The sequence below is a fragment of the Nicotiana tomentosiformis genome, chromosome 1, assembly GCF_000390325.3.
Source record: "Nicotiana tomentosiformis chromosome 1, ASM39032v3, whole genome shotgun sequence".
Lineage (NCBI taxonomy): Eukaryota > Viridiplantae > Streptophyta > Magnoliopsida > Solanales > Solanaceae > Nicotiana > Nicotiana tomentosiformis.
The window spans coordinates 83,218,238-83,290,326 of NC_090812.1; the positions used below are offsets into that span (position 1 = coordinate 83,218,238).

The 72,089-nt window shown below is 40.1% G+C and overlaps 1 protein-coding gene across 1 annotated transcript; it reads right to left on the reverse strand.

Moving 5' to 3' along the window:
* Window positions 1-50,797: 50,797 nt before the first annotated feature.
* LOC138907063 (uncharacterized) lies at window positions 50,798-51,598 on the reverse strand. Its single transcript, XM_070197121.1, has one exon. The coding sequence runs from the start codon at window positions 51,596-51,598 to the stop codon at window positions 50,798-50,800; it is 801 nt and encodes a 266-aa protein (XP_070053222.1).
* Window positions 51,599-72,089: the final 20,491 nt, after the last annotated feature.

Consider the following 72,089-nt stretch of genomic DNA (forward strand, 5'->3'; position numbering starts at 1 on the left):
TGTACCAAGCTCCGAAACTAAAATACGGACCCGGTATCAACAATGCCAAACATCAATCAACTCTTAAAAACATTAAATTTTTCAGCCTTTTAATTTTTGATAAAAATTCATAACTCAAGCTAGGGACCTCGGATTTCGAATTCGGGCATATGTACAGGTCTCATATTTCAATACGGACCCATCGGGACCGTCAAAATACAAGTTCGGATCCGTTTACCCAAAACATTGACCGAAATCAACTAAAATTAACTTTTAGGCAAATATTCTTGTTTTTATCGGTTTTTATCATATAAGCCTCCTGTGTCAATTATCCGGACCACACACGCAAATCGAGAAAGGCTAGAATGAGGCTCTAAGGGCTTCGAAACACAGAGTTTGGTTCTAAATTAGAAGATGACCTATTGGGTTATCACAGAGGGAGCAACTATTTTCGATGCTGAAAGGTTTTGTTACATCCCGTAATTTAATATTAGAATTAGTCGTAGTAATCCATATGAGCTAGAAGGGATTAAGACCATTCATGAGATTATAGAGGATTTGTGACTATGTTATTGTAAGACTCCGTAAGTTTAACAACATTGATACCGTTAGATATAATGTTAGTGTGGTACTTTCTTTTCAGTGGAGTATTTTAGTAAAAGTTTTATAAGTATAATTTTGGATAGTTACCATTATTACTATTTTCGAATACGGTAAATAATACACATAATATAAGAAAGTTGATGAGATTTTCTTTATTGTAAAAGATAGAAATTATTTTCTCACAAGAAAAGAAGGTTATCTTTTTACCATTTTAAGAATTAAGCGTACGAAAATTTTTACTCTTTAAATGAGATTAGGAAAATTAGAAGTTGAGGAAAAAAAAAAAAAAAAATATATATATATATATATATATATATATATATATATTACATGGATGTTTTAATGAAATAATAGTGTATGTATTTATTTTATATGGTACCACATGATCATGATAGTAAAATGTATAAAGTGTGTTAAAAGTGAGTAGTATTTTAAGTAATTTGAGATAATTCTTAATTATATGAATAATTGAATAATTAATAATTTTAGTGGAAGATTAACTAATTAATTAGTTTATTTGAACAAGGTTAATAAGTCTTTCACGTGGCAGCCATATAACATTAATTAAGTGACTCATGAATCAACTTGAAAGGTGGCAACTAAAGTGATAAACACAAGACACTACAATCTTCATTTACGTGTAAAGACATTCTTAGAAGATTAGCATTTTGCTTTTTATTATTGATTAGTATTACCAAATCATGCTTAATTCGGCCTGATATCAAAGAGGAAAAGGAGGTACTGATGGAAATAATATTGTAGGATATGCAATTTAGAGGTTAGAGAAAAAGGACTATACTTTTGTGGCACAATTGCTATGTGAAAAGGTCTGCGCACAGATTTTCTTTTTATAAGGTTTTCATATCCTTTCCACTAGACAAACACAGATTGAATTTACAAACTGAGTGTTCTGCAGAGATCGTGGTGCCAAACAACCAAATTAATTTATTAAAGCAAGCAAGGACTAAATTGGTGATATATCTGTCAACTACAGTTTGTAACGGGATTTAACAAATCAGCCGTTAGAAATCTTTTTGATCTGAAGCATTTTAGTCAATTACCAGTTGAAGCCTGACATGCCACCACGATCTTCTCTGTTTGCTCTTCAATCGGAGACAGAATCTCCGACAGATTTTACTGGTGCAAGCTTCATGATATAAACTTTGCTCTTTTCTTGAGAAGCACAAACTACAGCATTGTTAAGAGAATCAGTCCATCTATATTAAGGTTAATCCTTTTTTCTTTTGGCATGATCCAAGTAACAATACGTAAACGTAATACTATTCCATAAGTAGTTCTACTCTTAGTAGTTAAGGATGTCTATGTTATTTATTCCTGTAAAGTGATATTCAAGCATAGTGATATTCAAGCATGTCTAAGCATATTCCTAAATCTCTATTGAGGTATTTGATAAAGATGTTAATGTTTATAATATAGTGATACACGCATCTTCATGTATATTTATTTACCACCGTGCTACGGTCGATCGGGCAGTTACCATCAGTTGGGCAGTTATGTATTACTATTTACCGTCGGTTGGGTAGACATGCATATTCATTTACCACCGAACTACGGTCGGTCGGGCAGTCATGCATCATACGATATGGATAATAGTCTCAAAGAGAAGCATTGTATATATGTAAGTATAATAAGTATGCATATACGGTGGCACTTTAGAGATTCAGGTTGATTCTTATATGTCTTTAATTAATGTTGACTTACTGTTATGTTTCAGTTTTGCCTTACATACTCAGTACATTATTCGTATTGACGTCCTTTTGTTGGGGACGCTGCATTCATGCTTGCAGGTATAGATAATCAGTTTGACGAGCCCTCATGATAGACGAGGTTAGCATTCAGCGAAGGATCGGTAAGACTCCACCTCATTCGGAGTGCAACCGAGTCTATAAGTTATCATGTTAGAGTTTTGGTACAGACTTATGGGTAGGCCGGTACCCTATCCCATTTGATGTCGCATAATCTTAGAGGCTTGTAGACAGAGGTTCATTTTGTACAGTATGTCAGAGGCCTTGATGGCCCATATGTATTCATTTTTTAAGAAAAATGATTTAGTGATACAGTGTTTTCCCACTTACGCTTGTACATTATGAGTTGTGGCCATGTTGGCCCATGATAGCTATAAAAGGAATGAGTTCAGCCAACTCGACGTATGTATGTTCTAGTTTTGGTCGAATGATCATGAGTTACAGAATGGTTCGCTCGGGCCATCACGACACCGGGTGCCAGCCACGCCTCCCCATGTTTGGGGCGTGACAAGTTTAATGTTGGATTAGAGAAATCATGAAAATTTCATCTACTTGAGAGAAAAGTAGGAAAGTTTTATAAAGAGATTTTTACACGATAAGACTCTTAAAAATACTATTTATATTATTGTTTCTATACATGGATTATTCCAATAATAGCAAAATTTATTACAAATGTAGCATATTTAAATGAAATACAAGAATTTAATTGTAACTCATTTATTTTCTCATTGTTCCCGAAAACAAGGGATCATGTTTAAATTCTTGATATCTTATTTCTCCTTCTCTCTATAATAAGTATCACTTTTTTCATTTCAAAACCCTAGCAGCCACTCTACCATTGACTCTCCTTCTTCTCCATCGTACTCAAAAGCTTCATAGTCACCTCTCCACCGTGAACTTCAATCTCTGTACAATAGTCATCTGACTGTTGCCCTTCAACAATTCCGTCACACCACTAAAAAGAGCACTTCTTAACTAATGTTGTAGTTGTCATGGTTTGCTTCGCATCCAGAACAACATGTGTCGTCATCCCTTGTTTCTTTTTTTTTTTTGGGAACGTTTTTTTTTATTTGAGATTGTATTATGATAAAATATTTCTTTCTATGTGCTTACATTGCAGTATGATAAAAAGAGTAGTTGTTGAAGAAGAAAGAAGGAGTTGTAGCCTCCGTTCACAATGATTCCCAAGTTCCTGGAACCAAATGCATTTCTATATTTCTAAATATCACTTTTATTAATATGTCAATTTGTTGGATCAAACTTTTTGCATTTTTTTGGGATTTGATTTTGCATATTGAAATAAATGAACAACCTTGCAATTGAAGGTCCCAATGGTTTATGTAGTTGTACCGGGGTGGCATGTGGGCCGGTCCGGATCCTAAACGGGCTAAATGGGCCGGTCTCGTGGGTCACGGTCCGGATCCCGGTCCCGGGCTGGTTATTAATTAAACGTGTTAAGCGATCTCGAGATTGTGAGCACCTAATTTTAGATCAAATTTGAATTTTTCACTCACTTTTTAGTATTTAAATAGTTTGTAAGTTTAATATTATTATTTTAGTTTTATTTTACCTTTTTATATGTTTATTTTAGAAAAACTGAAAAGAACAAAAATAGTCACAATTTTACATATTAATTGTGTTCTTATTCTCAAAAGAAAGAATAGGTTCCAAAAATATATTTTTAACGGGTCTACTCTATCCTTTTCAAGTTAAGAATTTTAATAAATGAATTTTGAGTAGTTAGCATTTTTTTATCTTTCTATATTAATCAAGTAGGAATAGTATTTTATTTTATTAACTAAAAATAAAGAAAGAAAAGAAAATTCAAAGTGGTTTCATTCCCTTATTTTGCTCCCATATACCCACGTGCTACTCTATTTCATTTTGTTATGAAATTTGATGCATATTACTTTTATTCATTGTTTGAGAAAAGAAAAGTTGATTTATAAAAAAGATTCTTTCCACTCTTCTAAATGTGAACCCCACCCTTATCTCTCCATAACAAATTCCTCACCAGTACACTCTTGAATTCCTTCGCTTTTTGTCCTTTTCCTAACAAATTTGGAGAATCACGACACCTTCAAGGGGGCCCACACGGGTTTTCTTCCTTCCCCAAGCACTTTATTCAATTTTGGATTGTGATATAATGACTGAGTGAACAGCGAACAGAAAGTCACGAAATAAAAAAAAAACGGAGAAGAAGAGGGAAAACTAGGGGGGACCACACTTTTTTAGGGATGTTTCCTTTCTTCTGCCCAACTCTTTCCCCATAGAAATACAAAAAATCACAGAAACAGAGACGAAAGGGAAAGCAAAAAAAGGCTTCCAACTTCCATTAATCACCGGTGAAATCCAGCCATAACTCATCTTCATCCATGGTCCTTCCTCCATTTTAGCCATGTAAAAGCTTCACCAAAAAAGCAGCTCGACAAAGTCCCTTATACTCCCAGCCGCACGCCATCAAGAAAACGGCCAGCGACCCACCCTCTCCTCTTTCAGCGCCGTCGCCATCACCGGCGAACCAGACGGCTTCCTCTCCAAAAAGGATTTGCCGCCTTCAACTCCACACACACAGCCGCACACCCCACCAAAGTGAACACTCGCTCACGTACCAGATTTTCAAGCCTCGTCGATCCTTTCACTCATCCGAGCTTCTACTGGCTTCTCCTTTCTCTCGATACCTATTGATGCTACTGCTTTAGCACACGTTGGTGGTGCATCACCAACTGCAGCGTTGAACCAACGGAGTTTGAGATTGTAACGATCCGATCGGTCGTTTTGAGAATTTAAGCTCCGTTCAGAGGCATAAGGTCTTGAACATCTTCATATTATGTGTATTGTCTTGCGTGCATAGTCAAATTCAGTTATCGGATGATTCGCAGCCAAATTGGAAGAAAGATTTCAGTTTTTGGAAGCTTAAGCGGTAAGAATTGATCGAAATTTGGTGTAAACGGCTCTGGAATGGATTTTGGATGATCTCAACAGTTTTGTATGGTGATTTTGGACTTAAACATGCATCCAAATTTAGATTTGGAGGTCTGTAGGGTAATTTGTGGCCTTTCGGCGAAAGTTGAAAAAATAGAAGTTAGGATGATGGAAAAGTTTAACCCATGGTTGACCTTTGTGATATCAGGGCCGGAATGCGATTCCGAGAGTTTGAATAGCTCTGTCATGGCATTTGGGACTTGTCTGCAAAATTTGGCGTCATTCCAGGTTGATTTGATAGGTTTCGGCACGAGTTTTAGAAGTTGGAAGATTTGAAAATTAATAAATTTGATTCATGATGCGATTCGTAGTTTCGGCGTTGTTCGATGTGATTTGAAACCTCAAGCGAGTCTGTGTTAGGTATTGGAACTTGTTGATATGTTTGGACGGGGTCCCGGATGTGTTTCAGACGAGTTTCAGATGGTTTTCATGGCTATGAAGAGGTCTGAGTTCTGGTGTAATCGCATTTGCGAATCTTGGGAGGAAAAAAGATTTTAGTTTTTGGAAGCTTAAGCAGTAATAATTGACCGAAATTTGACTTTTGTGTAAACAGCTCCGGAATGGGTTTTGGATGATCTCAACAGCTTTGTATGGTGATTTTGGACTTCAGCGTGGGTCCGAATTTGGATTTGAAGGTCCGTAGGGTAATTTGAGGCATTTCGGCTAAAGTTGGAAAAGTTGAAGTTTGGAAGCTGGAGAAGTTTGACCCATGGTTGACTTTTGTGATATCGGGGTCAGAATGTGATCCAGAGAGTTAGAACAGCTCCGTCATGGCATTTGGGACTTGCCTGCAAAATTTGGCGTCATTCCGGGTTGATTTGATAGATTTGTTGGAAGATTTGAAAGTTCATAAGTTCGATTAATATATAGCTTAAAGTATATATATTTATATGTATATCGCCTCGTGTTTCATAGATTTTGGATATAAAATGTATTGATTTATGCTTATTCATGGGTGTTTTTATATGTCGGAATCATCCGGAAGCAATTGGGGGCAAAAGGTGCAAGATTAGAGCCAAAACGGACGAAAAAAAAAGAAAATTCTATTTTCGGCGCCACAGGCAGCACCCCACGCCACCTGTGGCGCCCTAGGCAGAAAGGTGAAATAACTAGCGCCAGGGCCAGCGCCCCACGCTGGGCTGGACGCTGGTGACATGATTTTATCCAAGTTTGCCTAGAACAAGGTTATTTTCGGCCTAAGACCCCTCAAACTCGTATAAAAGCAAGTCTAAATCTAATTTGGAGGAGATCTAACATACTTTGAAGGAGAATTCACGTGGGGTAACACACACCACGCTTGGAGGAGGCTTCTAACTAGTTTATCTTCTCCTCTCTTCTTTTAATTTCATAGTTTATTAGTTCTAGAGTTTTGGGTGCTACATGAACATTGTAGTTTGAATCTTGAATTGTTCTTATTAATTTATCATATTGGTTTATTTATTCAATCTTGCGCTTAATTATTTGATTGTTTGATCACCAATTGAATACTACCTACGAATCTAGGATTGAACTCGGGATAGGAATTCTAGATTGCATATAAGATTGAGTAGAGAAAGATCTTAACTCTAAGGGGGGATGGATTTGCGGTTAGGATAGAATATACCTAATCGCCTTGCTTGATTACTATATAGGAATTATTAATGTGTTCTTGTTAATCCTAATTCCATAGGAATATAGACATTAGATTAGCTTGAATAGGCAAGCAGTACTTCGGGAAAAGGCTACGAGCTATATTAACCCTGTCAACTAATAAACCAGATAAATTAATTAGACGATTTAAGTGAACAATTTAACGGGATTGTTAGCTAATCCATAACTCTAAAATATTTTCTCTCATTGAATTCTTCTCTAATATTGCCCACTTGTTTTTCTTTAATCCCTTAGTTTTTTTTTTACTCTAGATTACTTTTAGTTAAATATTCTGTAACGACCCGACCGGTCGTTTTGAGAGTTAGAGCCCCGAACCCCTATTAACTGATTTCCCCATATCTATTTTCTGCTATTGTGACCGATTAATTGAGCTTGACTCGAGGTAAGTGGCTTGCCTAACTTTGTGTGGGGGAAATCACCTTAAGATTTGGAGCTATTGTGATATGTGAGCGCTGTGTACGTGAGGTGACGAGTACGTACATGGGTTAGTTGTGGTAAAACCCATTTTTTCTTACTGAGCAGCAACATGTTTTCCTGTTATTTTGAGTTATACCATTTTAATGATTACTAATCTATTTTCATTCTTAATTGAGTTATTCCAATATGTGTAGCTATCATGTTTAGTCTAATACAACATGTCTACGTGTCCTAATTGTTTATGTGAATTCTGTGCAACATGCTTAGTAAATTTCCTGCTTCTTCCATGACTGGTACTTAGTCTAAATTGTAAGAATTTCGTGATGTAGTTGTATTTCTATCATTTGCACTACATATTTACTTTGAGGCTACGGAACGGTATTCCGAAAAATCTCCCTGTAATGCATATTTATTTTGGGACTACGGAATGGTATTCCGGGAGATCCCCCTGTACTGCATATTTACTTTGGGACTACGGAACGGTATTTCGGGAGATCCCCCTGTACTGCATATTTACTTTGGGACTACGGAGCGGTATTCTGGGAGATCCCCCTGCACATTTACGTTTGGGACTACGAGACGGTATCTCGGGAGATCCCCTGTTGTGATATCTGTGTACTAGGCTATTACCTTATATGATTTTATTGTTGTTAAATTCCATCCTTTATTTTATTGCGGTATTACACTCTATATTATTTTTATTATATATTTGCCAGTAGGGCCCTGACCTGACCTCGTCACTACTCGACCGAGGTTAGGCTTGGCACTTATTGGGTACCGATTATGGTGTACTCATGCTACTCTCTGCACATGTTTTTCGTGTGCAGATCTAGGTGCACCTTATCAGCCGCACTATCAGTGAGCGGGACAACTTTGGAGACTTCAAGGTATATCTACCGCGTCCGCAGACCTCAGAGTCCCCTTTCTACTCTTTCTCATGTCCATTATCTTATGTATTTTCCTTGTTAGATTCTGATGTATAGAGACTCTAGATTTTTCCTTCTGTAGTTTGTGATTCACGATGTTCCGGGTTTTGGGATTTGTTGTGTATTTTTGAACGGTTAGGTGTTAAAATTATGTTTTCATTTTATTATTCCGTGAATGTTAGGCTTACCTAGTCGTAGAGACTAGGTGCCATCACGACGTTATACGGAGGGGAAATTTGGGCCGTGACAAGTTGGTATCAGAGCTCTAGGTTCATAGGTATCGTGAGTCACAAACCAGTTTAGTAGAGTCTCGCGGATCAGTACGGAGACGTCTGTACTTATCTTCGGGAGGTTATGAAACTGTTAGGAAAATTTCACTACTTTGATTCCTTGTCATGCGAAAATTGTTGACTTCAAAGATTCAAAACTTCTGTATCCTATTCTCTCACAGATGTGAGGACACGTACAAGCGGATCTGATAACCAGGCACCCGCGTCCCCTGCTAGAGCCACGAGAGGTCGAGGCCGGGGTAGAGGCCGAGGACGTCCACATGATGCAGGCAGAGCAACCGCACAAGCTGCTACAGAGGAGCCCACAGTAGCTCAAGCTGGAGGGCAGACACCTGAGATACCTGTTGCTGCACCTGCCCTCTAGGAGACTCTAGCCCAGTTTCTAAGCATGTTCAGCACCTTAGCTCAGGCTGGATTGATTCCACTTGCTCCTGCCACATCTCGGGCCGGGGGAGGAGCACAGACCCCCGTCGCCGGTACTCCAGAGCAGCGGGTTCAGGTCGACCAGGTTCCATAGATTGTACCAATGCAGCCGGTAGCTCCAGCTCAGCCCGAGGTTAGGGCAGAAACTTCTGAGGCGGAGTAGCTCAGACTTGAGAGGTACAAGAAGTACCACCCATCTACTTTCAGCGGATTGCCTACAGATGATGCTCAGGGTTTTCTGGAGGAGTGTCATCGTATTCTCCGTACTATGGGCGTAATGGAGACGAGCGGGGTTTCTTTTACCACATTCCAGCTTAAAGGAGTAGCCTATCAGTGGTGGCGTGCTTATGAGTTGAGTAGTCCGGCTGAGGCAGCTTCACTTACATGGAATCAGTTCTCGGACATGTTTTTGAGAGAGTATGTCCCTCAAAGCCTCAGGGACTCATGGTGCACGGAGTTTGAGCAGCTGCGCCAGGCTGTTATGACTGTGTCAGAGTATGCAGTTCGCTTTAGTGATTTGGCCCGACATGCACCGGCCTTAGTTGCCACAGTTCGTGAGAGGGTTCGACGGTTTATTGAGAATCTCCATCCCAGCATCCGGAGTAGTATGGCCAGGGAATTGGAGATGGATATTTCTTATCAGCAGGTTGTGGGTATTGCCAGGAGATTCGAGGGCATGTTTGCCCAGGATAGAGAGGAGAGGGAGGCCAAGAGGTCTCGAGAGGCTGGTTATTATTCTAGAGCTCGTGCCCCAACAGCTCTCCATGGTAGGGGTTATGTGAGCCGCCCCGTTCATTCAGCTCTTCCATCCTCCAGCGGTGTTCCAGATCCTTCTAGACCCCAGGAGCCTTATTATGCACCGCTAGTATCCAGTGTGCCTCTTGCACGGGGTGTTCCTAGCGGCTAGTCCAGCAGACCTGGCCCGAGCCCGTCATAGCAGCCACGCCCTCCCATAGCTTGTTTTGAGTGTGGCGACACTCGCCACATGGTGAGGGATTGCCCCAGGATTAGGAGGGGTGCACCTCCACAGACTTTTCAGCCAGAGCGTGCTCCACCGGGTCCTCAGGCTATGATTACAGCACCAGCTGCCACCCCACATGTTCAACCAGGTCGATGTGGAGGTCGGGGAGGTAGAGGTCGCCCTAGAGGGGGAGGCCAGGCCAGATATTATGCACTTCCTGCTCGTACAGAGGCAGTTGCTTCTGATTTTGTCATTATAGGTATTGTTCCGGTCTGTCATAGAGATGCGTCGGTATTATTTGACCCAGGCTCTACATATTCTTATGTGTCCTCTTATTTTGCCCTGTATTTGGGCGTATCTCGGGATTCTTTGAGTTTCCCTATTTATGTATCTATTTCTGTGGGAGATTCTCTTGTTGTGGACCGCGTGTATCGGTCGTGTTTGATTGCTCTTAGTGGTTTTTAGACCAGAGCCGATTTATTATTTCTCAGCATGGTGGACTTTGATATTATTTTGGGCATGGAATGGTTGTCGCCCCATTATGCTATTCTTGATTGTCACACTAAAACCGTGACATTGGTTATGCCAAGTTTACCGCGGTTAGAGTGGATAGGTACCTTAGAGTATACTCCCACCAGAGTTATTTCATTTCTTAAAGCTCAACGAATGGTTGAGAAGGGGTATGACGCGTATCTAGCTTATGTGAGAGACGTCAGTATTGATACCCCTACAGTGGAGTCAGTTCCAGTAGTGAGGGACTTTCTGGATGTGTTTCCAGCTGATCTTCCGGGCATGCTTCCCGATAGAGATATTGATTTTAGCATTGATTTATTGCCGGGCACTCAGCCCATCTCTATTCCTCCATATCGTATGGCTCCTCCCGAATTGAAGGAGTTGAAAGAGCAGTTAGAGGAGTTGCTTGATAAAGGCTTCATTCGGCCCAGTGTGTCACCTTGGGGGTGTTCTTGTGTTATTTGTGAAGAAGAAGGATAGTTCTATGCGGATGTGTATTGATTCTCGCCAGTTGAACAAAGTCACGGTGAAGAACATGTATCCATTGCCTCGTATTGGTGACTTATTTTATCAGTTACAGGGTGCCAGAGTGTTTTCCAAGATTGACTTACGTTCAGGTTATCATCAGTTGAAGATTCGGGAGCCGGATATCCTGAAGACTGCTTTCAGGACCAGATATGGTCACTATGAGTTTCTTGTGATGTCTCTGACCAATGCTCCAGCAACTTTTATGCACTTGATGCACAGTGTGTTCTGGCCTTATCTTGACTCATTCATCATTGTGTTTATTGACGACATTCTGGTATACTCCCGGAGTCGGGAGGATCATGAGCAACACCTGAGGACTGCACTTCAGACCTTGAGAGAAAAGAAGTTATATGCAAAATTTTCAAAGTGTGAGTTTTGGCTAGACTCAGTGGCATTCTTGGGTCATATAGTATCGAGTGAGGGGATCAAGGTGGATCCGAAGAAGATTGAGGCAGTGCAAAGTTGGCCCAGGCCATCCTCAGCTATAGAGATTCGGAGTTTTCTTGGTTTGGCGGGGTATTACCGTCGCTTTGTAGAGGGATTTTCATCCATTGCAGCACCTATGACCAGGCTGACCTAGAAGGGTGCTCCGTTCAGGTGGATAGAGGAATGTGATGAGAGCTTTTAGAAGCTCAAGACAACTTTGACTACAACCCCAATATTGGTATTACCTACAGGTTCGGGGTCTTATACTGTATATTGTGATGCATCGCGGATTGGTCTCGACGCGGTGTTGATGCAGGACGGTAGGGTGATTGCCTACGCATCCAGACAACTGAAGGTGCACGAAAAGAACTAGCCTATCCACGACCTTGAGTTAGCAGCTATTGTTCATGCCTTGAAGATATAGCGGCATTATTTGTGCGGTGTTCCTTGTGAGATTTACACCGATCATCGGAGTTTGCAACATCTGTTTAAGAAAAAAGATCTTAACTTATGGCAGCGGAGGTGGTTGGAGCTACTTAAGGATTATGATATTACTATTTTGTACCACCCTGGGAAGGCCAATATGGTGGCCAATGCTTTGAGTCATCGAGCAGAGAGTTTGGGGAGTTTAGCATATCTACCAGCAGCAGAGAGGCCATTGGCGTTGGATGTTCAGGCCTTAGCCAGCCAGTTTGTGAGATTGGATATTTCTGAGCCAAATCGAGTATTGGCTTGTGTGGTCTCTCGGTCTTCTCTTTATGATCATATCAGGGAGCGTCAGTATGATGACCCCTATCTTTTTGTCCTTAAGGACACGGTTCAGCACGATGATGCTAAGGAGGTCACTATTGGGGATGATGTCGTATTAAGGATGCAGGACAGGCTATATGTGCCTAATGTAGATGGGTTGCGTGAGTTGATTCTTCAGGAGGCTCACAGTTTGCGGTACTCTATTCATCCGGGTGCCGCAAAGATGTATCAGGACTTGAAACAGCATTACTGGTGGAGGAGAAAGATGACGAACATAGTAGAGTATGTGGCTCGATGTCTCAATTTCCAGCAGGTAAAATATGAGCATCATCGACCAGGTGGATTGCTTCAGAAGTTAGAAATTCCGGAGTGGAAATGGGAGCGGATCACTATGGATTTCATGGTTGGACTCCCACGGACTCAGCAGAGGTTTGATGCAGTTTGGGTGATTGTGGATATGCTGACCAAGTCGGCTCATTTCATTCCTGTGATGACTACCTATTCTTCCGAGCAGCTAGCTCGAATCTACATCTGTGAGATCGCCAGGCTTCATGTCATACCAGTATTTATTATCTCTGACCGGGGTACGCAGTTTACATCACGGTTCTGGAGAGCTATACAACATGAGTTGGGTACTCGGGTTGAGTTGAGCACAAAATTTCACCCTCAGACGGACGGGCAGTCCGAGCGCATTATTCAGATATTAGAGGATATGCTCAGTGCGTGTGTGGTAGATTTTGGGGGTGCTTGGGACCATTTCTTGCCAATTGCGGAGTTTTCTTACAACAATAGTTATCAGTCCAGTATTCAGATGGTACCGTATGAGGCTCTGTACGGTAGGCGGTGTTGGTCCCTAGTGGGCTGGTTCGAGCCCAGCGAGGCCAGATTATTAGGTACGGACTTGGTGCAGGATGCCTTGGAGAAGGTTAAGGTGATTCAGGATAGACTTCGCACAGCCCAGTCCAGACAGAAGAGTTATGCGGACCGGAAGGTTCATGATGCTTCATTCATGGTTGGCGAACGAGTCTTGCTCCGGATTTCTCCTATGAAGGGCGTTATGAGGTTTGGAAAGAAGGGCAAGCTGAGCCCAAGGTTCATTGGTCTATTTGAGGTGTTGCGTCGAGCTGGGGAGGTTGCTTATGAGCTTGCCTTGCCTTCCAGTCTAGCAGGAGTTCATCCGGTATTCCACGTCTCTATGCTCCGGAAGTATCACGGCGATCCGTCTTATGTGTTGGATTTCAGCTCAGTTCAATTGGACAATGATCTATCCTATGTTGAGGAGCCAGTGGCTATTTTAGACAGGCAGGTCAGAAAGCTAAGATCAAAGAACATTGCTTCCGTGAAGGTTCATTGGAGGGGACAACCGGTCAGGGAGGCGACTTGGGAGGCCGAGCAGGATATGCGCAGCCGTTATCCTCATCTTTTCACCACTTCAGGTATGTCTCTATGCTCATTCGAGGACGAACGATTGGTTTAAGAGGGGGAGGATGTAACGACCCGGCCAGTCGTTTTGAGAGTTAGAGCCCCGAACCCCTATTAACTGATTTCCCCATATCTATTTTCTGCTATTGCGACCGATTAATTGAGCTTGACTCGAGGTAAGTGGCTTGCCTAACTTTGTGTGGGGGAAATACCCTTAAGATTTGGAACTATTGTGACATGTGAGTGCCGTGTACGTGAGGTGACGAGTACGTACACGGGCTAGTTGTGGTAAAACCCGATTTTTCTTACTGAGCAGCAACATGTTTTCCTGTTATTTTGAGTTATACCATTTTAATGAGTACTAATCTATTTTCATTATTAATTGAGTTATTCTAATATGTGTAGCTATCATGTTTAGTCTAATACAACATGTCTACGTGTCCTAATTGTTTATGTGAATTCTGTGCAGCATGCTTAGTGAATTTCCTGCTTCTTCCGTGACTGGTACTTAGTCTAAATTGTAAGAATTTTGTGATGTAGTTGTATTTCTATCATTCACGCAGCATATTTACTTTGGGACTACGGAACGGTATTCCGGAAGATCCCCCTGTACTGCATATTTACTTTGAGACTATGGAACAATATTCTGGGAGATTCCCTGTACTGCATATTTACTTTGGGACTATGGAACGGTATTCTGTGAGATCCCCCTGTACTGCATATTTACTTTGGGACTACGAAATGGTATTCCGGGAGATCCCCTTACACATTTACGTTTGGGACTACGAGACGGTATCTTAGGAGATCCCCTATTGTGATTTCTGTGTACTGAGCTGTTACCTTCTATAATTTCATTGTTGTTAAATTCCAGCCTTTATTTTACTACGGTATTACACTCTATATTATTTTTATTATATATTTGCCAGTAGGGCCCTGACCTGACCTCGTCACTACTCGACCGAGGTTAGGCATGGTACTTACTGGGTACCGATTGTGGTGTACTCATGCTACTCTCTGCACATTTTTGTCGTGTGCAGATCTAGGTGCACCTTATCAGCCACACTATAAGTGAGCGGGATAGCTTTGGAGACTTCAAGGTATATCTATCGCGTCCGCAGACCTCGGAGTCCCCTTTCTACTCTTTCTCATGTCCATTATCTTATGTATTTTCCTTGTTAGATTCTGATGTATAGAGCCACTAGATTTTTCCTTCTGTAGTTTATGACTCCCGATGTTCCGTGTTTTGGGATTTGTTGTGTATTTTTGAATGGTTAGGTGTTAAAATTATGTTTTCATTTTATTATTCCACAAATGTTAGGCTTACCTAGTCGTAGAGACTAGGTGCTGTAACGACGTTATACAGAGGGAAAATTTGGGTCGTGACATATTCATAGTTAGATATTCGCTTGAATAGATTGATTGTTTGGGTTTAATTTAGTATATAGTTAATCACAAGTCCCTGTGGGTACGATATCTGGACTTACAATCGTATATTACTTATCGACCACATATACTTAAGTGTGCATTTGGGACCAACAAGCTTTTGGTGCCATTGCCAGGGACTTGAATATTGACTACTTTTTAGTTTTTCGTCAAGTCTAATGTTACTTGATTGTTGCTCTGATTTCAGGAACTTTGATTGAATGCGTAGGGTCAGAAGCCAGGATCGACTTCAAGGATTTGACCCCAAACCTGAGAGAACATTTCATAGGAGGTTGAGGGAAGCAAGGGACACGAATAATATTCAATCACTTGTTCAATTTCCTATGCACATGGCAGAGAAACATATGGTTGTTCAGGAGGTGTCAATGCCCAACATTATTAATGCCACCTCCAGCATTGTGAAGTTCAGGATCGCTGGACACTTTGAGCTGAAACGGAGCATGATCCAGCTACTTCATACGAATGGGCAGTTTATGGGTCTTCCACACGAGGATCCACAATAGCATATCCTAAACTTCTTGGAAATTAGTGATACTTATATCACTAACGGGGTCACTCCATACTATGTAAGGCTCACATTTTTTCCATTCTCTCTATTGGGTGAAGCAAAGGGATGGCTGAAGGCAGAACCAACTAATTCTATTACATTATGCAATGATCTAACAAGGAAATTTCTAGCAAGGTTCTTCCCTTCAGGCAAAACTGCAAAGATCAGAAGTGAGATAGTCGCCTTCAAACAGAAAGCGGGAGAGTCTTTATACTAATCTTAGGTGAGGTTCAAGGGGCTACTCAGAGACTGTCCTCATCACAATCAGACAAACGAAGTATTAGCTCACACTTTCATAGAAAGGCTCCATCCTGAAACAAAAATTATGGTAGATGTTGCAGCTGGAGGTCAAGTGTTGGAGAAAATCTTTGACGATATATATGCATTATTGAACAAATTCTCCAAAAGCAATCCGGATTGGCAAGGAGAAATGGGCAGACACACGGTGCAAAAATCTGTAGAGGTTCTCGAGTTAGATGTCGTCTCGGCATTATCAGCACAGATTTCTACACTGACCAACCAAGTCAATCAAATGACCATCGTTATTAACAAGCAACATGCTCAACCAGTGCAACAAGTTCAAGTGTTTTGTGAAGTATGTGGAGAGGGTCACACGAGCGACTTATGCCTAGTTAATCCAGAGTCTGTCTGCTTTGTGGGTAATGCAAATAGGGCCCAGACAAACCAATATGGGAACACATACAATCCCAACTGGAGGAACCACCCAAACTTCTCTAGGGGTGGAAATGAAGGTGCTCAAAATCAATACCGACCACAAGCACCTCAACAACAATATAGACCACCTCAGGATGAACAACATGCAAACTCAACAAGTCATCTTAAGGAAATGATAAAAGAAATTGATGGCTGATCAGCAAGCCCAAGCCACAGCAATGAGAAATTTGGAGTGCCAAGTGGGACAACTTGCCAGTGCCCAAAATACTAGACCAGTTGGACCTCTTCCAAGTGACACTGAAGCTAATCCAAAGGCATCCATTAATGCCATGCCATTAAGGAATAGGAGACAATTAGAAGAAGTCCAGTCAAAAAAGAGAAAACAAGTGACTTTTAATGAGAGGCCAGCCACTATAGAATCAAAATCAAAAAAATTAAAGAAGTCAGAGAAGCCAGCTGAAGAGGCGGTGGCTGGGCAACCCCCACCATTGGTTGCGAGGCCACCACCTCCGTTCCCTCAAAGATTGCAGAAAGTGAAGGATAATGCCGCATATAAAAAGTTTCTTTATATTTTGAAATAGGTGCAAATTAATATTCCTTTGGTAGACATCCTGCAAGAAGTGCCCAAATATGTAAAATACATCAAGGACATTGTGGCAAATAAAAGGAGGTTGATAAGCATGCAGTCGGGAGAGCCTTATGTGATCTTGGAGTGAGCATCAATTTGATGCCGTTATCTATGTTCAGATAGTTGGGGTTAGGTGAGCCACGCCCAACAACGATAATCTTACAGTTGGTTGATCGCTCCCTTGCTCATCTGGAAGGAGTGATTGAAGATGTGTTAGTTCAAGTGGGTTCTTTCATATTCCCTGCTGATTTCATTATCTTGGACTACGAGCCTGATCAAGAAGTCCCATTTTTTTTGGGGCGTCCATTCTTAGCCACGAGCCGAGCTATTATTGATGTTTGCGAAGGAAAAATGACGATGAGAGTAGGTGATCGAGTGGAGGTATTCAATGTATATAAAGCACTCAGATTGCCAGCCCACTATGAAGAGCTATCCATGATTTATGTGGTGGAAAGTGATGCTACATCATTAGTGCCTTATATGAGCCCTATAGATCCTCTTGAACGAGCTTTGATTGGGGATGGAGAAGACAGTGAGGATGAAATGATGGAAAATATTGAGCAAGTACTTGATATGTCTTGCAGTTATGTCCATGGGTTTGGAAAATTTGAGGAGTTTGACAGGCCTGTCACTCTGACCCCTCCTAAGCCATCTATTGAAGAAGCTCCAATGTTAGAACTTAAGCCCTTTCCAGTGCATCTGCGCTATACATATTTGGGGAACTTTGAGACATTGCCCGTGATTATCTCATCCAGCTTGACTAACACACAAAAAGAAAAATTGCTCAGAGTACTTCGCGAGCATAAAAAGGCTATTGGGTGGACAATTACTGACATCAAGGGAATCAACCCATTGTTTTGCATGCATAAAATCTTCTTGGAAGATGGACACCACCCTACTGTTGAGCAGAAAATGAGGTTAAATCCTATTATGAAGGAGGTAGAGAAGAAGGAAGTAATTAAGTTGCTCGATGCAGGTATCATCTTTCCTATTTCTGACAACAATTAGGTAAGCCCAATTCAATGTGTGCCCGAAAAGGGGGGATGACTATTGAGAATGAGAAAAATGAGCTAATTCCTACTCGCATTGTGACAGGGTGGAGAGTCTGCATTGATTATAGAAGGCTTAACAAAGCAACCCGCAAGGACCACTTTCCACTTCCATTCATTGACCAAATGTTGGAAAGATTAGAAGGGCGTGAATATTATTGCTTCCTTGATGGTTATTCGGGATACAATCAGATTGTCATATGCCAAAAGGATCAGAAGAAGACCACTTTTACTTCTTTTTATGGCACTTTCGCCTTCAAGCGAATGCCGTTTGGTCTTTGTAATACACCAGCTACTTTCCAGAGATGCATGATGGCTATTTTCACCGATATGGTGGAAAATTTTGTGGAAGTTTTTATGGACGATTTTTCAGTCTTTGGGTCTTCTTATGATGATTGTTTGAAGAATTTGAGCAAGGTGTTGGCCAGTTGTGAAGAAACAAATCTGGTATTGAATCGGAAAAAGTGCCATTTTATAGTGCAGGAAGGAATCGTGTTGGGTCACAGAGTATCTAGGAGCGGCATTGAAGTTGATGAGGCGAAGGTGGTGGCGGTTGAAAAACTACCTCCACCTATTTCTGTGAAGGGTGTCCGAAGTTTCTTGAGGCACACGGGATTCTATCAGCGCTTTATTAAAGATTTTTCTAAAATTGCTACTCCTTTGTGCAGGTTGCTTGAAAAAGATGTAACTTTCAATTTTGATGATGCCTGCCTCAAGGCATTTGAAGAACTCAAAAAGAAGTTGGTGGCTGCTCCCATTATTGTCGCACCAGATTGGTCCTTACCATTTGAACTTATGTGTGGTGCGAGTGACCATACTATTGGGGTAGTGCAAGGCCAGAGGAAAGACAAGGTGTTTTATTTGATCTACTATAGGAGTAAGACCCTTGATGATGCACAACTTAATTACACCACCATTGAAAACGAGTTGTTAGCCGTTGTGTGGGCCTTTGAGAAATTTAGGGCATACTTGGTGGGAACAAAAGTCATAGTCCATACTGATCATGCAACAATCAGGTATTTATTTACAAAAAAAGAATCCAAGGCTAGATTGATGCGTTGGGTTTTGTTGTTGCAGAAATTTGATGTAGAAATACGAGATCAAAAGGGCACAGAGAACCAAGTAGCTGACCATCTATCAAGGCTGGAAAATTACGACCATGTGGAGGAGGGTGGCCAAATTAAAGAAGTATTTCCTGATGAGCAATTTTTTGCTATCACCCAAGACCCTCCCCCATGGTATGCAGACTATGTGAATTATCGGGTGAGTGGGGTACTTCCTACTGAAATTGAATCTGAAGCTAGAAAGAGGTTTCTACATGATGTGAACTTCTACTACTGGGATGAGCCATATTTGTACAAGCAATATACTGATCAGTTGATGAGGAGATGCATTCCAGAAAATGAGGTATAATTAGTGTTGTATGATTGCCATGCATCACCTTATGGGGGCCATCATGGAGGAGATAGAACAGCTGCAAAGGTATTACAATCCGATTTCCTTTTGCCAACTTTATTCATGGATGCCCATGCATTTGTTAAGAAGTGTGAACAGTGTCAGAGAACATGAACAATCACTATGAGGCATGAAATGCCGTTGAATAACATCCTAGAGGTTGAGATTTTTGATGTGTGGGGGCTAGATTTTATTGGACCATTCCCATTCTCCATAGAAAACAAATACATTTTGCTAGCAATTGACTACGTATAAAAATGGGTAGAGGCGATCGCATTGCCAACAAATTATGCCATGGTGGTAGCTGCATTTGTGAAAAAGAACATCTTCTCGAGGTTTGGGACTCCACATGCTTTAATTAGTGATGAAGGGACACACTTTTACAATCGGTTGTTGAATAACCTTTTAGCTAAATATGGAGTCCTCCATAGAGTTACGACATCATATCATCCTCAAACAAGTGGGCAAGCTGAGGTGTCGAACAGAGAAATAAAGAAAATTTTAGAGAAGATGGTGAGTGTAAATAGGAAGGATTGGGCTGCAAAGTTAGATAATTCCTTGTGGTCATATAGAACTGCATACAAAATGCCAATTGGGGCGCCGCCTTACAAGCTTGTTTATGGAAAGGCATGTCACTTGCCTGTTGAACTTGAACACAAAGCATACTGGGCCATTAAAAAGTTGAATATTGACCTTGAAGCCGCGGGTGAGAAAAAACTCTTGCAGTTGAATGAATTAGATGAGTTCAGGCTGCACTCTTATGAAAATGCTACGTTATATTAAGAGAAGACTAAAAGATGGCATAGCAAGCGTATCAAGCCACGTCACTTCGAGCCAGGACAACATGTATTATTATTCAATTCTAGGCTCAAGTTGTTTCCTGGGAAGTTAAAGTCGAGATGGTCAGGTCCTTTTGAGGTGGTAAGAGTCACTCCTTATGGTGCAATTGAGATGCGCACGTTAAATGGTGATAGAAAAGGTTTAGTGAATGGACATAGGGTAAAGCACTATTGGGGAGGAATAATTGATCGTGAGAAGACCAAAGTTTTACTCGCTGATGAGTAAGCGAGGCCCTGCGTCGTGCCGCGATGTTAAATTAGGCGCTTGTTGGGAGGCAACCCAATTTTTATTACTTTCATAATTTAGCTTCTTAATTATTTTTAGTTAGAGTAGAATAAAGTTTGCATTTTCTTTGTAGGCATAGAAATTATAAGTAAAATGGTGTAAGACATGTAAATTGGGTATATAAAAGGCTCGGGGGATCAGGATGTTATATACTAAAAAACAAAAAAATAAAATCTCGAAAACAGCGCCCAGGCCAGCGCCTTACGTTGCCTGGGGCGCTGAAGGCGGTATGCTCAAGACCCCAGCGCCAGGCATAGCGCTGAGCGCTGGGCTGGGGGCGGTCAGGTAAGTCACTTGTTTTTTTGTTAGTTATTAGTCTAATAACCCATACCCATAAAACCCAACCCATATACCCATCAACACTAATACCATAACCCATATTATAACCCATACCATAAATTAAAAACATAACAAAAACCCAACCCTTATACAAAACACCCGAAGTTTCCCCATCTTTCTTCCTCTCTCTCACGCCAACGTTCTTCCTCTTCTCTCTCAAACTTTATCACATTTTCTCTTGCTCTCATCCTAAACTCTACAGGTAGATTATGTACATCCCATCTCCCAAGTGCCTTAATCCTCAAATTTTCTCCTATGTAGTTTCTTGAGAAATTGTTATGGTGGGTGGTCCACATTGGTCGAAAATTATTTGGTTGTTTTGTATACGGAGTAGTAAACTATAATTCCCTCTACTTCATTGAAATTTGGGAGCGCCACCATGTTCCACCATTATTAAACTAGAATGCACACACTCTATGCCCACAAGGTGTTTGTTAAAATATTTGAATGAAGAGTTTGGTGTACCGGTGAAGTCTGAGTAACCGAGTATATTTGTGTATGAATTTGGGCTAAGTATGGGGTATGTGGGGATGATTTCACATGATAGGAAGCTTGTTTTCGATGCAAACACGTTCCTACACCATGTATCTTATATAATGTATGTTGTAGAATGTTGTAGATTTAGCTAATTTACTGTAGTTGTAGTAGTTGTAGAAAGGGAAATAACATATGCCTCTTGCTTACATGAAGGTCAATTCACAAAGCCATGATCAATCACTTGTGTGTGTGGCATTGATTAGTGCCTTTTAGCTATTGTGTGGCATGGGGAAGTCTTGAATACCCATAGCTTTGGAGTGCAACACTTGAGCATTTTAGATCAAAATTGTGAAGTATTATACATTGCGCCTTCAGGTTTAATTATGGGGTCATTTATGACTTGCGCGACAACCTTAGGCATATTTCTTGATGAGTTCTCACATTAATGCTTATTTGTGTTGCATGATATTATGGCTCGTGATAGTTCTATAAAAGGCAAGGGAATAGGAAAGTCCTCCACCATTGCCCCCGCGCCGAAAAAGCGCAAGCAGGGAGAAGGCTCTCCGCGGCAAGCTAAAGGGAAACAGGTTGCTGAGGGATCACTGAAAGAACCATTTCCACCAAGTCCCCGCTTGAAACTAGTATCTGATGCGGCTATTGCATGGCACAGGGATTTCGTGCCATATGGGTGGTATGTCTCCGAGATGGGGATAAATGTCAAAGGTTTGGCCGGTTACGCGCATTAAATATGGACAAACTCCTAGAATGCCCTGGGCATACAAATTTAAGCATGGTTCAGGAATTGTACGCCAACTGGGATTATAAATCATCTATGTCATATGTACGTGGGAAGGACATGCCATTGGATAGGAGGGCCTTATGTAAGTTTTTAGTGGTTGAGAATGCTGACCCGAGGAGGCTCTAGAAATTTGTGAGAATCTCAAAACACACATTGATACGTCACACTCTTTGTGGCGTGGATTCAAATGCTAAGTGGACCAGGAAGCAAGGCGATATTCACAATCACATGGTTCGCTCTGATTTTAACAAGACTGCCAAAGTGTGGCAGAATTTTGTACAAGCCAGACTCATGCCAGTGAAGCACAACAGCGACTGCACTCGAGCTAGAGTGTGTGTCATATTCTTTTTGATGACTAGCAAACCCATTAATGTGGGTGAGATTATGTTTGGTGAGATGGCCCGCACGAGATTTGGGTGGCAAATTAAGAGGTTCTTCTTTGGCAACTTAATCACACAATATATGCTCTCACGGGAGGTGCTGGAGTATCCAAGATATGATGAGGTGGTGGAGGCTCTTACAAGGTTATTGGACATCACATAATTATTGGAGACGTCGTCTAAGCTCACTCAGGCAGCAAGGAATGAACGAGACGAGAACTTCAACAGGTACCTCTATAACACTTTGAATTTACTCATGAGCAGGGCTGGTATCTCAGACGAGGAGCGTATGAATTTATGCAATGACTTGTAAAATTCGTCCAAGGAGATGTTGGGGATTGCACCTGGCAGCCCCGTTCACTCGTCAGAGGACCTAAACACTGTCAAGGGCTTAGACACAGAGGACAAGGTTGGTGATGATGTGACGGGGCCCCTGGCTTTGGTGCCCTTAGGATCGGATGATGATGTGCCCGAAGCTGATGATGGAGGTCATGCTGAGGAGGAGGACTCCGACTGACATGGAGTTTTCTTTTCACCCTACTATGTTTTATATTTTTATATGCATCGGGGACTATTCATAGACTAACTGTGGGGTGGGAGGAATACTACATGTGATGTAGTTTGTATATCTTGTATCAATTTATTTTAATTTGTTTCTTTTATTAGTTTTACTTAGTCTAGTTTTAGTTTAGTTTGTTTTAGAAAGTAAAAAAACAAAAGAAAAAAAATATAAAAATACAAAAAAAAAAAAATTAGAAAAAGTTTGGACTTTTCCAGACGATGGATCTTTTGGACAATTTTCTTGAGGGATAAAGTCTGATTAAAAACACCAATAAGATTTTTTATTTAGGATAGTTAGGTAGTATCACTTAGTTTTTCTTTGGGCGCCGGTTCTTTTCCAAGGGTGTAGCTCGAACCGGGTGCTTTTTTTTAGGAGTAATATAGGAAGAAACTGAGTTGCTCTGAGATACTCATTGACATGGTTGATGCTGGAACATTAGGCTATGATATACATTCTATATTCCCGTGTATTTGGTTTGAATTGTGATGTCTAAGTAATGTAAATAGCCTATTTTGTGACGCATTTTCTTAGTTGTTTGTCTTGTATGCCACATATTGCAATATTGCTTAATTTTTATCAATTATGTGTGCTTGCTTGACTTAAGAGTTGAACAAAACCATCGTGATTGAGTCATGTGCAATGTGTGTGTGAGGACTTGTGATCTTCTGTGCTATCCTGTGTAGTCTAGAACTTGCCCCATGTGTTAATCGAAGCGAAATTGTAAGTTATGCTAATCTAGGAGATGACGTAGGCATTTTCTTGCTTGATCATATATGTGCTTGTCATATAAAAATAAAATTTTCCGTTGCTAGCCCCTTTGAGCCTATAGACCTCTTCTTTGGCACCCACATTACAAGCCATACCCCTATTTTATTCTTAATTTGAGATTGTTGAACCTTTACCTCCTAAGGCACTTAGTCGCTAAAAGAAGTAAGGTTAGAGATTGGGGAGTAGCTTTGGAGTGGAACCATGGAAGAACCCTTTGGTGCATAAAAATTGAAATCAAAAGTCATTAGCCGATGAACTTTAATGTATGGATGGGTGTGTAGACAAAAGAGAGAGAAGGACAAAGAAAAATTGTAAGAAAAGAAGAAAAAGAAAAAAAAATATGATAGTTCAAATAATGTAAAACAATACACACCTCCCAATCTTACTAATTTGTTCTAGTGGGAATATAGAAGTGCTTAATTGAAAAGAGGGCTAGGTGCATATGATTTGTGGCAAGTGAATTGGTTGAGAAGAAGATGTACTCGAATTGTGAGTGTAGTGTATTAAAGTACTTAGGAGGGTTAGTCACTATTCCTAAATGTATCATACCCATCCCTTAGCCTACATTACAACCTTAAAGTCCTTATTGATCCTAAATTAGGCTAGCTTAAATTAGTAGAGATCTACACTACGGACAAGCTTATGGTACGACCACATGATGCATATGAATTGTTTGTTAGAGTGAGCGAATTTTGTTCAATTGTATGATGTCCTTAATCTTTATTCAAAAGCATATTTGAATGTGTGAACTAGTCTATATTCACTCATTTGTTTGTTGGTGAGGGAGCATGATCTCATGAATGATTGGTAATATTGTAAACTTTCTTGTTGGACGAGTACGTGAGTTGAGGGTGCTTAGTGGTTACAAGTCTTCTTTTGAGGTTGGGTGGTTAAAAATATGTTGTTGGAATTGATTGCATTAAAATTTTATACTTGGACATGCTTAAACGGGAAGAATGTGAAATTTTGTATGTTCATGCTTGTGTGCCGGTATTGATCATAGTCAAGGGTATAATGTATGGTTAAAAGTTAAAGTGCTCCTTTATAGTTGAGACTTGTACATAGTTGAGGTTTTATTTGATAGTCCCATTGCTCGAGGATGAGCAAGAGTCTAAGTGTGGTGTGTTTATGTTTATCTTAAAGTATATATATTTATATGTATATCGCCTCATGTTTTACTTTTCTTTCGTGGATTTTGGATGTAAAATGTGTTGATTTATATTAATTTGAGGTGTTTTTATGTGTAGGAATGATCCGGGAGAAATTGGGGGTGAAAGGTGCGAGATTAGAGCCGAAACGGACGAAAAAGGCAAAATGGCATTTTCAGCGCCACATGCAACGCCTACCTGTGGTGCCAGAGGCAGTATTCTCTAATTTGCCAGTGCCAGGGACATCGCCAAGCGCTGGGCTGGGTGTTGGTAGCGTGAATCTTGTCTAATTTTGCCTGTGACAAGGTTATTTCGGCCCTATACCTACCCAACACGTATAAAAGTAACACTAATCTTATTTTTAGCGAGGAGACGCCACTTTGAAGAGGGGATACACACGAGAGACATCCGAGAGCAAAGAGATCTCAGTTTTCTTCATCTTTTCTTAGTATTTTCAATTATCCAACACTTATGAAATTATTTGCTATTATCATGAGTGGCTAAAACCCAGAGTTCCGGAGTTGTGATTTAGCCATGAATATTGTTATTTAATATTGAATTAACCTTGATTACAGTTCACTAATATATGGTTGTTTCTTCAATTCTGTGATTATTTGCTTAACTGTTTGGCCAACAGTTAGGTTCTATTTACTATCTATGCTATGCTTGGGAAAGCCGTGTTTAGATTATAGAATGGTTGAAGAGAGAATGATCTTAACTCTTAGGGTGGGCGGATTTGTGGTTAGGATAGGAATATACCTAGTCACTGTGCTTAATTAAATATCGTAATCTTAATGCATTCTTAATAGATTGATTTCATAGGAATATAGGTATTAATCTATTTTGAATAAGCGAGTAGAACTTCGGGAGAAGGCTATGAGAGCAATTATCGATTAATTAGCAACAATGAGTGAATTGTATGAAAGGGAGAGTTAATTAAAACACAATAGGATTGGTGAATCGATCACAACCCTCGAATATTTGTCTCTACTAAATACACAACAACCATTTTTACTGCTTGATAATTTAGCTACTAATTAGAATTATAGTTTAGTATAATCCCATTTTTGAACTTGATTTTGGCTTGACTGAATAACAATCTTGGTGATTTTAGTGGATAGTTGATACAAGTCTTTGTGGGTTAGACACTCGACTTATTATTTTATTACTTGTACGATCGCGTATACTTGCGTGTGCGTTTGGGAGCAACGAGTTTTTGTAAAAACTTGTTGGCCCCAAACGCACACGCAAGTATACGTGATCGTAGAGTATAACATTTTAATGCAATCAATTCCAACAACCTATTTGTAACCACCCAACCTCAAAAGCCGACTTGTAACCACTAAGCACCCTCAACTCGCGTACTCGCCCAACAAGAAAGTTTACAATATTACCAATCATTCATGAGATCATGTGCCCTCACCAACAAACAAAAGAGTGAATATAGACTAGTCCACACATTCAAATATGCTTTTGAATATAGATTAAGGACATCACACGATTGAACAAAATTCGCTCACTCTCACAAAGAATTCATATGCATCTCGTGGTCGTACCATAAGCTTGCCCGTAATGTATATCTCTACTAATTTAAGTTAGCCAAATCTAGGATCAATTAGGACTTTAAGATTGTAATGTAGGCTAAGGGATGAGTATGATACATTTAGGAATAGTGACTAACTCTCCTAAAAACTTTAATATACTACACTCACAAATCGAGCACAGCTTCTTCTCAACCAATTCACTTGCCACAAATCATATTCACCTAGCCCTGTTTTTAAAAAAGCACTTCTATATTCCCACTAGCACAAATTTGTAAGATTCGGAGGTGTGTATATTTCTACATTATTTGAACTATCATATTTTTTTTTTCTTTTCTTGCAATATTTCTTTGTCTTTCTCTTTTTTTTTTTTTCTACACACCCATCCATACATTAAAGTTCATTGGCTAATGACTTTTGATTTCAATTTTTGTGCACCAAAGGGCCCTTCAATGGTTCCACTCCAAAGATACTTCCTAATCTCTAACCTTACTTCTTTTAGCGACTAAGTGCCTTAGGAGGTAAAGGTTCAACAATCTCAAATTAAGAATAAAATAGGGGTATGGCTTGTAATGTGGGTACCAAAGAAGAGGTCTATAAGCTCAAAGGGGCTGGCAACAGAATATTTTATTTTTTATATGACAAGCACATCTATGATCAAGCAAGAAAATGCCTACGTCATCTCCTATATTAGAACAACTTACAATTTTGCTTCGATTAACACACGAGGAAAGTTCTAGACTACACAGGATAGCACAGAAGATCACAAATCCTCTCACACACATTGCACATGACTGAATCACGACGATTTTGTTCAACTCTCAAGTCAAGCAAGCACACATAATTGAGAAACATTAAGCTATATTGCACTATGCAGCATATAAGTCAAATAATTGAGAAAAGGCGTCACAAAATAGGCTATTTACTTTACTTAGACGTCACAATTCAAACCAAATACACGGGAAGATAGAATGTATGCCATAGCCTAATGTGCCAGCATCAACCATGTCAATGAGTATCTCAGAGAAACTCAGTTTCTTCCTATACTACTCCTAAAAAAAGAAAAAGTACCTAACTATCCTAAAAAAAGAACCGACGCCCAAAGAAAAACCAAGGGATACTACCTAACTATCCTAAAAAAAAAAAAATCTTTTTAATGTTTTTAATCGGAATCTCTTTGGTGTTTTTAATCGGACTTTATCGCTCAAGAAAATTTTCCAAAAGATCCATCGTCGGGAAAAGTTCGAGCTTTTTCTACTTTTTTTTTTATATTTTTATATTTTTTTCTTTTGTTTTTTTCCTTTCTAAAACAAACTAAACTAAAACTAGACTAAGTAAAACTAATAAAAGAAACAAAGTAAAACAAATTGATACACGATATACAAACTACATCACATGTAGTATTCCTCCCACCCCACACTTAGTATATGTATAGTCCCCGATGCATATAAAAATGTAAAACAGAGTAGGGTGAAAAGAAAACTCCTTGTCAGTCGAAGTCCTCCTCCTCAGCGTGCCCTCCATCAGAAGCTCCGGGAACATCATCACCTGGTCCTATAGGCACCAAAGCAAGGGGCCTTGTAACATCATCACCAACCTCGTGCTCTGTTTCTGAGCCCTTGACAGTGTTTACATCCTCTAACGAGTGAACGGGGCTGCCAGGTGCAATCCCCAACATCTCCTTGGATGAACTTGACAAGTCATTGCATAAATGTATACGCTCCTCGTCTGAGATACCAGCCTTGCTCATGAGTAAATTCAAAGAGTTATAGAGGTACCTATTGAAGTTCTCATCTCGTTCGTTCCTTGCTGCCTGAGTGAGCTTAGACGACATCTCTAATAATGATGTGATGTCCAATAACCCTGTAAGAGCCTCCACCACCTCATCATATCCTGGATACTCCGGCACCTCCTGGGAGAGCATATATTGTGTGAGTAAGTTCCGAATAAGAACCTCTTAATCTCCCGCCCAAATCTCATGCGGGCCATCTCACCCACATTAAAGGGTTTGCCAGTCATCAAAAAGAATATGATACACACTCTAGCTCGAATGCAGTCGCTGCTATGCTCCACTAGCATGAGTCTGGCTTGCACAAAATGCTACCACACTTTGGCAGTCTTATTAAAATTAGAGCGAACCATGTGATTATGAATATTGCCTTTCTTCCTGGTCCACTTAGCATTTGAATCCACGCCACAAAGAGTGTGACGTATCAATGTATATTTTGGGCTTCTGACAAATTTCTGGAGTCTTCTCGGGTCAGCATTCTCAACCCCTAAAACCTTACATAAGGCCCTCCTATCCAATGGCATGTCCTTCCCACGTACATACAACATAGACGATTTGTAATCCCAGTTGGCGTACAATTCCCGAACCATGTTCAAATTTGTATGCCCAGGGCATTCTAGGAGTTTGTCCATATTTAATGCGCGTAACCGGCCAAGGACATCCGGGAAGTTTCGTTCCAAAGTTTTGACATTTATCCCCATCTCGGAGACATACCGCCCATATGGCACGAAATCCATGTGCCATGCAGTAGCCGCATCAGATACTAGTGTCATACGGGGCCTTGGTGGCCATGGTGCTTGTTGTGATCCCTCAGCAACCTGTTTCCCTTTAGCTTGCCGCGAAGAGCCTTCTCCCTGCTTGCGCTTTTTGGGCGCGGGGGCAATGGTGGAGGACTTTCCTATTCCCTTGCCTTTCCTAGAACTATCACGAGCCATAACATCCTGCAACACAAAAAAGAATGAATGTGAGAACTCATCAAGAAATATGCCTAAGGTTGTCGCGCAAGTCATAAATGACCCCAAACTTAAAACCGAAGGCGCAATGCACAATACTTCACAATTTTGATCTAAAATGCTCAAGTGTTGCATCCCAAAGCTATGGGTACTCAAGACTTTCCCATGCCACACAATAGCTAAAAGGCACTAATCAATGCCACACACACAAGTGATTGATCATGGCTTAGTGAATTTTCCTTCATGTAGGCAAGAGGCTCTATGTTATTTCCCTTTCTATAACTACTATAACTACACTAAATTAGCTAAATCTACAATATTTTACAATATACATTACATAAGATACATGGTGTAAGAACATGTTTGCATTGAAACCATGTTTCCTATCATGTGAAATCATCCCCACCTACCCCACACTTAGCCCAAATTCATACACAAATATACTCGGTTACTCAGACTTCACTGGTATACCAAAATCTTCATTCAAACATTTTAACAAACACCTTGTGTTCATAGAGTGTGTGCATTCTAATTTAACAATGGTGGAACATGGTGGCCCTCCCAAATTTCAACGAAGTAGAGGGAATTGTAGTTTACTACTCCGTATACAAAACTCTGTGTTAAGTATTGGAACTTGTTGGTATGCTTGGACGGGGTCCCAGGGGCCTTGGGCGTGTTTCAGACAGGTTTCAGATGGTTTTCTTGGGTGTGAGGAGGTCTGAGTTCTGGTGTAATCACACCTGCGGATCTTGTGCGTGGGTGCGATGGTTGCAGGTGCGAAGAAGGAGACGCAGGTGTGAGAAGAGCTGGTCTTGGCAGTCTCTGCAGATGCAGAGAATTGGTATGCTTATGCGGCACCGCATAAACGGATTCTTGGACGCCTGGGCAGAGAGTTTATATTCGAGGGTTTGCCAGTTTCTCCATATTTTAAGTTTTAGACCTCGGTTTTGGAAGATATCTCGTGGGTTTTTCAAGCAAATCGATTGGGTAAGTGTTATTCACCTAGAATTTATTATATTCCATGAGTTTGTCTTTATTGTTATCATTTAATTACTATTTTGGCTTGAGGAAAAATGGGGATTTTGACGAAAAACTTTCATAAATGAAAATTGATGATTTGAAGGTCGAAATGGTATCGGAATTTGATAATTTTTGTATGGTTCAACGCATATTGGAATGGATGTTCGAATTTTGTGAAATTTGTCGGGTTATAAGGTGCGGGCCCGGGGGCGACTTTTGCGGTGAGTTTTTGATTTTGATAAATATCGAGGCTTTATGATCCAGAATAGTTTCTTATGAGTTTATTTGTGCTTTGAAGTTATTTTGATTAGATTTGGGCTGTCCGGAGGTCATTTTACCCGAGAAGTTCTTTTTAGAGTATCGGTTTGTCTTCTTTGAGGTAAGTATGTTGCCTAACCTTGTGTGGGGGAACTACTCCTTAGGATTTGACTCTTCTATGTTGATTGTAGTCTGTGTACGCGAGGTGACGAGTACGTGCTCAGACTTATTTGTGGAATTTGGCCTTTAGGTTTCCTAGGTCCTTGTTTTCATTGAATATGCAATTGTTCTTATTATGATTACATTCCTTAATTACTAGTTCCACATCTACCTACTTAATTAGAATCAATTGCTTCATGATCCACTATTATTGTTACTTGATTCATATGTGCCTTAATTGAACTGTTATCTCTTTATTAGCCATGTTATCTTTTCCCTAAACTTCTTATCTTTATTTGACGTTGTAGTTACCCCTTTTGTAAATGTTTACCCTTAATTGATGTTATGGTTATTCTCTCGCTGCCTACGTTTATTTGGATTGGTTGTATCCCCTTCGTAGTTGCCCAACCTTAAAAGAATCTTAGATATCCTATGCCTTAGTTGACTTGCCTTATTTGGAAATTTTTGACCCGTGTTAGTTTTCCTTTTTGAACCTTATATTGTGGGACCATTGTTGCATATTGTTTTCCTTCCCTGTTGAGATATTCTTATTACGCCTAGTATTCTCTATTATGATTATCCCTTGTGAACTAGTTCTACCATTTCTTGTGATAGAAGGTTATTGAGTTGATTTACTTATCGTACTTGTATTACTGTCATTGTTATTGTTGTAACTGGTATGGGTTTGTATGGGGTTTCTGTTGTGCTGTTATTACTATTGATATTGCACATGCGGTGTGACAAGGCGGGATATATATATATATATATATATATATATATATATATATATATATATGGGTTGCGCATATAGCAAGACAAGGTGGGAATATTATATTGCACGTGTGGCGAGACAAGGAGGGCACTTGTGATGATTTGTGATGGAGGAGGGCACTTGTGATGATTTGTGATGGCTTGGGGGCATTCTTGTTGTTGATATTTGTATAGTGGTACACTTACCTATGTGATCTTTATCTTGTGAATGTTGTGAGAAAACATTCTACGTGTTGTCCGTTCTTTTCCTTATGCTTACTACCTAGTAGGAACTATGTTAGGACACTTGTACAAGCATACAAGTAGTTAAGCACTCTTATCGGATCAAATATTTTTTTGATATTGTTGAGTATAGATGTACACCCTTTTTTACTTGACTTCAATGTGAGAATGGTTCTATTTGGTACGTGAGTCGTCAGTGCGGTCTTGAGGTGTAATGAGGGCACATGATGCCAAGTGTTAGGGTTCAGGTATTGAGACCCGTGAGTTGTGATTTGTCTGAGGTTCTGTACCTCGTGGAGTTTTTTTGACTAAAACCCGATGTGAAAGCGGTTGTAGTTGCTGAGTTATTACTTGTCCTTGTTGTATATGTGATTTCAGACTTAAGTTGTGTTTCCGTTCACTCTTCTGTGTCATTTTATGATATTTCGCTGATACTTGTTGTTTCCTTTGTTATTGCAATTACTGTATTGTTAGCCATATTGCATAGTCTTTATGTGGATATCATATTCTGTTTTTCCTATACTTATACTTGTTCAGGTTATTAGACCAGTGGATTTCTTGACTGTTCCTCGTCACTACTCCATCGAGGTTAGTCTTGATACTTACTAAGTACCACTGTGGTGTGCTCATACTACGCTTCCGCATATTTTTGTGCAGATCCAGATTTTTGATCGTTAGTAGATGTGCGGATCGTCGTTGTGGAGACTCAAGGTAAACCTGCTTCTGTGTTCGCTGGCTACAGAGTCACCTTCTTATTTTGTATTTACACTGTTCACTCTTATTTCGAGACACTTGTATTTTTTTTAACTTTTCTAGAAATCTATGTAGAGTGTATGACTTGTACTACCGGTTTTGGGGTTGTAAATTTTAGAGAGATTTTTATTTCAACTGTTAGATATTATTTAAATATTGTTGTAGCTTCATTTAATGTTAGGCTTACCTAGTCCCTAAGACTAGGTGTTATCACGATACCCAACAGAGAGAAAGTTGGGTCGTGACAGAGATCGTAGTCTGAGGTTTTCGGAGAGATTCGTGGTTCCGTATAGGTCATCGCCGGTTTGAGATTTCTGTCGTGGTTTCCGGATGACGAGTCTGTTCGTTTTTAACTACAGTTTTGCGTTCTTCTTGTAAACCAGTTGGAAGATATTTAATATATTGAAAGGTTTCAAAGGTCTGTTGTTTCCTTCTTTACCATTTTGCTCGGAAGATCATGCTTGGTTAAATTTCTATAATCTGTTATGGTTGTGTCGTTTGAATTTTCCGTGCTAGTAAATTTCGTTGTATTGTGTGGTGGAATATTTTTGTATTCTGTTAACTTTGTTGTTAAGGATGTAAGTGCTTAATTTTGATTTTCTTAACCCCAAACTATAAAAAAATGAAGAATGCTAAATGTTTTACCGTAGAAATCATTTTCGATTGGTTTGTCTCATGTTTGTTACTGAATCTTCTTGTTAATCATGAAACTTACAAAGATTAATTGAATAATTAGGGGATTAGCAATAATGGGTCATGTGTTTTCTTGTAAGAAATTAAAGGTTGTAGTGGTATAAGCAGATTATAACGTTATGGGATTGTGGGGGTTGGATAGACCTAATTGGAATGACGCCTAAGATTTTCAGTGGATTTCCTTAATTAGAACCTCCGCAATTAATCCTGTTTCTTAGGAAATTAATTAACCCTTTCGATATTCATAGAAATGCTTTAGGCACGCATTTAATCTACTATCATAATTGTGTACACGTTCGCGTAATATGATTATGATTTTCAAAATTGAAACCGAAGTATGCGTTCACGCAACTTTGGGTAAAACAATCTTAATAAAATAAGGTGTTATTAATTGTGTACACGTACGTGTGACATGATTCTTGATGCACCGAACGAATTGAGTACATGTACACATGACTCATTTTAGGATAATTCCATAATTACGAATAATCAAGTAATTAAAAGCGGTAAGAGGTAAAAACATACATAGGTTTTAAAATGAGTAATTAAACAATTTAATTAAGCCAGGTATGATTAAAGAGACCGTGCTAAAATCACGGAATCCGAGAATGCCTAACACCTTCTCCCGGATTAACAGAATTCCTTACACGGTCTTCTGGTTTCGCAGACTTTAAAACAGAGTCAAATTTTCTCGATTTGAGATTTAAAATAAACTGGTGACTTGGGACACCATATAATTATCCCAAGTGGCGACTCTAAAATTAAATAAATAATCTCATTTCAATTAATGTCAATTTAATTGGAAAAACTCCCTATCCCTTCGGAAAAAGGAGGTGTGAGAGGGATAAACGGTCTTTTTGTAGGAACCGGGCCGGGACCGGGACCACGAACTCATGGTCCCGGGCTAAACGGTCCGGGCCCGCGGGCTAAGAGTGCCCAACGGCTAAATATAAATTTTTTAAAAATAATTAAATAGAAATTAGCGACAAAAAGATGTTAAAACAATATCTAAGGTAATGCCTTATAAATTTATTATAGAATTGAGACCTAAATTTTTTAATTCAAATTTAAAGACAAAAATATTGTAAAAAGATATTCAAAGCAATGCCTTATAATTTTATTATAGCATTAAATAAATATGAAAATATCTTTCTTAGTCTTCCTCCCCTCTATGGAATGAGCACAACAAGGTGCTAATACCACCATTGAGAAGAAAAAGAAACTAATCAAGATATACCAAAATACAAGTTACATAATACATACTAATTTTTGTTCATACAAGTTACATGGTATCTCTTACAAACCTCATAAATCCTTCAAGGTTCGGAGGAAGTTCCGTCGGTGGTGGAGAAAAAGTAGCTTGGTCATCGCCGCTTCCATTGTCGGGCGAAGCAGCATCCTCAGCAAGTTTAAATTGCATTTCTTCTTAAGCTTCGTCTTCCTCTGGTTGTGATTCCGCAAGTCCAAAGTTTCTTCTTTCCGAACGGATCCAATCTCTGAAAAGTACTAAGTTTTCCAAGCTCTCTCTCATAGACACTCTATAATCACCAAGTTGAAGTCTTGCTTGTCTGAAAGCGCTCGCTGATGCCACTGTTGAAGCTTGAATAGTTAAAATGTCTCGAGCCATCCTTGAAAGAACCGGAAAGTGTTTTTCTTCTTCCTTCCACCATTGCAAAAGATTAAAGGAGCCGTTGGGATTCACTTCCTCAATTTGCTGCGACAAATAAACTTCAAACTCATTCAGTTGTGAAAAATCATTATTACCAGAACCAAAAGAACCCTTAAACCCCCCCTCCCCCCACCCCAAGCACTAAGTGCTCTTACTCCCGCAGTTCTTTTAGATGATTGAGAATCAAAAGAAGAAGGAGTTGGAACATTTGGTCTAGCATGATTTAATGCAACTTGATAAACATTATAAATAGTTTGAGAATTTATTCTAATTGATATTATTGCTTCCGGAAGTCCAACCAACTCATTATCTTCAAGTGCTAAACCATTATAAACAGCTTCATTCCAAAATTGAGGACCTGCTAATTTCATACAAGGATTTAACAACGCAGCAACACCATACATAAGGGAAATAGGGAAAAAATATTATTTAAACTTTTTCTCATAGAATCAATAGTAAGGTTATAAATTTTCCCACCCTTTGAAAAATGAGCAAACAAATTTGCAAGTTCTACAATATAAACTAAACAGTTAGAAATAGTAGAATAATATTGCCCAAAAAATTCATTTGTAGCAATATGAAATGTTTCTAAAAAATCAACAAGTATTTTAACATTAGTCCAATCCTCATTCGTAAGGTGCTCATCATCATCACTTACATGTGCATTAAACATTGAGTTTATGGGGTTTCTATATTCATATGCAATAACCAAACTTTCATACATGTAATTCCATCTAGTTGGACAAGGTTTAGGAACCTTTATTTCTTTTAGGCCACATTCATCGCATCTTTTAAAATATTCTCTAAGTCTACTTCTACGGTTTGAATGAAAAAGCCAGTTAAGAGACATTTTAACCTTTTCAATTTGAATATTTGAAATTATCATACCATCACCCACAATCAAATGGTAAATATGACAAATACATCTAATATGAAAAATATTACTAAATGCAGGATTTAGCGTAGTGGTAAGCAAGTCTATAGCATTTGTGTTATTAGTAGAATTATCCATTGAAACAGATATTATTTTATCACTAATACAAAAATATCTGCAAATATCCGTAACTGTGCTAGCAATAAACTACCCTGTGTGACGTGAATAAATTATTCTATAAGCAATTATATGATTTTACATTATCCAGTCCTCATCAATCCAATGACTAATAACTGTAAGGTAATCATAATCGTTGCCACTTCTACCAATATCAGTTGTAATAGCAACACGATAATTTATATGACTAAATAAATAGCGCAAATATTATTCATATTTATGCTTATATTTATAAATATCACTCTTTACAGTTGTGCGAGGAAAACCTTTATAAGTAGGGTTAAAACTTATCTAATATAATGCACAAATGAAGGGTCAGAAGGAAAACTATAGGGTGAGCACATAATAATTACCATTTTTGCCAATTCTTTCCCATCTTTTTTTGGTTCATAATATAAAATACCATCGGTAACAGTGTTAATTTCCGGTTAAAATTGATTTGAACCGGTACTAGGGTCAACCTGACTAGAACTAGGTATACCTTTCCCCTCGGCCAAAGCTTTCAGACGTTCATATCTGATTCTATCTTTAGGGTATTTTTTTATGTGTCTAGCCAAAGTTCCCCCTCCCCCCCCTCTCCCCCTCCCCCTTCCCACAATCCAAAATATTTAAAAGCTACCTCAATACCACAAGTTTTACACGTAGCCTTATTTTGTGGAACTAGTTGAGTAAAAAATGGCCAAACAAGAGATATTTCCTACCGTTTGGAAGGTTGTCTAGAAAAAGTAAGGGCAGTAACAAGAGTATCATATGGGTCATCATTTGGATTAGCAGCGTTATCACTAGTTGTGTTAATATTAGGAGCAAGACTAGTGGGTGCATCATCATCCGGTTGAGATTCATCAAGATCAATTTTGCTCATCATCATTTTCATCAATAATATTATAATTATTAGAATAAAGAGCATTCATTAATTTATGATTTAATTATTCACCGGGTGCAATATTATGATATAATTGACTATCGGTAAATTGAAATAAACTATTATCGGTATCAAGAATAGCAGGCGTAAGACGGATATGGGGTTTGGTTCGGGGAGCCGGGGGAAGGGGAGGAGGAACAACAGTACCACTAGATTCGCCACTCTTGGATTTTCCCTTATTCTTATTTTTACAAAAATAATTTTTTAAGGAAGACATCTTAATTAATCAAGTAATAGCAACTAAATAAAACAAACAAAAACTATAATATTAAGACTTAAGAGTTGGAATGAGTTTATCGAATTGACGAACAACTTATTGAAAATTAATTATCGTTGAAGACTTGAAAACTTCAATTTACCAAGTTCAATATTTTTTCACAAATTGTAACAACCTCAATATTTTTGAACTATTTTTTGGAATAAAGTAAGCAATAGTAACAAGTATAGGAGAAAATTAGACTGAGATTGTGATAGATTAATCTTGATTTTGTAAGAAAAATGAAAGAAATGAGGGGGTATTTAAAGTTGAAAATAGGGAAAAAGTGTAATTATAAAATATTTGGGGTTAAAATAAAGTTGGGGCTTGAAATAGCTATTTTCTAAATAGCCAACGGCTATTTTTTAAAGCCCAACGAATGCTTTTTTAAATAGCCAAACGACTACGTTTAAAAAAACAAATTACCGTAGGGCCCATTTGGATCGCCAAGGTACTAGTCCCGGTCCCTTGGCGGGCCAAACGGTCCCGGTCCTAACGGTTCAAAGGCAAGAACCGGCCCACGAGACTGACTGTCACGACCCAAAATCCACTAAACGTGATGGCACCTAACCCAACCCGCTAGGTAAGCCAACTAGTAATTATCCAATTCAAATAATATTAACAAGACAATTAACATAAGGATTTTGTTTGAATCTTATATTTTTTCCAAGGCCTGGTAGTACAAATCACGAGCTTCTAAGAATAGAGTTGACAAAGCTGATATGACGAAAATACATCTTTTGTTTGAAAAGTACATAAATAGAGTTTTATAAATCTAAGGCTGCCATGAACAAGAGGTAACTACAATAGAAACGCAGGTACATCTTCAAATCCAGCTCCCATCGAACACATCAACCTCAACAGCTACCATCTGCACGCAATGTGTAAAAGTGTAGTATCAGTACATGCGACCCATGTACTGAGTAAGTAACAAACCTAACCTTAGGTTGAAAGCAGTGACAAGCTAGAATATAGGTCGGGTACAACACCAATAACCAATAGCAGTTCATAAAAACGTAGAGCATATAAATGAGAAAGTAACTCAGAGAAAGAAATGCTCAGCTTTTTCACAGGTTTTTCGAAAATAGTTCCACTTTTCAAGAGTATCAGTGAAAACCCAAATCCTTTACCGAACTCTTCGTAAAATATGAGATAGTTTGAAAACTATAAATTTTTCCAAAACTCCTTTCCACAATAAATTAGATATTTTGTTTTCTTTCAAGATAGCAAGTGTGAAATACTTCTCTATGCCCACATATCAATATGTGTAAAAAAAAAAGTCATGAATGACGTGATACCGTACAACATGAGAAAAATGCATATCTTTGACTGTATGTCATATGTGCATGCCAATGCCATGTATCTCAGAGATGAATCATGTACTCACACTCTTAGAGTACTCAATCTCACTGTCTCATACTTTCCACTCATCATGCTCAACCACTCGGTACTGTATATGGCCCATACGGCCCATGGAAATCCATCCCGGAACTTATACAATACTGACTATTAGTCACCCAGTACCGAGGACAAAGGGCAGTCCAACCCTGTGGAGAAATCCATTTTCAGGTATCAAGTACTTCGGACAAATCCATGTCCAGGGAAATCCATCCCTCAATAATATCATCCGCGCTCACCGGGGACGTGTAACAGACTTCGGAGGGGCTCCTACAACCCAAGCGCTATCATAATCATCAATATAACCACTGCGGCGTGCAGCCCAATCCCACAACTGTCACTCATAATCTGGCTCTCGGCCTCACTCAGTCATCACTCTCTCTAGTCTCACCCACAGACCCACAATGTCATGAAAATAGTCCCGAAGCAATGATATGATGTATCAATGAATAACAACTGAGACTGAGATATGATATGAATGCATGAATATGACTGAGTACAAAATATCAATGAAATCAGTGAGATAACAGCAAGCAACGACCACTATGGGTCCTAGCAATATCAGCATAAAGCCTAAGCATGATATCTAGCATGGTTGACAGTTCAGTTACTTTATTACATGGTGAACCTCCTATCAAACAAGGCCTCGTTCTAACACCTTCATACACTGCCAATGATGAAAGAAACACACAGAAAATCATAACCATTCACCAGATCAACAGGCCGTGGAGCTCCCTCTCCTCTGACAAGAACTATAGCAGATTTCTAAGCCGACGTTCGATATTATCCTTCCAACCATGCTGTACTCAATTCCGATAGTATCCATTCTAGGTCCAATGACACCATCTCATCCAACACGACCACTCTAGTGACACGACACATCAATACAATCTAAAGCCACAACCCGTGCAATACGAAGCATCATTCTAAATGTACTCAACTCATAGAACAATGATTCAAGCGAGAGTACTGTCCCGCAAGCTTAACAAGTGCTGCCACAACAAAATGCCGAATATCCATCACACACCGTAGGACCATCACATGAATTTAGCACAAAGGATCATATCTCAACATAACTTCGCTGCAATGCGTGACCCCATCCAATCACTGGTCCATATAAAATACCCCAGCCACCATGCTCAAAACCAATAACCACGCGAGATTTGACATCAAATACCCCAAGTGCATTACCATAACCACAGAGAGCAAATAACACGATACCGCAATCCTAAAAGAGCATAGACAATCTGCAATCTATCATGCTGTACCCAAATACTCATCTCGCTCAAATTACGCTATAAAGCCAAAATAGAAACGCACCGTTTGTGCATATAACCAACGAATTACAACTCCTCGTAGCATAGAAGAGTAACTCACAGATCACTTCAGAACATGAATAAGCTCGGCAACAAACAAATGGCACATCCCTCAACAATAGCAGTATAGAGCCAACAAAGACGACGCGATGTAGAATACACATCCTAATTGGGCCTACCAATGGACCCCAAAATCCACTCTAGTCATCCACAAATAGATAAATGACCCTCCGATGATCCACAACGACTTAACCATAACACATACTATCCTCTAACTAGCCTTGACCACATTTCCACAGTCCACAACCATGAAACAACCTGTTTATGAGAACTCCCAGTCTCCAAGCCCAGAGAATATACGAATTAACATAACTTACCTCAACTCCACCGCCTGAATGTTTAATACATCTCCTACACGCGATCATCCCATGCAGAATAACTCTATAATTCTTCCGTGCCACTTCACAAAATCTGGGTATCAGCAGTCGATCAACTAGACGAGTACCACAATACCAATAAAGTATCCATAAATCAAAACACAGTGCGCCTTCTGAAATATACACTTTACTCAAGCAATACCAAATACTAATATCATTCACCTAGTCATCTGAAACCGTCTATAATGCCTAAGAATTCAGGACCTTCCTTTAAAAACCGAATTGTGACCTTGCACATGTAAGTCACAATACTACACAACACACCAAACCTATTATGCCATCATATGATAGATACGAAAATCTCAAAATCAATCCTGAGTCGCAAGTAGAATATATATATTCAATCAGCTAGAAACCTTCCATTTAATCAAATCTAGGAGGAAATCCCAATACGCAACATGTTCCACACACCGGTAGGGAATATACACCTCGAACCATAGAATAAACCATTGACAACGCTTCGAAATCCATTTTCACATAACCAAGCCATCAGAACTGAATCTTTCTAACTCAACCAAGCCACGCAGGTTGCCAAATTTCCAAGAGCATTGCCATGAAATACCTGTAGAGACTAACTACATTATAAGTACCCAAATAATCGATTATATCCATTAATGTGCAGGTCCAACCTACTACCAACCTGTCATATTTCTCCGAGTTCCTCTCGAATTGCCTTCAAATTAATACCTTTCCTTGCTACAACACTACTAACCTTAACCAAAACTTGCCCCACGAATGTTAGCATAGAACCACACCGCCCTAAGGCTCATAAACCGTTATATCCCTTCTTAGCACCCCCAAAAGTATCATAACCGAGACACTCACTCTGAAGAGACCTTCTGTGAATTTAAAGTTGTTCATCTTACCTTCCTGATACTGAATGTAGAATACATAATGATATAGAGATACTGCGAGTCTCGACACCATCCAATGAAAAATCCTTGACCCTAGCCATATACAAATCCTGAAAATTTCCAATTGCTACATTTAAATCTCGTATCCACTAGGACCTTTCACAAGAGTCTTTCACTCTGCTTAAATCTCAACTAAACTGACCAAACAGACCGAACGACCTGTTCCCCATTAGCACACCAACACATTGCGAAGTAATATACACCTCTAAGCAACCGAGCGAAACCCCACTCCGTGCACACTACATCCTTTATGCATAATAACTTAATTATTCAACGTTTCCCATATCCTCATAAAGCATAATACAACCCGTATCCAGAAATTCACTTACTCTATCTCACCCTCTGCAAAACATAACTTATTCACAAGTATACATCAAACCGAAACTAATACAACACAAAGCCATGCAATCAACTTAGCAATAGCAGACTCCCCTACTTGGCTCAAAGCCATTTAGATCAAAACACACAATAACTCATGATGCCCATGCTCTATTACTGCCAGGATACCGCAGTGAGATTTCACTAAGTCTTCCATAAGCTCATGAAACACAAACCATCTAATATCTCAAATCATATGCAAATCTTACATTTGCCCTTGTAACAGTCAAGTTATCTCTCATAAGTGATCCAAACTCAAATTGCAACATATTTAATTCACTAGTAAAAGAGAACTCGCTACAAAAACAACATGAAAGATCCTTCAACACGCCTATAACTCGGGACTATACGTAGAATAACGACAGAAATCAAGCACCCAATAGCCCCTTCTATACCTCAAGCAAACCCTTCTAGTCATGTTCAAACCATATGAACACATCTCGCAGTCATATCATACTCATCACGTAGCCATCCGGCCACAAATTCCACTAATAGGGACACTACCGGGCATATGAATCCAAACGAACGTGCTCACACAATCAACACCTCTGTGCTCAAGCTACAGTCAAAACCCGGCCGCAAGTCCTCTAGACTGGCCCATCACCAACACACAGAAATCACATCTCGCACCTCATCTAGGGAATCACAAGTCGTCGATGCACAGCTGATACCGAGAGCTCAAGTAAGCATACGAATGCGCGGTAGGAATTCAAAGGATTACGCTTCAAGTTGAATCAATGCCGCACGATAAGGAAACAAATATGAGAAGTATATCCTAAATGTCCTGTAGCCTCTCGAAGATAGGTATGGACGTCATCATACCGATCCGCAAGACTCTACTAGACATTTGCTCATGACTCGTAGAGCCTATGAACCTAGAGCTTTGATACCAATCTATCATGACCCAAAATCCACTAGTCGTGATGGAACCTAACTCAGCATGCTAGGTAAGCCAACTAATAATTATCCAATTCCAATAATATTAACAAAATAATTAACAAAACGAATTTTTCTGAATCTTATATTTTTTCAAGGACTGGTAGTACAAATCATGAGTTTCTAAGAATAGAGTTGACAAAACTGATATGACGGAAATACATCTTCTATTTGAAAAGTACATAAATAGAGTTTTATAAATCTAAGGCTACCATGAACAAGAGGCTACTATAACAGAAACACAGGTACATCTTCAAATCCAACTCCCATCGAACACAACAACCTCAACAGCTAACATCTGCACGCAATGAGCAGAAATGTAGTATCAGTACAACCGACCCCATGTACTGAGTAAGTAACAAACCTAACCTTAGGCTGAAAGCAGTGACGAGCTAGAACATAGGTCGAGTCCAACACCAATAGCCAATAGCAGTTCATAACAACGTAGAGCATATAAATGAGAAAAAATGCATCTCTATTCCTGTATGTCATGTGTGCATGCCAATGCCATGTATCTCAGAGATGAATCATGTACTCACACTCTCAAAGTACTCAATCTCACTGTCTCACACTTTTCACTCATCATGCGCAACAACTCGGTATTGTATATGGCCCATACGGCCCAGTGAAATCTATCCCGGAACATATACAACACTGACTATAAGTCATCCAGTACCGAGGACAAAGGGCAATCCAACCCTGTGGAGATATCCATCTCCAGGTATCAAGTACATTTGACAAATCCATGTCGTGGGAAATTCATCCCTCAATAATATCATCCGCGCTCACTAGGGGTGTGTTACAGACTCCGGAGGGGCTCCTACAGCCCAAGTACTATCATAATCATCAATATAACCGCTGCGATGTGCAGCCCGATCCCATGACTGCTCATAATCAGGCTCTCGGCCTCACTCAGTCATTACTCTCTCCAGTCTCACCCACAGGCCCACAATGTCATGAAAACAGTCCCAGAATAATAATATGATGTATCAATGAATAACAAATGAGGCTGAGATATGACCTGAATGTATGAATATGACTGAGTACGAAATATCAATGAAATTAGTAAGATGACAGCAATCAACGACCACTAAGGGTCCTAGCAATATCAACATAAGGCCTAAACATGATATATAGCATGGTTGACAACTCAGTTACTTTATCACATGGTAAAAACATAGATATCAACAAAATAAGGCCACTATACAGTGCCATGAAAATAACAGAGTCACAATTCACCGGGTGTACACCCACACGCCCGTCACCTAGCCTGTGCGTCACCTCACTATCAATCACATAGCACATAATTAAGGGTTTCATACCCTCGTCAAGCCAAACGATGCGCCAAGAATGCCATCACGCGCGTAGCGACCTCCAAACGGCTCAAAACTAGCCAAAAGCAACTCAAATACATCAAATAAAGCCCAAGGAAACAATTCTAAATGATAAAGATCGAATCCTAACTCAAATCCCGATTCCGGCCAAAACTCACACCCAGGCCCGCACCTCGAAACCCGACAAAACTCACAAAATCCGACAAACACATTCAATTATGCGTCCAACCATACTAGTTTCACTCAAATCCGGCTCCAAATCGGTGTTCAAAACTCAAAAATTCATATTATGAAACTTTAGGAAAAAAAACCCAATTTCTCTTTAAATTTCATCAACCAATTATCAAAAATGAAGATATATTTGTGAAATATAATCAAAGACGAGTAGAGAACACTTACCCCAATCCTTGTGATGAAATTTGCTCAAGCAATTGCCTCAATCCGAGTCCCACATCTCAAAATATGAATAAAGACCAAAACCCTCGATTTTATATACCCTCTACCCAACACTCTCCGCATTTGCGGACAAATAGTCGCATCTGCGATCACGTTTTCTGCGGTAAATGATTCGCTTCTACGAAAATAGCCATGCTCAGCAACCCTCGCACCTGCGGTCTTAAGCCGTTTCTGCGATCGCGATTCGGTGCTCATGAACCGCACCTGCGATTGCGCAGGTGCGGGTACTTGGACGCACCAGCGATCCTCATGCCCAACTTCTATTCTCACTTATGCGACCCACTATCCGCATCTATGGACACGCATCTGCGCCCGTTTTTCCACAGATGCGGAAACACCAGAACCAGCAGCCTTCAGCAATGCAACATGAATGAAAAATAATCTGAACCTCGTTCGAAACTGACCCGTGCCACTCAAGACCCTGACCAAATATATCGACAAGTCCAATAACATAACACAGACCTACTCGAGGCCTCAGAACCCACATAACAATATCGAAATGAGGAATCACATCTCAAATCAAAGTCTATGAACTTTGAACTTTCAATTTCCAAAACGCGCGCCGAAACATATCAAATCATCCTGGAATGAACCCAAATTTTGCACACAAATCCCAAATGACATGACGAAACTATTACAATTCCCGAAACCACAATCCGAATCCGTTATCTTCAAAGTCATCTTCCGGTCAAACTTATGAACTTTCCAAACCTTCAAATTTCCAATTTTTGCCAACTTGTGCCGAAACCTTCTAGAAACATCCAAATGCATATCCGGGCATACGCCCCAAATCAAAATCACCACCCGGGCCTAACGGAGCCATCAAAACTCCGTTCCGGGGTCAAATACTAAAAAGTCAAACTTGGTCAAACCTTTTCAATTTAGAGCTTCTAGTTTAGGATCATTCTTCCAAATCAATTTCGAATAACATGAAAACCAAAACCCACGATTCACATAAGTCATAATACTTCATAGGGAGCTAATCATGTCCTCAAACAACCGAGCGAAGTGCACATGCTCAAAATGACCGGTCGGGTCGTTACACCGGCTCAAACCCACCTCTAGCGGTCCTACCGGTCCGGATCCACTTAGCCCACTTAATCCGTTTGGCCCGCGGTCCCGGTCCCGGACCGACCCACATGCCATCCTTAAGTCGCACTTAGTAATATTGTGTGTTGCTTTGCAGGACTGCAAATTCAGTCATAGTTAAAAATCATCACAAGAAGGATCCTAACGGAAAATTGTATACCAACAAACTATGAAAGCTTATCACATATATACCTTTAACATATCCTTTTTAGATATACACAGAAAACAAAACAAAAAAATACAAGTATACGGAATACCATCATTATACCATTTTGTATAATAATGATACACACTTTATCTGAAGCAAGATATCATCTAAAATATTTTAATTATACCAAGCGTATAAACAATTTATAATGTATATTATACCACATATATACCTTAGATATTTCCACACGATGCCTCTTAATCTGCCGGTGTTCTCGTAATCTATTTCCTTATATTTTCGGAATATAAGGATGTTATGATAAATATACATGATTTATTTTAATACCATATTGTTAATTATACATGATTTTTACTTGTATGCATATAATTTTTCGTTGAAATAAGAATGGAGATATTGAAATATTAATATTCAAAATTAAGTTTTTATAAGATACGAGTACTTTAAAAAATTTAAGAAGTTAAGATAATGAAATCTTGAATCAATATATATATATATATATATATATATATATACTAGTCTTAAGGTACGCGCTTTGCGCGTGTACTTTGTATTAATGAGAATAAGTTTTTTTGAAGGATTAAATAAAAGTAATTTAAGACGCGTTTGAGTAATATGTTTGAGTAATAAAATTAAAAATTAAAAATTAAAAATTGCATAGTTTTTAAAAATTATAAATAATAGTCTTGTTTAAGAATTTCATATCTACTCCGGTGATCGTTTCTCCAATTTGCTCTAGCATTTGTTTATGATCTTGGTAACTAAGTAGAACTAAAAAGTGATTGTCATGGTTTCCTTCTTCGTTTGTTCTATTCTACTTTGAACAATCACTTACTTAACCGAGCTATTTCTTTCTTTGTTCTTCTTTGTAGAAACGAATGAAAAATTTAGGGGGGAAAAACTAATGTCTTTTTATCTAGAATAAATTTTATCTTCTACCGTTTTATCCTCTTTCTTTCAAATTTGTATTTTAACGTCAATTGACTCTTATACTATACTATTCCTAAATTCTAATTTGTGCTTTTGTCACGCCCCAATTTCTTCTATAGGTCGTGATGGCGCCCAATCTTTCTTTGAGGGCGCCATAGTACCTACAAAACAAATACCACTATCAGTAAAAAGGCAGGATGTGTGAACCAATAGCAGTTACTTAGACTTCACCAGGTTAATTTGTCACAAACTTACATACACGAACTCACTGTGGCATTTAAATAAACACTTGATATGCAAGTTCACCCCAAACTCCCCAAACACCCAATTATAACTTCAATTCCACCACAAACATACCCATGTCTAATCCAACCCAACAAGATGAAATTCAACTATCACCTCACATACCAACAAGTATACTAGCAATACAAAGACAAGAAAAGAACAACAATGACTTCTACTACCATACATATAAACGAGAAGAAGAATATAAAAAAAGAAAAATAAAAATAAAATAAAATAAATTAAAAAAAAACTAACTGAAGTAAAAGGGAGACAGAAGCCATGGCACTTACTTGAAGGAGCTTGTGAAGATTTGGGATGGGAAGTGATTGAGTAGGGGAGATGAGGGAAAGGATGTAGGTTTTGCTTTTGAAATTGGGGAGTAGGGGGGAGGGAGGGAGGGGTCAGTTATTAATAAAAGAAAAACAAATAAAGAATAAAGAAAAGAAATAAAAAAATAATAATAAAATTACACTAATTAAATAACCTACAAAACGACGCCCAGTGCGCGGTTGATGCACGGTCAGTACGCGGCCGCGCACGTGTGGCAGTGAAGGTCAAAAATTGAGCGGCCACATGAGCGGTCAGTGCGCGGCTGCACATGTGTGACAGTAGGGTACCAAAAATGTGAGGCCTCATGCGCGGCCGCGCATGTGTGACAGTGGGGGTCCAAAAATGAGCGGCCTGTGCGCGGCCGCACACGTTTGTCTTTCCAAAATTTTCCACGTAACCCACTTTTTTCCCTTCTCCGGATTGATTTCTTCACCCCGAGTCATTCCAGCGTGCACAAATTTATCCCTGCACATTGATAGACCTGTCAACATGTCCACAGTTCAAAATCAAATACGAAAAATAAGAAATAAAAAAGATATTGGGTTGCCTCCCAAAAAGCGCCTGATTTAACGTCGTGGCACGACGCGGGTTATCCTTTATTAGGGACCTTTCAAGTACATTGTAGAGACCATTTTATCATACTCAACCATGCCCTGGTAATGTTTTAATCTTTATCCATTAACTTTGAACTTGCGGGCACCATCTTCCGAAGTAATCTCAACAGCTCTAGTTGGATGCGTCTCTATTACACGAAATGTTTCCGACCATCTTAACTCCAGCTTGCCTGGAAACAACCTAAATCTTGAGTTGTACAGCAACACCATATCTCTAGGTTTAGAGTTCTGCTCAATAATATTCTTGTCGTGCATCATCTTCATTCCCTCCTTATATATTCTTGCGCTTTCAAAAATCTGGTAGCAAAACTCATGAAGCTGGTGCAACTCAGTGACTCTGCTTGTACCCGCTTCTTCTATGTCGAGATTCAACTACCTCAATGCCTACAAGGCTCTATGCTCCAAATCCACTGGTAGATGACACGCCTTCCCAAACACCAATTTGTACGATGACATACCAATCAGAGTTTTGAAAGCGGTGCGATAAGCCCAGAGTGCATCATCTAACTTTCTCACCCAATCTGTTCTTGTGGCATTCACAGTCTTTGTCAAAATGCTCTTTATTTCTCTGTTCGACACTTTCACTTGCCCGCTCATTTGGGGATGATAAGGGGTGGAAACCTTGTGGTACACACCATACTTTTATAACAACTTGGCGAAGGCGCAATTACAGAAGTGCGTGCCTCCGTCACTAATTATTGCTCTTGGGGTGCCAAATCGGGTGAATATGTTCTTTCTCAAAAACCCAATTACTCCCTTTCCATCATTTGTAGGTAGCGCTGCAGCCTCCACCCATTTTGACACGTAGTCCACCTCTACGAGTATGTACTTCTTGCCATATGAGTTGACGAAAGGCCCCATGAAGTCGATTCCCCAAACGTCAAACACTTCTATCTCTTGAATTAGGTTCATAGGCATCTCATGTCGGCCAGAAATATTTCCGGTTCGTTGGCATTCATCACACCCCTTCACCTATAAGTGTGCATCTTTGAACAATGTTGGCCAGTATAAGCCCGACTCCAGCACTTTCGCAGCTGTCCTTACTCCCCCGAAATGGCCACCATATGGTGATGCGTGGCAAACCTGCAAAATAGAGGATTGGTCTATCTCGGGGATACATCTCCGAATCATGTTATCAACACAAATCCTAAACTGATAAGGCTCATCCCAATAATACATGCGACAATCACGAAAGAACTTTTTCTTTTGGACAGAAGAAAGGTCATAGGGGACAATACCGCTCGCCAGGTAGTTTGCAATGTCTGCATACCATGGCGCCTCCTCCATTGCCACTGCTAGCAATTGTTCATCCGGGAATGTCTCAGTTATATCTTCTACCTCTACTTTCTTTTCAGCTCCCTCTAATCTTGAAAGGTGGTCTGCCACTTGGTTCTATGCCCCTTTTCTATCGCGGATCTCCAAATTGAATTCTTGTAGCAAAAGAACCCAACGGATTAAGGCTTTGACTCCATCTTTTCTCCTTCTTTTCTATCAGGTACCTAAGTGCTGCATGGTCAGTATAAACAATCACTTTTGAACCAATCAAATAAGACCTGAATTTGTCTAATGCAAACACCATAGCTAACATCTCTTTATTAGTCACGGTATAATTGAGTTGTGCACCGCTTAGCGTTCTGCTTGCATAGTAAATTAGGTGCACCAATTTGTCCTTTCGCTGCCCCAGAACTGCTCCTACAACATAGTCACTTGCATCACACATGAGCTCAAACGGTTGCTCCCAGTTGGGTGCAATGATGATTGGTGCAGTCACCAGTCTTTTCTTCAACTCCTCAAATGCTAACATGCAGTCATCAGAAAACAAAAAGTAGTGATCCTTTTCAAGGAGTCTACATAAGGGGTTAGCAATTTTAGAGAAATCCTTTATAAATCGTCTGTACAAACCGGTGTGCCTAAGGAAACTTCTTACTGCCTTAACCGTAGTGGGCGGTGGCAACTTCTCAATCACGTCAACCTTAGCATGGTCGACCTCAATACCCTTACTGGACACTCGATGCCCCAACACTATACCTCCTTGTACCATAAAATGGCACTTCTCCCAGTTAAGCACTAAATTTGTTTCCACACACCTATTCAACACTCTTCTTAAATTGTGAAGACAGTCTTCGAATGAATACCTCAGCACTGAGAAATCATCCATAAAGACTTCCATAATATCTTCAACCATCAGTGAAAATGGCTAACATACACCTCTGAAAGGTAGTCGGTGCATTGCATAGACCAAATGGCATTCTCCGAAAGGCAAAGATGCCATACGGACACGTAAATGACGTATTTGCTCTATCCTCGGGGGCTATTGAAATCTTATTATACACGAATATCCATCCAAAAAGCAAAAGTGAGACCTCCCTGCCCATCTATCCAACATTTGGTCAATGAATGGCAAGGGAAATTGGTGTTTCCGGGGGGCCGTGTTAAGGTTTCTATAATCCATGCAAATTCGCCAACCCGTGAATGTACGATTCGAGATCAACTCATTATTCTCATTTTGCACTACAGTCATTCCACCCTTCTTTGGCACACACTGAACTGGGCTGACCCAGTTACTGTCAGAGATGGGGAAGATGATTCCCCCATGTAACCACTTGATCACTTCTTTCTTCACCACTTCTTTCATGTTAGGGCTCAACCTTCTTTGATGTTCTCTGGAAGGTTTGTGCCCATCTTCCAGTAGAATCGTATGCATACAAAATGCTGGGCTAATTCTATTAATATCTATAATTGTCCATCTAATTGCAGGCTTGCATTCCATTAACACCTGCAAAAGTTGTTCTGCCTGCACATCTAACAAACTAGATGAGATAATAACAGATAAAGTGGGTTTAGGTCCCAAGAAAGTATACCTGAGGTGAGACGGTAACGGTTTTAACTCCAACTGTGGTGGCTATTCAATTGATGGCTTAGCTGGAGGTGTTTTTCTTTCTTCTAAGTGTAAGGGCTTGAATTCGAGCTCTCATTTCTAGTACCCTCGCCCTTTAAGGGCCAAAACCCACGCTGCCAAGTCCTCACCATCCATTTCTTCAAAGTTCATGAGGCATTCGTCTAAAGGGTCTTTTGCGTTCAGAGCCTCATCTTCCTCCTCCAAAATCTTATCCACAGCCTCTATCAGAGAGCAGTTAGCAAACCCACTGGGTCGCCGCATTTCTGCACATTGAACGTTATCTCTTCATCGTTCAGTCTCATCTTTAGCTCCCCAGTTTCACAATCAATTAAAGCTCTCCCAGTGGCCAAGAATGGCCTCCCCAAAATTATGGGAATCTCCTCGTCAATCCAGTAGTCCAGAATGATAAAATTTGTCGGAAAGACGAACTTTCCAACCTGCACCAGCACATCGTCAAGTATACCTGAGGGCCTCTTCACCGTTCTGTCGGCTAGCTGTAGTAACATGGATATGGGTCTTGCTCTTCCAATGCCTAACCTTTTATAAATATCCAAGGGCAAAAGGTTTATTCTCGCCCCCAAATCGCAAAGTGCCTTAGCAAAAGCATAGTTGCCTATTATGCATGGAATTGTGAAACTCTCGGGGTCAGACAACTTCTCAGCTATGGGTCTCGTCATAACAGTACTACATGTCTGAGTCAGTGTAATCGTGGCCAAGTATTGAAAGTCGAACTTACGAGACATCAAGTCATTCATCATTTTTGCATAACCAGGAATTTCCTTCAAGGCGTCAATCAAGGGGATGTTCACCCGGATTTGCTTCAAAATATCCATGAATTTCTTATACTGATCATCTTTCTGATATTTGGCCAATCTTTGGGGGAAGGGTGCTGGAGGCTGCTTCTTTCCTATGGTTTGAGTTTGAACCTGCTCGGGCTCTGTTTCGACTGCCTTCTCTTTCACTAACTCAGTTTCCTTCGCAATATCTTTTTCTTTGATAGATTCAGCTGGTGCATGTTGTAACATCACCTATGTTAACCCTGTTGAATCATCTATATCGACTGGTACTGGCACAAGTGTTTCAGTTGGTCGGCTTTCGCGAGCAATTTCTTGCTCTAGATTAAGATCTCTACCATTTCTTAAACTCACCGCCATAAGCTGCTTCGGGCCCTGTTCTTTTGGATTGACTTATGTGTCTGCAGGTAGCGTCCCTTGGGGACGATTGTTTAGAGCCATAGAGATCTGCACTAACTGAATCTCAATACCCTTTATCGTTGATTCATGCGAGTCCATTCTCTATTGCATTTTCCCAGTGGACCCAATCAGCTGTTGCAGCATTCTATTGTTGTTGTCCAGCATTCCCTTAAGTTAAGAAAACCTATCATCTTGTCTCAAAATCTATTATTGTTGAGGCTGTTGATAAGTTAGCTGTTGATTTTGCTGATTGTAGCCATGTTGTCTTTGGTACGGAACAACTTGACCTTGTGGTCTCATGGCTCCAGGATTGGTACCATTATTGTACTATTGTTTTGCTGGTCTATTTTGCTGATTCTGCTGCCCCCAATTCTGACCACCTTGCCACTGTCCTCCATAGTTGGCCATATAGTTCATATTCTCCTAATGGTTTTGGTTGTCACTTTCCGTACTCCGCGAGCATACATAAGGTTAGTTGATGCATGGTGTACATAAATCCCCATTACTCGTGTCAACAATGTGTACATGCTGCTTCTGGCCTGATTCATCAATCTTTTTGGTGAGGATACTCATTTGTGTCATCAGAGTGGCCATATTTTCAACTATGGAGTTGTTTGGATCCAAAGCCACTGAGTGAATAACATGAGTGATCCTAGAGTCTCTTGTCATCCATCCTGAGTTTTAAGCCATTTTATCGAGTAAAATCTTGCACTCTCTGAATGATTTGCTTAAAAATGCTCCTCCTGCTGAAGCATCAACATTGGCCTTCAAGTTGTCTGCCAATCCTGCAGAACCTTTGCCCCAATATTTGATCTGGAATTCCATGATGAGTACACTTAACTAGCATACCTTTGAACCTCTCCCACATCTCTTGTAGTGTCTCTATTGGTCTCTTCCTGAAGCTCAATATCTCGTCAACTTGTTTGGCAGTCTTATTAGGTGGGTAGAACTTGTTCAAAAATTTCTTTACTAACTCCTCCCAAGTAGTGATGGAATTTATGGGGAGTGAATTAAGCCAAGTCTAAGCCTCTCATGTCATCGAGAATGGAAACAACAACAGCCTTATTGCTTCCGGTGTCACATTTGGTTGCCTTTGTGTGACACAAATCGACAGGAAATTTTTCAGATGCTGCTGAGGATCTTCAATGTACGACCCTGAGACAGTCCCTTGTTCTTCAATAAATGTAGCATGTTGTTCATGATTGGGAATGATTCCGCTTGTATCTGAGGGACTGCAATTGCTATTGCCAGATTTTCGGCGGTGGGTTGTGCCCAATCATACAAGGCTACTTCTGGTACAAGAGGCACCACACCCTGATTGTTTGGTACATTCGCATTGTTTCTGTTGTTGTTTGGATTTTCTATTCCGTCATCCATTTCCGGTTCGATTTGTTCTTTTGAATTCTTTTGTTGTTTGTCTTTTTTGTTCGCATGATTTAATGCCTTGAAAACTTTCTCAGGATCTGATAATGCGTCAAGCAATTCACCAGTTCTTGAGGAGTTTCTAGGCATGCACTTGTAACACCCAAGACTATAAACATTAGAAATTCAATGTATTTAGTTTAAGATGAAGAAAATTGACTACACTAAGAATTTTAGCTCTTCTTTTGCTGCAATTAATAACACCGTTAATTCCTCGGCAACGGCGCCAAAATTTCATCATGTCCAACTATGCCTTATAAAAAGGACTAAGCGGTCGTTGCAAATATAATCTGGTTTACAAGTCCGGAGTTGAATCCCACAGGGAATTAACGTACTAATCACAACTTTTAGTTCAACAAGAATACAAATAATCAACTTCCAACAAGATTGAATAGTAACTTGAGTGTTTACTAACTAATAACAAGGTAATTAAAACTATAATTCATTTACTAACAAAGCAACTGTTGTAGACAAGATTAGGAAGATCTAGAGTTACAACTTCCCCTTTTATCGGAATCCTCCCTGCTGTGTCTACTACAAATTCGCCTAAATACTCTCTACCGATTATGAGCACTTTAGGTGTCGTACTTCTCTTCCGAGCAAACACAACAATTTACTAAACGTATTCTTCCGAATTACGCTAGCTAGCACTATTTTATCACTCACTACAATCGCACCAAGGTTCCGTTATTCCTGAACCCACCTTTAAACCCTCTGTATTGATCTCTCATATACATTAGGAGTGATGTTATTCAACAACTACCTAAACATGTACCCTTTTCCAAGTAATACACATTAAATAGGCACAGCCGATTGAGGGCCCTCCAATCAACCACAATAATCACGTAGTTGAACAAGTAGAGAGAAAATTCAATGGCAAATTTATATCAAACACAACAAAGATTCATCCTCCAAGAGGTTCCATGAAATCTTAGAACAAAGAATTTAGCTACTCATAATTATTTTCACAATCACAACATAAGAATTCATCATCAATGATAAACAAGGGAGAAAGAAAGATAAAACTCGTTTTCGAATCTTCCGTCTCGCTCCTTGCATGTTCTTGCCTCCCAAGTTCTTCTAAAAATAGAGATATCCTCTTTTTGGGCGAGTTGGGCCTCATATAGGTCAAGGTTGATCGCCTATGGAATTACAAATTTAGCCTTGGAATATTTGTTCTTGGAAGCACGTGCGCAGCCGTGCACCTGGGCGAGTAGCCGCGCATCTGGCCGCGTACTTTGGCCAGTTTCTGCCTGACATGCACGGCTCAATGTGCGGCCGCGCATCGACCGCGCACCTGGCCAATTTCCTGCAATCTTCTTCATTCTTCTTTTTAAGCGCACTAACCTCCTTCGATCCTCCAATGGGTTCCCAATTTATTCCATAAGCTTTTAATAGGGCTTCAATGCTCCATGTTAGCTCCAAAACGCTATTTAACATCATCATGGCCCGAAATTGCTCCTGCAAAGCATAATGTTCTCAATCATAGCAATTTATTATCATTTAACGCTCAAACATCAATAAAGTGCAGCCAATTTAGAGTGCAAATACTGGCTACACTACATAATTATATCCTACTATCAATTATCGGCAGTGGAACAAAGTCACCATCAAGAACAAGTATCCATTGCCAAGGATTGATGACTTATTTGATCAGCTTCAGGGTGCCAAGGTGTTTTCAAAGATTTATTTGAGGTCTGGCTACCATCAGTTGAGGATTAGGGCATCTGATGTCCCTAAGACATCTTTTCGGACTTAGTACATGCATTACGAGTTTCGAGTGATGTCATTTGGGCAGACAAACGCCCCAGCAACATTTATGGATTTCATGAACCGGGTGTTCAATCCTTATATGGATTACTTTGTGATTGTGTTTATTGATGATATCTTGATCTACTCCCGTAGTCGAGAGGAGCATGAGCAACATATTCAGATCGTACTCCAGACTCTGAGGGACAGCCAGCTATATGCTAAGTTTTCAAAATGCGAGTTTTGGTTGGACTCGGTCGCTTTCTTGGGGCATGTTGTATCAGTAGAGGGCATTTATGTGGATCCTAAGAAGATTGAGGCAGTTCAGAACTAGCCTAGACCTACATCAGCTACGGTGATCCAGAGTTTCTTGGGATTGGCGGGTTATTACTGTCGGTTTGTGGAGGGGTTTCATCTAGAGCAGACCCGTTGACCATGTTGACCCAGAAGGGTGCCCCATTCAGATGGTCAGACAAGTGTGAGGCGAGCTTTCAAAAGCTCAAGACCGCCTTGACTACGGCACCAGTGTTGCCCACAGGTTCAGGATCTTATACGGTATATTGTGATGCATCTCGTATTGGACTTGGTGCGGTATTAATGCAGGGTGGAAAGGTGATTGCATATGCGTCACGGTATCTGAAAGTTCACGAGAAGAATTACCCTATTCATGACTTAGAGCTGGCAGCCATTATTCATGTGCTGAAGATTTGGAGGCACTATCTTTACAGCGTCTCATGTGATGTATTCACGAATCATCGGAGCTTGTAGTATTTGTTCAAACAAAAGGAGCTCAATCTGAGGCAGAGGAGGTGGTTGGAGCTATTGAAAGACTATGATATCACCATCTTGTATCATCCAGGAAGGCCAATATGGTGGCTGATGCCTTGAGTAGAAAGTCAGTGAGTATGGGCAGCATTGCGTACATTCCAGTCGGTGAGAGACCGCTTGCCTTTGATGTTCAGGCTTTGGACAATCAATTCGTGAGGTTGGATGTTTCTGAGCCCAGCCGTGTTCTAGCTTGTACAAATGCTCAGTCTTCATTGTTTGAGTATCTAAGGGAAAGACAGTATGATGGCCCTCATTTGCTTGTCCTTAGGGACGTGCGGCACGGTGATGCCAAGCAGGTCACGGTCGGAGATGATGGAGTTTTGAGGATACAGTGTTGTGTGTGTGTGCCTAATATGGATGGACTTCGTGAGTTGATTCTTGAGGAGGCCCACAGTTCCCGATATTCTATCCATCCGGGCCCTGCCAAGATGTATCAGGACTTGCGACAACATTATTGGTGGAGGAGGATGAAGAAGGATATAGTTGCATATGTAGCTCGGTGTCTAAATTGTCAGCAGGTAAAGTATGAGTATCAGAGACCTGGTGATTTGCTTCAGAAGTTAGAGATTCCTGAGTGGAAGTGGGAGTGTATCACTATGGATTTTGTTGTTGGACTCCCACAGACTCAGAGGAAGTTCGATGCAGTTTGGGTCATTGTGGACCGGCTGACAAAGTCAGCTCATTTCATTCATGTGGCAGTTACCTATTCTTCAGAGCGGTTGGCAGAGATTTACATCCGCGAGATCATCCGTCTTCACGGTGTGCCCGTGTCTATCATTTCTGATCGAGCTACGCAGTTCACCTCGCACTTTTGGGGGGCAGTACAATGTGAGTTGGGCATGCAGGCTGAGTTGAGCACAACATTTCATCCTCAGATGGACGGGCAGTCCAAGCGCACTATTCAGATATTGGAAGATATGCTTCGCGCTTGTGTTATAGACTTCGGAGGTTCTTGGGATCAGTTCTTGCCACTTGCGGAGGTTTCCTATAACAACAGCTACCAGTTGAGCATTCAGATGGCTCCCTATGAGGCATTATACGGTAGGCGGTGCCGATCGCCGGTTGGATAGTTCGAGCCGGGGGAGGCTCGGTTATTGGATACAGACTTGGTACAAGATGCCTTGGATAAGGTCAATATTATTCAGTATAGACTTCGCACAGCTCAGTCTAGGAAAAGGAATTATGCCGGCCGTAGGTTTCATGATGTTGCATTCATGGTCGGAGAGCGGGTGTTGCTCCGAGTTTCACCCATAAAGGGTGTAATGAGTATTGGAAAGAAGGGCAAGTTGAGCCCTAGGTATATCAGACCTTTTGAGATTCTTCAGAGAGTGGGTGAGGTGGCTTACAAGCTCGCATTGCCACCTAGTTTGTTAGCAATTCATCCGGTATTCCATGTGTCCATGCTCCGTAAGTATCACGGTGATCCGTCTCACGTGATAGATTTTAGCTCTGTCCAGTTGGACAAGGATTTGACTTATGAGGAGGAGCCGGTGGCTATCTTAGCCCGATAGGTTCTCCAGTTGAGGTCAAAGAGTTATTCTTCAGTTCGAGTGCAGTGGAGAGGTCATCCTGTCGAAGCACCTACTTGGGAGTCCGAGTCGGACATGCGGAGTAGATATCCACACTTTTCACTAGCCCAGGTACTTTTCTATGTCCGTTTGAGGACGAACAATTGTTTTAAAGGTGGAGAATGTGATGACCCGATAGGTCATCTTATGTTTTAGAACCTAATTCCATGCTTCGAAGCCTTAAATACCTCAATTTAACCCTCCTCGATTTGCATGCATAGTCCGAGTGTTTTTCCGAAAAGTTTTTATGTTGAAAACTGATAAAAATAAGAATTTTGCCTTAAAAATACATTTGACTTGACTTCGGTCAATATTTTGAGTAAACGGACCCAAAACCGTGTTTTCACGGTCTCGGTGGGTCCGTATCGTAATTTGGGACTTGAGCGTATGCCCGGAATCAAAATTGGAGGTCCTTAGCTCGAGTTATTAATTTTTGTTGACAATTGAAAGTCTGAAAGTTTAATGATTTTAAGAATTGATTGATGTTTTGTCTTGTTGATTCCGAGTCCGTATTTTGGTTCCGAAACCCGGTACATGTCCATTATTATTTTTATGACTTGTCTGTCAAATTTGGTGTGAAACGGATTTGGTTTGACGCGATTCAGACGTTCGATTGTGAAAATAGAAGTTTTAAAGTTTTCTTAAAAATTTCATTTGATTTGGTGTTCAATTCATAATTCTAGGTGTTATTTTGGAGATTTGATAGGCTACAGAGTGATTTGAACTTAGAAAACATAACTGTTGCTGCATCGGGTCTGCAGACTGCGCATTTACGAGGTCTGGCTCGCAAATGCAAGCCTCGCATTTGTGAAGGAAGCATCGTATTTGCGAGCAGTGGGCTGGGGGTGGACTTTCGCAATTGCGAAACATGGGTCGCATTTGCGATCCCCATAGGTCCGCATTTGCGAACATTATGATCGTATTTGCGAAGGCTGCAGGACTGTCACTCTTCGCATTTGCGAAGACTTGTTCGCATTTGCGACCTGGGGTTCGCATTTGCGAACCCCAGGTCGCAAATGCGACACCTGCAACTGATCAAATAGCTAAAATGGGATTTTCACTCATTCTTCAAATTTTCAAAACAAGAAAACCCTAGAGGCGATTTTTCCAAGACCCTTTTCTTCCCCAATTCATTAGTAAGTGCTTCTAACCCACTTTCTTTCAATTTTTCATTACATTACCTAAGAATTCAATATAAAATCTAGTGTTTTCATGGTGGAAATTTGGGGTTTGAGGCGAGGTAAGTCTCCTTTCTAACATTGTAAGAGGGAATTAACCCATAGGTGAAATAATTCGATATGCGTTCCTATTTGTGGGGGCTACGTACGCACGAGGTGACAAGAGTCCGTGCGTAGGTACTATTATGCTTAAGTCCGTGTAGTCTAGGACCCAAATAATGCTATACTTGCGATGTCTGCAACTTTCTTGTTAGTTTGATTTCTTAAATCACATTGAACTTGGTAAAGGAATTTTAAAAGGATAAAAAATTTTGTTTTCTTGACCGTTAAATGAGAATTTGCATTTCCTTGAATAATTGCCCCTAAATAAATTCTTGATTTGGTTGTTTGAATGTGTTTATCTTTTGTGTAGCGGGCCGAATGCCTCGGCAGATTTAATAGATGCATCTATGGTTCGAGCCGTTCGACCCTCGGCAGCGCACAGTTTATATTTATATGTTGGATCGGGTCGTACGACCTCGACATGATTTGCGCATGATTGAATTGATTGCTTTGGAATTTATGATAAATGATACTGCCTCTTTGGCCTCAGATAAATTGTTAAATGATGAGAAATAAATTTGGAGATTTCTTAACTATAAAAGAATTGCTTACTTACTTCATAATATTGAGCTTACAGCCGTTCTATACAGCCCATGTTTAAATTATATCGTTGGCATTTAACTTATAGCCCATAGTAAGTGTCAGAGTCGACCCCTCGTCACTACTTCTTCGAGGTTAGACTGGATACTTACTGGGTACGCGTTATTTTCGTACTCATACTACACTTGTTGTACATTTTGTTGTACAGGCATATAATATATATATATATATATATATATATATATATATATATATATATATATATATGTGTGTGTGTGTGTGTGTGTGTGTGTGTGTGTGTGTGTGTGTGTGCGCCTTGAGGGCGCACAGCGTGGTTAATGCGGGGACTTTATTATGCCCCGAAATTTTCACCTTCGGACCGTGATGGCGCCTAACATTTCACTTGCTAGGCAAGCCAACGTTAGAATAATATTACCCATTTTAAAATAATTTTAAAATTTATTAATAACAAAGAAACAAATGCGGAAGTAAAGTCTGAAATGCAGTGAATAATCCATAACAATAACGGTGTCTAAATACCATTCCATAATTGGTGTCACAAGTGCACGAGCTTTTAGAATAATACAAATAAAGGTCTGAATAAAATAAAGCTGTCTGAAAGCAAATAAACAGCTAAAATAAGATAGACGGGGACTTCAGGACCGCGAACGCCGTGCAGTTATACCTCAAGTCTCCTCTGAGTAGCTGAAATCCGAGCAAGTCTATGGTACGCTGTTGGGACCAACTCCGAAATCTGCACAAGAAGTGCAGAGTGTAGTATCAGTACAACCGACCCCATGTACTGGTAAGTGCTGAGCCTAATCTCGACAAAGTAGTGACGAGGCTAAGGCGGTTCACTTATATTAACCTGTACGCAATATTAGTAACAACAATAAATAATAGAATAAATCAGACTTTTTAATATGTCTGTTGCGGCGTGCAACCCGATCCTCCAATATGGAATTTTAATAAGTGAGTTGTGGCATGCAACCCGATCCTTCAATATGGACTTTTAATAAGTCTGTTGCGGCGTGCAACCCGATCCTCCAATATATCCATTTCAATCAATTATGTTGCGCGTGCATCCCACTCCTCCAACATATTCATTTACCAATTCTTATAGAAGAAATTTCCCCAATAGATGCAACAATTAATATAAAATTATAAGACAACAAGCATACAACAGTTATGAATTAACTATTAAACAAACAATGATAAATAGCAAATTATTATGGAAATTAGAGACAAAATAGGCAGTTTAATATTTAATATGATAAATGTCAAGTAGCAATTAATGAACATAAATCAAATAAACATGTAGCAATTATTGCAGAAATTCAAGATTTAATATTTGAAAAAGAATAGGAGAGAAACAATTATTATAATAATTAATTTATGATTTAAAATGATTTATAATTTTTCAAGTAATTATACAAATAATTAATATGACGACGTATAGACACTCGTCACCTCGCCTATACGCCGTTCACATGCATTTCACATAACAAATAATTTAAGAGTTCTATTTCCTCAAGTCAAGGTTAACCGTGACACTTACCTCGCTTTGCAAATTATAATAAATTACTCGACCACAACTTTTCCTTTTAAATTTGTCTCCAAAAGCTTCAAATCTATTCACAAACAATTCGATATACTCAATACAAATCGTATGAATTAATTCCATATAAATTTACTAATTTTCCGGATAAAAATTCAAAATTTACTTTAAAAATTGGCAGTGGGGCCCACATCTCAAATCTCAAAAAACAATTACGAACTCCGGACACTCATTCCGAGACGAGTCCAACCATACAAAAATTATCAAATTCCGACATCGGATTGACCTTCAAATCTTCGTTTTACATTTTTGGAAGATTTTGTAAAAATCTGATTTTTCTTCCATAAATTCATGGATGCATGATGTAAATGAGTATGGAGTCATGAAATATAATCAATATAGGATAAGGAACACTTACCCCAATTTTTCCCCGTGAAAAACACCCAAATATCGCCTAAACTCCCCGTTTTATGGAGTTTCTGACGTTTTTGAGCGCCACAGGTAGCGTGGGGCACTGCCTGTTGCGCACTTTCCAGAATACCAATAAGTCCCAGCGCCATGGCTAGCGCCCCACGCTACCCTAGGCGCTGGTGGCTATGGAAAATCTTTTCCGACACAAAAATGGGCATAACTCTCTCATACGATGTCCGAATTCGACGATTCTTTTTGCTATGGCTCCAAACATTCAATACGGATCTAATGCTTCTATCAAAACTGAATTCGGAATTCATTTGCTTAATGTGATACCACTTATTCTTGAAGAAACGACGTTGAATGTTCTTGAAATGTCAAAATTAAATTCTGTTAACCACCCGAAATCCACCCGAGCCCCCCGGGACCTCAACCAATTATACCAACAAGTTCTAAAATATCATATGAACTTAGTCGAGACCTCAAATCACATCAAAATTACAATTCACACCTTGATTCGGACTTAAGAGTTTCAAACTTTTCAATTTGCAAATCTCGTGCCAAAACTTATTAAATGAATCCGGAATGACTTCAAATTTGGAACACAAGTAATAAATGACATAACAAAGCTATTCAAATTTCCAGAATCGAATTCCGGTTCCGATATCAAAAAGACAACCCCGTGGTCAAACTTGAAAATCTTTAGCCTTTAAATTACTAGTTTCCGTTAAATGGTCATAACGTGAGATAGGGACCTCCAAATTAAATTCTGAGCATACGCCCAAGTCCCAAATCACGATACGGAGCTACCGAAAATGTCAAAACACTGATCCGAGTTCGTTTGTTCAAAATGTTGACCAAAGTCAACTCAGTTTAGTTTTAGGGCTCTATTTCACATTTTAATCCATTTTTCTCATAAAAACATTCCAGAAAATTGTACGGAATGCGCACACAATTCGAGTAATGATAAAATAGTGCTTTTCGAGGTCTTAGAATGCATAATTAATAATTAACTTTAAATATGACATTTTGGGTCATCACATTCTCCACCTCTAAAACAAACGTTTGTCCTCGAACGGAGTTAGAAAAAGTACCTGAGTTGGAGAAAAGGTGTGGATATCTACTCCGCATGTCCGACTCGAACTCCCAGGTAGATGCCTCTACCGGCTGACCTCTCCATTGCACATGAACTGAAGGATAACTCTTAGACCTCAAATGTCGGACCTGCCGGGCTATAATAGCCACCGGCTCCTCTTCGTAAGTCAAATCTTTGTCCAATTGGACTGAACTGAAATCTAACACATGGGACGGATCACCATGATATTTCCGGAGCATAGACACATGAAACAACGGATGAACCGCTGATAAACTAGGTGGTAATGCAAGCCTGTAGGCTACTTCACCCACCCTTTCAAGAATTTCAAAGGGTCCAATATACCCGGGCTCAAATTGCCCTTCCTTTCGAACCTCATTACACCTTTCATAGGTGAAACCCGGAGCAATATTCTTTCTCCAACCGTGAATGCAATATCACGAACTTTACGGTTGGCATAACTCTTTTGCCTAGACTGAGCTATGCGAAGTCGATCCTGAATAATCTTGACCTTATCCAAGGCATCCTGTACCACATCGGTACCCAGCAACCGAGCCTCTCTTGGTTCAAACCATCCAACTAGCGAACGACATCGCCTTCCGTATAATGCCTCATATGGAGCCATCTGAATGCTCGATTGGTAGCTATTATTATAAGCAAACTCCGCAAGTGGCAAGAAATGATCCCAAGAACCTCCAAAGCCTATAACAAAAGCACGAAGCATATCTTCCAATATCTAAATGGTGCGCTCTGAATGTCCGTCTGTCTGTGAATGAAATGCTTTACTCAACTCAACTCGCGTGCCTAACTCACATTTTACAGCCCTCCAGAAGTGTGAGGTAAACTGCGTACCTCGATCTGTAATAATAGACACGAGCACACCGTGAAGACGGACAATCTCATGAATGTATATTTCAGCTAACCTCTCTGAAGAATAGGTAACTGCCACTAGAATGAAATGTGCTGACTTGGTCAACCTGTCCACAATGACCCAAACTGCGTCAAATTTTCTCTGAGTCCGTGGAAGTCCAACAACAAAATCTGTAATGATACGCTCCCATTTCCACTCGGTAATTTCTAACTTCTAAAGCAAACCACTAGGTCTCTGATGCTCGTATTAACTTGCTGACAATTCAGACACCGAGTTACATATGCAAATATATCCTTCTTCATTCTCCTCTACCAATAATGTTGCCGTAAATCTTGATACATTTTAGCGGCACCTGGATGAATAGAATACCTGGAACTGTGGGCCTCTTCAAGAATTAATTCATGAAGCCCATCCACATTAGGCACACAAATACGACCTTGCATTCGCAGAACTCCATCTTTCCCCATAATAACCTGTTTGACATCACCGTGTCCTTAAGGACAAGTAAATGAGGATCATCATATTGTCGCTCTCTGATGCGCTCATATAAGGAAGACCGAGCGACTGTGCAAGCTAGAACCCGACTGGGTTCTAAAACATCTAACCTCACAAACTGATTAGCCAAAGTCTGAACATCTGCAGCTAACATCCTCTCACCAACCGGAATATACGCAAGACTGCCTATACTCGCAGCCTTTCTACTCAAAGAATCGGCCACCACATTGGCCTTTCCGGGGTGATATAAAATGGTGATATCATAGTATTTCAACAACTCCAACCATCTTCTCTGCCTCGAATTAAGATCTTTTTGTTTGAACAGATATTGAAGGCTACGATGATCGGTAAATACCTCACACAAGACACTGTAGAGGTAATGCCTCCAAATCTTCAAAGCATGGACAATGGCTGCCAATTCTAAGTCATGAACTGGATAATTCTTCCCGTGAACTTTCAACTGCCGCGACACATATGCAATCACCTTACCATCTTGCATTACTACTGCACCAAGCCCAATGTGAGATGCATCACAATATACCGTATACGATCCTGAACTTGTGGGTAACACCAACACTGGCACCGTAGTCAAAGCAGTCTTGAGCTTCTGAAAGCTCAAGTCACACTTGTCTGACCATCTGAATGGGACACCTTTCTGGGTCAGCCTGGTCAATGGGCTTGTTATAGATAAAAACCCTTCCACGAACCGACGATAATAACCTGCTAAGCCCAGAAAACTCCGGATCTCTGTAACTGAAGTAGGTCTAGGCCAATTCTGAATAGCCTTAATCTTCTTAGGATCCACCTTTATGCCTTCTGCCGATACTAGATGCCCCAAAAAGGAAACTGAGTCTAACCAAAACTCACATTTTGAAAATTGGGCATATAACTGATTATTCTTCAAAGTGTGAAGCACACTCCGAAGATGTTGGTCATGCTCCTCCCGACTGCTGGAGTAAATCAAGATATCATCAATGAATACAACCACAAAAGAATCTAAATAGGCCTTGAACACCCGATTCATCAAATCCATAAATGTTGTTGGGGCATTTGTCAACCCAAATTACATTACTAGGAATTCGTAATGCCCATACCGAGTCCGAAAAGCTGTTTTAGGGACATCAGATGCACTAATCTTCAACTGATGGTAACCAGACCTCAAATCGATCTTCGAAAATACCTTGGCACGTTGAAGTTGATCAACTAAGTCATCAATTCTTGACAGCGGATATTTGTTCTTGATAGTGGCCTTATTCAACTGCCGGTAATCTATACACATCCGCATAGAGCCATCTTTCTTCTTTACAAATAGTACTGGTGCACCCCAGGGCGAGACACTAGGTCTAATGAATCCCTGATCAAGCAAGTCTTGTAACTGCTCCTTCAATTCTTTCAACTCCGGCGGGGCAATACGGTACGGTGGAATAGAAATGGGCTGAGTACGCGGAGCCAAATCGATACAAAAGTCAATATCTCTGTCGGGTGGCATCCCCGGCAAATCTGCAGGAACTACTTCTGGAAATTCACGAACAACTGGGACTGAATCCACAGAAGGAACATCCGCTCTAGAATCGTGGATATAAGCCAAATAGGCTAGTCATCCCTTCTCGACCATACTACGAGCCTTCATATAGGAAATAACCCTACTGGTAGAATGACCAGGAGTTCCTTTCCCCTATAATCGAGGTAACCCCGGCATGGCTAAGGTCACCGTCTTAGCATGACAATCCAATATAGCATGATAAGGTGATAACCAATCCATACCCAGTATGACGTTAAAATCTACCATGTCGAGAAGTAGAAGATCCACACTAGTCTCAAGACTCCCAATAATAACCACGCACGAACGATAGACATAACCTACAATGATAGAATCCTCCACCGGTGTGGACACGTGCAGAGAAATACTTAAAGAATCAAGAGGTACAACCAAATATGAAGCGAAGTAGGAGGACACATAGGAATAAGTAGATCCTGGATCAAATAGAACTGAAGCATCTCTATGGCAAACTAGAACAATACCTGTAATCACGGCATCAGACGATTCGACATTAGGCCTAGCTAGAAAAGCATAAAATCGGGGTTGGGCCCCACCACTCTGAACTGCATCCCTGGGACGACCTCTAACTGGCTGGCCTCCACCTCTAACGGTCTGACGTCCACCTCTAACGGTCTGACCTCCACCTCTAATGGTCTGCCCTCAACCTCTTTTGGTCTGACCTCTACCTCTAGCTGCCTGACCCCTACCTCTAGCTGGCTGAGTAGGCGGTGAAGCAACCAGTGTCAGTATGATGGCATGAGAATCCTGCCGACATTTGTTACTCGCCAATCTAGGGCAATATCTCTTGATGTGACCAATGTTCCCACACTCATAACACCTATCCTGATGCCGTGGCTGCTGAAGTTGAAGCTGACCCAAATGGGCCGAATAACCACTATAGTAACTCTGGAGTGGTAGTGCACTGATAGGAGCTGAATATGAACTAAATGATGGTTGCCCAGAGTAATGCATAAGAGGACCATGACTCCCCGAAGCACCGGGAGATGCATGAAGTGCTGAATGAAAAGGTCTAGGAGGATGACCCCTACCAAAATTACCTCTGCCACCAGATAAGGAACCACCAAAACCACCGAACTGGCGAGGCCTCTTATAAGACCTCTGTCCTATCTCCTGTGCAAGAACCATCTCGATACTCCTCGCGACATTAGCAGCCGCCTGAGAAGAAATCTCACTTCCGATCTCCTTGGTCATCTAAAGCCTGATAGGGTGAGTGAGTCCCTCAATAAACCTCCTCACTCTCTCTCTCTCTCTCCCTTAGTAGGTAGTAAAAGGAGAGCATGACGGGCCAAATCCACAAAGCGGGACTCATACTGTGTAACAGTCATACTGCCCTGTTGTATACGCTCAAATTGCTTTCGGTAATCCTCCCTCAGTGTGATGGGAAGGGACTTCTCCAGAAATAGCTAAGAGAACTGCTCCCAAGTAAGTGCAGGAGATCCAACTGGTCTAGTCAATGTATAATCCCTCCACCACCTCCTGGCGGAACCCGTCATCTGAAATACAATAAAATCAACCCTATTGGTCTCAACTATACCCATGTTCCGCAGCACCTCATGGCAGCGTTCTAGATACTCCCGTGGGTCCTCAGAAGGTGTACCACTAAAGTGAACTGGAAAGAGCTTGGTAAACTTATCCAGTCTTAATAAAGCCTCAAAAGACATGGCGGGCCTATCACCGGTCTGTGTCACAACAAATGGCTGAACTACCCCAACTGGCGGGGCGGCTTGAGCCTAATGCTGGGGAGCTATCTTCTCCAGAGTAGGAGTAGTGGAAGTTTGTGCTCCTCCCCCAGCCTGTGAGACGGCTGACACCACTGGAAATGTACCATTCTGGGCCACGCCCTCCATAAGACTCACCAATCGGACTAGAGCGTCCTGAAGCACTGGAGTGGCTATGAACCATTCCGGGACTTGAACTGGTCCAACTGGCACATTCTAAACTGGAACTTCCTCCTGAAGATCCACATGAGGCTCTACAACAGTTGCAGCTGCTCGAGCTCTAGACTGAGCTCTACTCTACCTCTGCCTCGTCCTTTAGCACGACCTCGGCCTCTACCTCTACCCCTAGCCATAGTTTCCACCGGGGGCTCTGGTCCCTATCCATCGGTAGAGGTATTACGTGTTCTCACCATCTGCGAGAGAATAAGAGTTGAATGATTCAATCATCGATGATAGAATTAATTTACATGATAGAATAAGAAAGAAGTGATATTGTTCCTAAACTCCATAGCCTCTGAGAGATAAGTACAGACGTCTCCGTACTCCTTCAGACTCTGCTAAGCTTGCTCGTGAATCGTGAGACCTATGTAACCTAGTGCTCTGATACCAACTGTCATGACCCGAAATTCCCACCTTCGGACCGTGATGGCGCTTAACATTTCACTTGCTAGGCAAGCCAATGTTAGAATAGTATAGTCCTTTTTAAAACAATTTTAAAATTTATTAATAACAAAAAAATAAATGCGGAAGTAAAGTCTGAAATGCAGTGAATAATCCATAACAATAACGGTGTCTAAATACCATTCTAGAATTAGTGTCACAAGTGCACGAGCTTCTAGAATAATACAAATAAAGATCTGAATAAAATAAAGCTGTCTGAAAGCAAATACACAGCTAAAATAAGATAGACGGGGACTTCAGAACTGTGAATGTCGTGCAGTTATACCTCAAGTCTCCTCTGAGTAGCTGAAATCCGAGCAAGTCTATGGTACGCCGCTGGGACCAACTCCGAAATCTGCACAAGATGTGCTGAGTGTAGTATCAGTACAACCGACCCCATGTACTGGTAAGTGCTGAGCCTAACCTCGACGAAGTAGTGACGAGGCTAAGGCGGTTCACTTACATTAACTTGTACGCAATATTAGTAATAATAACAAATAATAGAATAAATCAGGTACTCATTTATAATACTTGAAGCCATCTCAGCAGTCATAATCCATTATTATTTCCATCAATTCTATTGCAGCGTGCAACCTTCTCTTACAATATATTCACATTCAATTATGTTGCAGTGTGCAACTCGCTCTCCCAATATATTTCTTTTTAATCAAGTCTGTTGCGGCGTGCAACCCGATCCCCCAAAATACATACATATACATATATATATCAACTTTTTAATAAGTCTGTTGTGGCGTGCAACCCGATCCTCCAATATGGACTTTTAATAAGTCTGTTGTGGCTTGCAACCCGATCCTCCAATATGGACTTTTAATAAGTCTGTTGCGACGTGCAACCCGATTCTCCAATATGAACTTTTAATAAGTCTGTTGCGGTGTCCAACCCGCTCCTCCAACATATTCATTTACCAATTCTTATAGAAGAAATTTCCTCAATAGATGCAACAATTAATATAAAATTATAAAACAACAAGCATACAACAGTTATGAATTAACTATAAAACAAACAATGACAAATAGCAAATTATTATGGAAATTAGGGAGAAAATAGGCAGTTTAATATTTAATATGATAAATGTCAAGTAACAATTAATGCACAAAAATCAAATAAACATGTAGCAATTATTGCAGAAATTCAAGATTTAATATTTGACAAAGAATAGGAGAGAAATAATTATTATAGTAATTAATTCATGATTTAAAATAATTTATGATTTTTCAAGTAATTATACAAACAATTAATTTGACGACGTATAAACACTCGTCACCTCGCCTATACACCGTTCACATGCATTTCACATAACAAATAATTTAAAGGGTTCTATTCCCTCAAGTCAAGGTTAACCACGACACTTACCTCGCTTTGCAAATTCCAATAAATTACTCGACGACAGCTTTTCCTTTTAAATTTTCTCCAAAAGCTTCAAATCTATTAACAAACAATTTAATATACTCAATACAAATCGTAGGAATTAATTCCATATGAATTTACTAATTTTCCGGATAAAAATCCGAAATTCACTTTAAAAATTGACAGTGGGGCCCACGTCTCAAATCTCGAAAAAACTTACGAAATCCGAACACCCATTCCGAGACGAGTCCAACCATACAAAAATTATCAAAATCCGACATCGGATTGACCTTCAAATTTTCGTTTTATATTTTTGGAAGATTTTGTAAAAATCTGATTTTTCTTCCATAAATTCATGAATTCATGATGTAAATGAGTATGGAATCATTAAATATAATCAATATAGGATAAGGAACAATTATTCCAATTTTTTTCCGTGAAAATCGCCCAATTATCGCTTAAACCGAGCTCCCCAAACTCAAAAATGAGTAAAATGGCTAAACTCCCCGTTTTATGGAGTTTTTAACGTTTTCGAACACCACAGGTAGCGTGGGGCACTGCTTGTGGTGCACTTTCCATAACACCAATAAGTCCCAGCACCAGGGCTAGCGCCCCACGCTACCCTGGGCGCTGGCGGCTACGAACAATCTTTCCCGACACGAAAATGGGCATAACTCTCTCATACGATGTCCGAATTCGACAATTCCTTTTGCTATGGCTCCGAATTTTCAATGCGGATCTAATGCTTCCATCAAAACAGAATTCGGAATTCATTTGCTTAATGGGATACCACTTATTCTTGAAGAAATGATGTCGAATGTTCTTGAAATGTCAAAATTAAATTCCGTTAACCACCTGAAATCCACCCGAGCCACCCGAGACCTCAACCAATTATACCAACAAGTTCTAAAACATCATATGAACTTAGTCGAGACCTCAAATCACATCAAATAACATCGAAATTACAATTCACACCTTGATTCAGACTTAAGAGTTTCAAACTTTTCAATTTGCAAATCTCGTGCCAAAACTTATTAAATGACTCCGGAATGACTTCAAATTTGACACACAAGTAATAAATGACATAACGGAACTATTCAAATTTTCAAAATCGGATTCTGGGTCCGATATCAAAAAGTCAACCCCGTTGTCAAATTTGGAAATCTTTAGCCTTTAAATTACTAGTTTCCGTGAAATGGTCATAACTTGAGATATGGACCTCCAAATTAAATTCTGGGAATACGCCCAAGTCCCAAATCACGATATGAAACTATCAAAACTGTCAAAATACTGATCCGAGTCCGTTTGCTCAAAATATTGACCAAAGTCAACTCAGTTATGTTTTAAGGCTCTATTTCACATTTTAATCCATTTTGCTCATAAACACTTTCCGGAAAATTATACGGACTACGCACGCAATTCGAGAAATAATAAATAGTGCTTTTCGAGGTCTTAGAACATAGAATTAATAATTAACTTTAAAGATGACATTTTGGGTCATCACAGACTTTGGTGAGCTTTATTCCATATTACGACCCGCAACCAGCAGAGTCTCCTTTAGAGTATTATATTTTCTTCCCTATCCAAATTTATATTCCGGACAAATGCTGTATTTTATTCTATTTCTTAGTTGATGCTCATGTACTTGTGACATCGGGTTTTGGGATGATTATGGGTTATTCAATATTGAGATTGTTGAAAATATTATTATTTACTCTGAAATTTCCATCTTCTATTATTTGATTGAAGGAAAACTATGATTTCAAAAATATTAAAATGAGGACCTAAATTAAGTATTTAGTGTTGGCTTGCCTGACAGCGGTGTCCGGCGCCATCACGACATTTAATGGATTTTGGGTCGTGACAACATGGTATCAGAGCACTAGGTTCACTTAGGTCTCACGAGTCATGAGCAAGTCTAGTAGAGTCTTAGGGATCAATATAGAGACATCTGTACTTATCTTCAAGAAGCTACAGGGCTGTTAGGAGCACTTCCCTTCTTGATTCCTCATCGTGCGATTTGATTCTTTTGAGGCTTACACCTTTGTTTCTTTCCTACTCAATCTTATGCGACGTAAAGCGCTTGTTATAAATCAGGAATTGAGGAATGTAATGGTACTACAGATGTGGTGCAGGATGTTTTGCTCTGCATAATTGATTGGGCTATTGTCGTCGCCTTGCGGAAGGTCATTCTGTCGTTTCAGCTTAGTATCAGTACTACCTATGATTTCGGGAATTGGCATTGATGTTATGACGATGTGTGCATTGCTATCGCATAGTGTTTGTGTAATGGTAGGATAATTATCTATGCGTCGGGGCAGTGAATGACTTGAGAGGAGGTTTTACTTAGTGCATAATTCAGAGATTCATTATTTTCTTTCCGGCGGAGGAAAGGCAATCAGACTATGAATGTTCAGGTTTGGGGTGATGGAGTAACGAGGCTCGGTATTTTCGAGCATGGTGGAATTTTCATCTGTGATGTGGTCTCGTCGTCCTTGTTGAATGCGTTAGGGTTCGCCGGTGTTATGGTCTTTATTAATTTGCCTTCGGGGCAGAGTAGTGTGAGATGGTGCCGGGGAAGAGGTTGTCAGAGATAGTGGAGTGTAGTAATTTCGGAATTCAAATGGGTGTTTCTAATGTTGACAGCTCGAGGAAGATAATCTTCGGAGAGGTTTAAAGTTGGTAGCGATCTATTGGTTCAAGTGCTACAGAGATGGATTTTGACTTAAGGCAACAACTGGGCAGAGAAGGATGAGGAAGAACATGAGAGAGGTTTCTTGCGGTGGATAAACCTCTAGAAGGCCAAGTGTGAGAAGCATGAGTCGAATAGTTTCTTAAAGGAGAGGGTTTGACTAAAGTGGGAGAGTAGCAAAGTAGCAATGTGAGAAATGTTTAGAGTGGTTTGGGAATTATGGTGGACAGTGACTAGGTCTACGGGCTTAATATGAAATATTAGTTGCTATACTATGGGAGATTGGATGCGCCAGAAAGGAGTTTGCTTGATATGGAGAGGAATACAACGTGACTTTGGGTTGGGATGTATTGTTGCAATCTTAGTAATGTCACTCGGGAGTGAACAGACTTGTACAGTTGGTGAATGAGCACGGGTTCAGGATGGATTACTAATTTCATAGTAATTGTACCTATTGCAGCAACGTTGGAAGATGTCGGCATGTAATTTCCACATATGGGTTATCTCCT

Bases quoted from the DNA above. Each gene is read 5' to 3' on its own strand.
- LOC138907063 (XM_070197121.1), bottom strand. From the start codon at position 51,598: ATGTTACAACATGCACCAGCTGAATCTATCAAAGAAAAAGATATTGCG.